This window comes from Lactuca sativa, chromosome 3 (assembly GCF_002870075.4).
Source record: "Lactuca sativa cultivar Salinas chromosome 3, Lsat_Salinas_v11, whole genome shotgun sequence".
NCBI classification, from domain to species: domain Eukaryota; kingdom Viridiplantae; phylum Streptophyta; class Magnoliopsida; order Asterales; family Asteraceae; genus Lactuca; species Lactuca sativa.
The window spans coordinates 33,956,249-34,028,337 of record NC_056625.2 but is presented as its reverse complement, the minus strand read 5'-3'; the positions used below and the strand labels follow the sequence as shown (position 1 = coordinate 34,028,337).

Sequence of the window (72,089 nt, the reverse complement as noted above, 5' to 3'; positions counted from 1 at the left end):
GGGCTCTTCATGTTATCATCTTTTGTTATAAATTACACACTATATTTTGCGATAATGTAAAGGAAACTAATGAAACATGTCGATTATCAAAAGTGTTTAAAAAAGTCATCCAACTATAATAAATATATAAAACAGTTAAAAGGGCATCCAACAAATTGGTGTTGTTTGTATCCAAATCAACGTAAAAAAAGTTATGTTGTTTGGTTGAATTTTAAACCGAAATTATTTAACGGAAATGTTTAAAAATCTCAAAGGTATTTTTACAAATTCAATAAGATCATAGTTTATTTAAAATCAATCAAACAAGAGTTGCGCAACCAAACTCACAGAGGAAAATATACAGATTTTATTTTTATCTAAGTCTTTTTTTCCTATTGACTTTACATAGTTATGAAACTAGTTGTGACACCCGTATGTTATATGGGTTTGGTAAAACAAAAAATTATATATATCAAGATTTAAACAAAGATTTATTTAAATTTGAAAATTTTGATTTGAAATTCAAAATTTAAAATTTGAATTTAAAAGGAAACATATTAAATACAATGTATATGTAGTAATATTGTAGTTTGTTGACTATTTTTAACTAAGACAATTATTAATTGAATTTGATTGTTAATTAAGAAAGGATAGAAAATGAGAAAATGACAAGTGGAAAAAAAACATTTATTCAAAAATACTAAAAAATGACATGTGTGCAAATTAATGTAAAAATGACAAGTGACAAAAAAAACCCTTCATTTATTAGAGTAGATTTTAGACTTTTAGCTAGGGCCATTATTATTATTATTTTATTATTTTAATATAAAAAACATTAAGATGAAATTATCTAATGTAATGGTTTATTATTACACCAACGCCAAAGTGCATACAACCAACTGGGTTGTATACTCTCCGCATAGCACCACCATTGATAAATGGATTTCTTCCACATCAGCCACAAAGCACCACCATTGATAAATGAATGATTAAATGGTATATTCTCCACATAGTCATGATCATGAAAAGAGAAAAAAAATGAGGAAAAAAGACAACTGAGAGAAGAAAAAAGCTAGAAGCATATGCATCTCGATCATTGGCTGTGACCCTTTGTCCTACACACCACGAACAACCACGACCGTGGCACCAGGGGTGGTGTGCACAACCGCGGTGCTGCCAACTTTGCTAGGAATAATATGTGACAAGTATACCAATTGGTCTAAGGTCATTGGATATTGATATAAAGGTTTTTACACATGACTGATATGACATAGTCACATCATAGTGAACACCATCTCCTATTAGCACCATCCCCGATTAGTAAGTATGTTATGTCATGGAGTGGTGTAACTTTATTTACTAATTGAATGATTTTGTGACGAGGTAATGTAAGTCGTTATATATTATCTAGGGGAGTGTAAAAAAAACCGTAAAACCGAAAAACCGAGCCAATCCGAAACCGAAATAAACCAAAAAACCGTTTATCTACGGGTTAGTTTCGGTTTGGATATTTCGATATCTGCAAATACCCAAACTTAACCGTCACACACACACGCGCGCGCGCACACACACACACACACACACACACATATATATATATATATATATATATATATATATATATATATATATATATATATATATATATATATATATAATAAGAGTATCTTTTCGGTGTTCTACTTCATCAACAATGAGCGTCAACATGAGATCAGCTCACTTGGTAGAGGTGTAAGCTTCGTAGACATGAGATCCTGAGTTCAATCTCGGGCATAAACAAATTAACTAACTTGTGGAATTTAACATCTAACCACTAACCAACCGTTCAAAAAAAAATCAACAATCACCATTGTTTTTTAATTGATCCATCAGCCATACCACATACATCCCAATACATAACTTTCATCATGTTTTATGGTTAATTTTATTATTATAGTTATATAAATTATAATGCATAATTTGAACTTCAACAACTTTTCTTATTTTTATGATGATTTACCGGTAGTTTTTATTTTTGATTAATGGTTTCATTTTTTTATATTTAATGGATACCGTAAACTGAATCCAAACTGTAAAGACCCCTAATATTATCCATTTTCTATTAATATTTAAAGGGTGACAAACTGGATCGGTTTGGTTGGGCCGGACAAAGGGATCTTGGTGCCGGTAACGTTTTGTTCAGGATGCACCTTGTGCTTAAAGGATTGTACCTTCGCCTTTCTCCTAACACACGCAAAACCACCGCCTCTCACAACCGTTACCGGCTTCCCGCTGGCGCTACGTCTCCTACCACTCCACCCCTGCAGGCGGTCATCAAGCACTTCCGATATCTCATCCCCTCGTTAACCATGGCTTCAATCGACGGAGCCTCCGGTCCTTCTTCGTATTTAGATTGTGCCACAACAACCACTGAAGATGCCGATACACTTCGTCGGAGTCGAATTTTATCGAGCATGCTCTACTTTGATGTACCTATCTCGAAGGTTTGTAATCCGAAGTTTAAGTAGTCGAGTGATTGTGTTCTTTCGTTTATTTTAAGTTAAACTTCAAATTTTAATGTATTCTTCTTCCTGCACGAAAATTTCATCATACGAAGTTTTCGTTTGATCGCTTAGTTAGTTTTTGAATGATATTAATTTGTTTTCTTTTTCTTGTTTATCAGGCTCCAATAATCTATTCGACTTCTTATGATATTTCTTTTCTTGGAATTGAAAAACTGTAAGTATATACATACCAATACCTTAGTGTGTTCATTAACTTGCTGATTCTGATCATCAAGCTTTAAGCGTCCAAAGAAATGGTGGCTTACTATTGATAGAGATGATACTTCCTCGTACTATAAATTTAAAACAAAACTACAATTCACTGTGAATTTCAAATATATTACTTCAAATTTCATGATTGGATTGATAGGTATGTTTGGCACTTTAGAAGGAAAACATACGTTATTAGATGGAACTTTATGACAAATATTAAGAAGTGCTAGTTCGATGTTGGGTAAAGATCAGTTGTTTCATCACTGTGGATCTTGTAGGTTGGGGAAAAACTTGGGAATAAAAAATTTATAATCTCAAAACAGTCTGTAATGGATTTGGAAGTAGTAGTATCTCCATATCTTGGTATGTGTAAACAGGCCCACATTTGCTTATTTATTATGCTCTCAGTAGTTCCATACCTTGGTGTGTGCAGATCAGTGTTTTCTGACATTGAGCTTCATTTGTTGCTAACTAATATTAATGCAGGCATCCATTTGATTCTTCTAAATGGGGTCGCATATGCCAGTTCCTCATTGAAAATGGCGTTTTGGAGAAAACCCATATAGTTGAGCCTCTAGAAGCAACCAAGGATGATCTTCTAGTGGTATTAGTCATTTCTTTTTCAATATAATGTTTGCTTCATTGCTCTTATCATTAGTTAATGGAACATGAACATCACTCTCCTTCAAACATAGCCCCCTTTTGTAATGAAGTTTTTAAAGATTATTGCGTGTGGCAGGTTCATTCAGAATCATACTTGAAAAGTCTCAAAAGTAGTCTTAATGTCTCCATAATTACAGAGGTGGGGTAATACTATCTTACTGTGAAATGATATGGGAAATGGACCTTATTGTGATTTTATTTATCATTTGTATGAGTTTAGGTCCCTCCTGTTGCAGTATTCCCCAACTGCATTGTTCAAAAGAAGGTTCTTTATCCATTTCGTAAACAGGTAACAATATGGGATATGAAAGCTTTCATATTAATTTTATTTCACATGCTACAAATGTTACTGATAAGAATTGGATTTAGGTGGGAGGAACTATTCTAGCAGCTAAACTTGCTAAAGAGAGAGGTTGTGCCATCAATGTAGGTGGTGGATTCCACCATTGTTGTGCAAATCGAGGAGGAGGGTTTTGTGCATATGCTGACATATCTCTTTGCATCCACTATGCTTTTATCCGTCTAAATATTTCAAGGTATTTTATTTATTTACCAATGATTTCATAAAACCTTAACTCACTTGGCATATTTCTAATTCTCTCAATTTGAAACTAAATGCAGGGTTATGATAATTGATCTGGATGCTCATCAAGGAAATGGCCACGAAAAGGATTTTTCAGATGACAGTATGCTATTGCTTCCTATTCTTGTTTTTCCATATCACCAACTGAGTCAACTCATTGTATCTACTGGTTACTTGTAGGAAGAGTCTACATTCTGGATATGTACAATCCATATATCTATCCACTTGTGAGCTGTCTTCTTCTAAATCATATTCATAAACTTCAATTTTGAACTCAAAAATAATCATTTCTTATTTAGGATTATGAGGCCAGGAGATACATTGATCAGCCAGTTGAAGTTCCTGTAAGTTGATTATTTGTTCTATAAATTCTTCTGATGGCTGTGCTTCAGGGATTTACACATTCTTATTATGTTGTCATCAGAGTGGAACCACAACAGATGAGTACTTGATGAAGCTGGATGAAGCACTTGAGGTAATTAAGTGTTTTTTTTTACAAGACTCGAATATTCATTGACCCTTGGAGTGAAATATTAGGTTGCAGGAAGTGCATTTGATCCTGAACTTGTCATTTACAATGCTGGAACCGATATTTTAGATGGAGATCCATTAGGAAGGCTCAGGGTAATGCTAGACTTGTATCTTCCCATTAAAAATGTCTCTGATTTGTCTTAATAATTATGCTAAATTGATTATCATTGTCATGATCAGATAAGTCCTAATGGGGTAGCAATTAGAGATGAGAAGGTATTCAGGTTTGCTAATGATAAGAACATCCCACTTGTAATGCTGACATCAGGTCCTCACAACTTCCATGACTTTCTCTTTTTTTATTAACAAGTTGAAAAGGAAGGAAGTTAAGGAGCTGTAATTTGTGAGATTTCAGGTGGTTATATGAAATCAAGTGCCAGAGTGATTGCTGATTCAATTATAAACCTCTCAAAGAAATCCTTGATCACCATGGGTGGCACTCCAAGAACAAATTAGACATCATCATGTATATGCATATATTCATCTGGTCAGTGTGAATTGTGAATTGTGAATTGTGATTTAGGGTTTTTTATGTGTTGTTAGAACATGCATGCACAGATTTGGTATTTTTGTAATAGATACAATATATATAATATATACCATTTTTTATTCGTGGATGTACACTTAGATTCAAGTACAGAAAATGGCTAATGATAATTAGAAGATACATAGAATTAATCAAGGAAGAAATGAATAGTCATCTTTTCTTCTTCAACTATGATATTCATATTGCTGATTTCTGTGGTTATTATTACTTGCTGTTTCTTCATCACTTCTCCTCCTCCTATTCATCTCTAAGTACATTTCCTCAATCATGGGCTTCCATAGTCTCACCCTCGCATTTATAAACCAATTCGATACCTGTTTTCCATTAATCTCCATTAGTCAGTGGCATCTGATGTAAATTAACATGAAAAACGAGGCTTAATGTGTACCTGGCTCCTTGTCAATCCGCTTTTTACAGCCAATAATTGTTTCTCCGCATCCTTTGGATACCTGTGAATTCAAGAATCAGATCCATAAATCTTAAACCCTAATTTAACATCAAACATGAAACGAGAGTGATGAATGAAAAGCTTACGGGTGAAGGAAGTTCTGAAACATCCATGCACGTAACACAGAAACAGATTTTTCCGGAAGCCCTCTTTGCGGCCTCCATAGCTGATGATCTTTTCTTCTTAGCTGCTGAAGAGCCCATTGCTTGGGTACAAAAGACGACAGCTCATCTTCTCCTTGATCCATGGTGCTAAAATCCGCCCCCATTGAAAGTATATAATTACTTATCCTCTCTCTTAAACTTTTGTAGAAAAACGTAATCGTATGAAGAGCAAAACAGGCATGAACTTGCGGATTCAATTCTGTTACAGCATGAAATGCCGATATCACCGTATGTATCTCATCTAAACACTGATTATACCGCTCATCCACCTGTCAACAAACAAATTTCACCAAATTCACAAGTCAAAATCAAGTTAATATGGATTTTAAACGACGTAGAGGTACCATTTCTAGTAAGGCGAGCAAATGCTTCTTTTTAGCTTCGACACTTCGTCCTTTGAAAGCATGAACAAATCTATGATCATCGTATTCGTATTTGTTGTTTCCATCTGAAAATTCATCGGGAGCAATCATCGGTTTATAGCTGACCGGGTCAAGGTTTCCGAGTGAGTAAGTCGCGATTTCCGTGAGGATCTGTTGCATCGTATGAAGATAACCGTTGGATCCAGATGAACATTGCAAAACTTGGAGCGGTTTATCGGTTATAGAATTAGAATCGAACCCTAACGAAAGACTTCTACTGTTGCAGGAACTGGCTTGTTCTAAGCTTCCCAACTGTCTTCCTTGTAAGGAAAGGTTACTGATACCAGAACACGTGGCAAGACTCAATGACAGCTCATTACCATCTAAACCCACGCTATTTGTAGTAGTGTTGTATTCCCATTTCCGATTCATATCACCAACTCCAATCATCCCATCATACACAAAATTCTCCGACCCATTATATGGCATGGAATTCGGGATTCCGAAAGAAGGTAAACTTGAGGTTTCGTGTTGACCGTGTCTGGAGGCAAGAAGGGCTGCAAGAGCTGTAGCGGAAATCGGAATATCCATGTGACCAATCGAAGGGAAACTGTCGGTGGGATTTGAAATCTCTGTAGCGTTTATCGGAAATCCATTTCCGGGCATCATATGGTGGTTTTGATAAACGAAAGCTTTTTGAAAGCTTTCATCTGGGACGATGAAGCTCTCACACCCACCTGCCATACCCATTGGCATATTGCAATTGAATCCATTGTTTTCCATAACGGATTTTACCTACAACACCAAGAAGAATCATAAGGATGAGATTATAATGTGATTCCACAAGTCGGAATCACTCCATCGTTGTCTCGTGGAGCATACCCATTTACAGATTTCCTGTTCTAAAACAGTGTCCAACAAAGGAAGAAACAAAAATGGTGCACCCAAAAGATAAAACATTAAGACACATTCCTAGTTGGAATGTAAGATTTCTGACTGGCAAGAAGTGACTTCTCAAAGCTCAACTCTCAACATCACATCCCTGTGGAAAACAGTGAACAGGACTATTTAACATTCCCCTTGCCATATCAATTATCTTATCATGTCTCAAATTTTCTCATCTCACATATCAAAAATCCTTCATCATATATAAGGGTACACATCAAAAGGTCTTTTGTATCCCTTCTTCTTCAAGTATGTATGTCTATAGTAATAGTAGTACCTTAACTTAAATACGACAAATAAAATGGTATCCATTTTTATTTTTGTACTAAGCTTGATAGCTAGAATACAATACATAAAGCACAAGTTCTTTTTTGCATGGATTAGTGGTATAATCTTTACTATCAAGAATCTACACTATTGATACAAAAAGGAATGCTAAAAGCAATTCCTTTTTTCTATTGGAGGTCCTAGTGGGGAAGGGAAAAGGGGGTTGACCAAAAGTCAAAATTAGGAAGATAGAAACATAATTGAAGAAGTACCAAACCTTTGAAGATGAGATGAAGAAACAGTAGCCTACCCTCCGGCAGAAGGGGGTTTATTTTTTACTTTTTTGATTTGGGGATGTGAATGGGATATATCTCCGTTGTTGACACTTGACCCCTGCAAAGTGGTAAGTAGCAAGGAGTACTAGATATAGCTTCTCTCAGAGGACATTAATCAAGCAGTTGGTGTGCAAGCAAGCAAGCAAGGAAGCAAAGAAAATTTTGAATTGGGATCGAGTACTATACCAAAAGGGATGTCAACAGTGATAAATAGAGAGACATGTGGCCTACGGTGGGTGTTTGCTTAGGATCTTAGCTTTTGAGCCAATAAAAAAACAAGAGCAAAAAGGGAGAATTAAATAATGGTGAGTGGGTTTATTTTTATTATGGGTTTGCATGGACAAGAAAAAGATGTGATATTTATTACAAATTCAATGATTTACCAGAACCAGAAACAGAACCCAAGAACCAGAAATTTAAGTAGAGAATCATGATGATGATCACTACTACTGTTCCCTTTCCTCTTTCCTCTGAGTCGACGAGTTGAAGCAAACACGCAAAACAGAAGAATACCCACAGGATTTGTAAAAGCAAAGACAAAGACGACAAATCGGTGATGAAAATGAAGGTCACTTGTGGGTTTATTTTGTAAGCTACCCCGTTAAAAGCATATAAAGTCTTGTTCCAAAAAGCCAAAAGAACAGGGGGAGAGGCCACACAGTGGTAGAATTACATGATATCAAACAATAATGGAACTAGAAATGGACCCATCAAAAATTTTCAAGACTACCATCCCACACACACATACACACAGAAAGAGAGAGAGAAGAGAGAGATAACCCAACCCACCCTCCTGTCTTAAATGGTGCAGTGCCACTCATTTCTGCTGCAGGCTTTAACCTGAAAAAAAAAGGGACCCAGTTCCCTGCATGTTTCTCTCTCTAATCCTGCAATCATCACAAAAAAAATCTTGATTCCGTTCTGTTGAATGAATCAATGGAATGGATGATGGATTTGATGAAAACCCCAAGAAACAGGAAAAGGTGTTGCTTTTTTAACCATTTTTGGGGGAATGGGATTTGGGAAAGAAAGTATGTTGCTTTTGTTTGTGTGAAAGGAAGGTAACAAGTAAACAGGTAAAAAAGGGAAGGGGAAGGCAAGTAAGTGAGATGGATGACCATACGTTTACAGTGGTTACTGTTTGGTTGCAGTGAGTAGGGTTTGTTTGTAAACAGTGACTACTGTGGGTTTTCTGCTGATGTAAGCTAAAATGGAGTCTTGTGTGTCTATGGAGTTGAAAAATCTTGCACCAAAGATCTCTCTTAAATTAAATGCTTTCTTCCGACTTCCAGCCCACCAAACTGTACGGTTTCTCACTTTCTCTACCTCTACACACAAGTATTAAATATCTGGTTAATCACTTATAAATCTAACAATTTTGCTCCGCATTTATATTTAATGTCATACTTCTTCTTACTACTATTGAACTACTTTTATATTATTTATTAAATAGAGCACTATGACCGGCTGTATTAATATCACAAAATTATACCGTATTTTTTATAGTCATCCAGAAAAACTTCAATCATTCCATCATCAACATCTAATTGGATTCCAACCTTTGAATATTCAAAATAACAATCCGAGCACAATCGCAGATGATTCACCGCACCGCACGAAAACAAATGACATTGTCTCAACACAACAATGAGGGTAACAATATGGTTAGAATATGTATTTTTTACATTATTGCTACTATTTCCTTTGGAAATTTTCATCCTTACAAAAGGACTTCTTCATTGTTTCGGTGTGATGGGTTATATATATATATATATATATATATATATATATATATATATATATATATATATATATATATATATATATATATATATATATATATCAAAAAAACAATTTAATTTCATGATATATATATATATATATATATATATATATATATATATATATATATATCATTCTCAACTAATCATTTATTTTGCCGTAAAACGCTCCGGCATTTCAGACCGATGGAGGATGAGTAATATTCATATATAAATACACCATCTTCCTCCGCAACCAACCACCACCACCTCAACAACCAACCACCACCAACAACTGTCACATCCGCCACCACCTACCGCTGATATTATTCATATTATATTCATATATAAATATACATATTCAAATTCATATATAGATATGATCTCTTTCGTTGGCCCGATACGTTGGAGCGCTTAAACGACAAATTCAAAATGAGTGACCCATATATATATATATATATATATATATATATATATATATATACACACACACACACACACACACACACACTTACATACATACACACACATACATAGAGGCTCGTTTAGGCTCGATTAGGCTCACAAGCCCACTAAATTTTTCATGAGCCGAGCTCGAGCTTCATTTTAAGGATCAAATCGAGCTCGAGCTTCCTCAAAATTAAACGAGCCGAGCTCGATCTTGGTCAGGCTCGAGCTCGACTCGGCTCGACTCGTTGACATCCCTAATTTTTATACATTAAATTTAAAACCATGTTTCGATTCGTTCCATAGTTCGAGGTCATGACCCGGATATCAATTATCATAAGGCTTCAAGCCTTGGGGAAGGAGAGGTTTAGACCCATTTGGATACGAGTAATGTAGATTATGTGATCTAAGAGTTTGGTTTGTGCTTTGGAACCCAAGGGTATAATGGGAAAAATGGTGTTTTAGACTTCTTTTATGAATTAAGGATTTTAGTTCGATGCGTTTTAAGTTAAAATTAATTAGATAGGGTTGTATAGCTCCTCAATACCTTTTTATAAAGATAGTCGAAATCGGAGTTAAAACGAAGAAGTTATGACCGTTTGAAGTTAGGACGTTTTTGGGTTAAGTCGTGTACGTTAGGCATACAAGGAAATGCGCTAGGCGTACTAAGGTATCCTTGAGTACGTTGGGCGTATCAGGAGTATGATGGGCGTACACGATCAGTGCCCGAACCCTATTTCCGTGGTTTGAGCTCTATTTAAGCTCCTTAACTTCCCCAAAATCCACTCCATTCTCAGCCTCCGCCTCTCCAATACCCTCCCTTGAAACGCTAACCCTCGTTTGAGTCTTGTGAGCAAAAAAAAGGTGTTTTAAGTGCTTTGGAGTGTTCTTGGTGAATCTTGGAGAAGTGTTGATTGCATTGGAGCTTGTAGATCCAAACTTTGTTCACCTTGATCTTTCTTCTAAAGGTATAAAACTTGAATCTTGATTATGCATTTGTTAGATCTAAGCTAGTTCTAGGTGTTATAAACTTTTGGTCACTTTAATGCATAAAGTTTAGATCCTGAAAGTTTGTGACCTTGTTATGGATAAAGTTGGAAACTTTATCCATCAAATATGAAGGTTGGAGACTTGGACTTAATGGATTAAGTTGAAAAAGATGCACTTTTGGTCCCTTGGAGACTTAAAGACTAGATCTAGGTTATTTAGACCATTCTAATGGATAAACTTGGAAACTTTATCCATTATGGAGTTATTAGGAACCATAAAAATGTGATCTTGATTGTTAGTTTCCTCCCATGCATGAGTTACAAGTTCTTAATGGGTTAAGTAGTTAGGGTTTTTGATGTTTGGGCACTTTTTGGCCATGCTAAACCATAAAGTTTCAACTTTATGTTTAGGGACGTTATTCTAAGACTAGATCTAGATTATGGGAAAAAGAGCTAAAGGATTAAGCTCTTAATAAGAAAAAAGGAACTCAAACACATACGATGGGCGTTCCCTAGGAATGTTGGGCGTTCGTTGTCAGCCATCACATTTTTGGTCAAACTCGTGTACACCAAGCGTACAAGCTAGGAATGATGGGCGTTCGCAGTCATGTTGACCAACTTTAACTTTTTGACTTTTTGAATTTGATCTGGATTTGACTAAGCTTGACCTAAGGATTTTTTGAGTATTTTGAGTTGTATTTGAGGTTGGTCACTATTTGATGGATAGGTGACGGGTAGAGCTAATATTCAGAGTCGAGACCTATTCAACTATTTGTTCAAACTGAGAGGTGAGTCTCATCACTATACCCGTGGATCGAAGGCACCAATTCCAACCCACTAGGATCTGTTATATGCTAGTTGTCTTTGTGACTCTTGCATGGTATGTTGGGCTAGGCCCATTGTATGACGGGTTAAGCCCATTGTATGTTGGGTTGGGCCCATGGATCAGGATGGGCTAGGCCCAATGTATGTTATGTAGGATGCTACATGTCTCTGTGATTCATGCATTGTATGTCGGGCTAGGCCCAAATGTATGTTGGGCTTAATCAAAAAATTAGCCAACTAATCACTACAAATATATTTAAACTCATGAATAAGTTCATCGATTTCTTCAACATTCAATTGATTTCACTAAAGTCAACCAAAATTAGTTTAGCCTAGAATGGCTAATCTCAAGAAAACAAAGTAATAGTAAATTATACCAAACATCTAGCAAGAATCAAGAGCAAAAAGATGATTTTTTTTATGTGTTCTTGGCCTTCAAAATGCTCCAAAATCTCTAGAGGAACCTTCAAATTTCAGATGTGTAGAAGTGTGAAAAGAGTCCCACCAAAATTCCTCAAATAGAAGCCAAAAGAAAAATCACGAAAAATACCCCTGCAAAAACTCACGTGGGCCGCGTAACTTTCTTGTGCGGGCCGCATGAATTGGTTGAGAATGGGCCACTTCCATTTGTTGGGTCTGCACTGCTTTAGCCCAACGGTCCACTTCTCCTTCTTTAGATTGTAGCCCACAAATCTTCAAGTTTTCTTTAATTTGAGCCCAATTTGACTTCTACAAATCCTCCAAAGCTCGAATACTCGATCGATCAATCAATTCTGCAAACTTAAATATTTCTTCCATCTCCTTTTAAGCTCATCCCATGTTTATTCAATTCTTCTTTTCACCAACAAGCCCAAGGATTGTATTAGCCCAATAAGTCTTTTAGCCCATGATTCTTCATTGAAGAACTAGTATTATATGTATTAGAGAACTAGTAATATGGTCTTTTAGCCCATGATTCTCTAATACATATAATACTAACTAATGATCCATAATATCATTTTATGTATTCTGATTTATAAGAAGAGGACGTTCCAGACTCCTTCATCATATTTCAAAGTCGTTTAACACATTTTGAAGTACATGTTTTTAGTAGCTAACATCATAATAATAAAAGAAAAAAGTAAATGAAGCAAAACATACCTGTAAGATCAAAATATCTTCAACATCAACTGTCATTTTTTCATATTCCAAAGAGCTAGAAGAATTTTGCAGAAATGTGGTGGGTACACATTATGAAATTTGTTTAAGTTGGGAAACCACTAATAATCAGGTCGAACTCACTCCGAAATAACCCTATGTGGACATGATAATTTTACCAATGATCCATATTGTGGGTTATTTCATTAAAGTTAATTTAGATAGTGTTTAGATTTTTTAATATCCCAACTTACTATACATGTAATGTCCTCTTCTATAAAATATGGTAAATGGCACAAAAGTTACTAACTTTTTACTTTTTATTTTTATTTTGACATGACATTTTTTGTGCTACAATTAAGTCACTATGTTTTCAATTGGTTGCAATTCTGACCAACTAAACAGTTTTCTTCAGGTCATCTGGTTGCAATTACTGACATTGTATGATAACGTGTCAGAAGCGAAAAAAAGTGGTTTAAAAGTCACGATGTTTTCATTTTTTGCGAGTTTGACACTAAGTTTTTGATGTTCTCCAATTTACAACATAAATGAAGTAAACTATCCAAATTCCATCCCACTAATGAAAATCTTCGTTTGTATATAGTTTTTGTTTATCCTATATTGATCAATAAGATTTGGACTATAGAACCTTAATTTGTCATAATATATACCCTTTAGGTTTCACTTATTCACTGATGCAATACTTTTACTAACTTTTTTGCCCCTCCTCCCTCATTTCTCTGATGTTGCGTCATGTATGAAAATATTGATCTTAGTGGTTGGTGCACTAATACAATCTCATTAGAAACTTCTTTAAACTTGGATAGGTATATGCTAACCAATATTAGGTGAAGACCATTTTGAGCTAGTTGGAAGGCAAAGGATTTGCCCATGCCGTCAGTTTCTCTAGCGATGATAACTCATGAACCATAGTTTTTGAGGTTCGTGGGTGGTTAGAAGAAAGTGATGAAAACTCATTTGCGAATAGTGGTATTAAGTTTGAAAAGAGAAAGAAAACCAAGTATAGAAAATGGAGCTATTATGTCTTTGCATATGTTTATTTCATTTTATATTCTTCTTTTAATCTATTGTACATATATTTTATTATATTATAGGATAAATTGAGCAATTATGTCTTTGCATATGTTTATTTCATTTATGTTGCAAATTGGAGAAAATCGAAAACTTAGTGTCAAAATTGGAAATAATGAAAACTTAGTGTTAAAATCACAAAAAAATAAATAAATGAAAACATAGTGTTTTTTGCGCCACTTTTTTTCACTTCTGACACGTCAGTAGTAGCAATCGATTGACCTGTAGCAAACTGGTCAACTGATTATAAGTGCAACAAATTGAAAACATAGTGACTTAATTGTAACAGAAAGGAAATCTTCAAAATAGTCCTAACCTTTTGGGAAAAGTTACACTTTTGTCCCAACATTTTTTTTTTGAACAAAACAACCCAGAAAACCGGATAAATTGAACATTTCGGACCTATGTTACCGGTGATCTTCATTTAGCCGGTTAAATTGGCTTATGTCGCAAGGACTTGCTGAGGTGGTTAGTGAGTCATTTAATGGCCTTGTATTAAACTCTAAATATAGTGGAAAACTTCATTCGTGCCCTAGCAGACAACGATTGAAGCAGGAGCAGTGGAGGACCAAGACAAATGTCTTTTTCGTCTTCTTCATCTTCAATGAATCGTCTCAAAAAGAGGTGCTACTGTGGTGATCCTGTAGGAAGATGGACTTCATGGAATCCATTAAACCCAGGAAGAAGGTTTATAGGATGCCCAAATTACCAGAATGGACTCAAAGACTGCAAGTACTTTCGTTGGGTGGATCCTCCTCTACCAAGCCAGTGGTATGCAGATCTGTTATTAGTATTACACAACAATGTCAATTTGGAGAACCATCGAATGTTTGGGGAGTTTGGGCAAGAACAACCAGCTGTAAACTTTTTTGGAGACGTTGTGGAACAACCAATGGCACAACAACCAGTTGCACAACAAGCAGTGGAAGGAGGAAGATGGAAATCATTGCTTTATGTCTCTGTGGTTTCTTTTGTGTTTTTGTTGGTTATGTTGATGGATTGGTAGGATAGAAACTTGTTTTAATGTATCTTGGTTGTGTTTGTTTTGGTTATGACTAAGGGTTGTTAGTTTACTATGAATGTAGTGTCTTGTGACTTATATGATTATGAATGAAGTATCTAGTTTATGTGTGAACTTTAAATGTGTTGATTGTAATCAATGAATGGAATCAAGGTATGACTGTGATAAGTTAATAATGGACTTAATACACAAACGAATCAATATATAATGGAGTCAATGCCCAGAATCATGCATGACTGGAATCAAGCATGACCGGAATCATGCATGACCGAAATCATGCATGACTAGTATCCATATAAGCAAACATTGTAAGCACAATTAATATATGCATGTCTGGAATCTATAAAACAAGGAATCAATATAACCAAAGGGAACATAAACATTGTTAATCATAGAACATGTAGTAATATTAACCATAGCCAAACCAGTTTTATGGCAAGTTGTGTAAATGCTCAAAAACATGATCAAGGGGCCCAAAGCCTATAGTTTATATGGATGTAAACAAAAGGGGCTATCAACAAAAAAGGCTATCAACAGTAGAGGCTTATCAACAAAAACGGATATCAACATTTGCCCAAACCCAAAATTTTTATACATGTTCTTAACAAAAGTAGGGATTAGAAACACCTTAATCTAGACTAAGGGGGTTGGATGAACTCATCCCCCTTCCATTCTTGACAGCTACCACCTTTTGCAACTTGATCTCTGTTATCCTTTCCGAAGGCTTCCTCCTCCTGACTTGATTCACTTTGCTCCTCTTTGTAGGCCTCCTTCTTACTTGATTCAGTTGTTGTGTGATAGGTATTTCTCTCTCACCATCCATACTTTCCTCATTCATCATTACCTCACCCATCCTTGGCTCATCTATTCCATCCTCCTCATTCATCCTTTCTTCATCTCCAAGTGCTTGATTTGTAGGGATTTCTTCAACTGTTATTTGGCTAGCAATTCCAGCATCCTGTAACAAGCATAACAAAAAGGCCAGTTAGCAAGATTTAACATCACAAAATGAACAATGAGAAAGCATACTTGTGACATAGCAACTATTACATCTTCAATTTGTTGTACTTCTACTTCACTCAATCCAAGACCTTCAATTTGTTGTAATTCTGCTTCACCGATCCAGGACAGTCCATGATCTCTTCTGTAGTGTATAAAGATTTCCTTAAGTTGTCAATTGTTAAGCTTATATGATTGTGAAAATCTGGACTTGCATCATAAACACTGGATTTGTTATCTCATGTCTGCTTTTCATGAAAAAATACCAATTGAAGTGGACGGTTTCACTCTCAACATTTGGAATGGCAACAAGTTCAGGCTCACATTTAGGAAACTCAGAAGTACCCTCCCCATATTCTGTTTGGACTCCTTCACTAGATCCCCTACCACCATCTCTATCACCTCTTCCACTAGATCCCTTACCACCACCTCTACTCCTTCCTCCACCAACCCTTCCACCATCCCTTCCACCACCTTTAGATCCTGTTTTAGTTCCTGACCAATTAAGCAAATCAGGCTCCAACATAGGCCTGCACATTTTTTTTCATTGGTTGAGGTTCTGGAACCATTGTAGGATTCTTGCATGATGTTTTATTGTGTCCCCTTAGTAGAAAATTTTTACACTGGACAGTTCTACCCTTGCTTGACACTCGAGAGTACTTGTCTTGATATTCTGAAACATGTCTTCTTCTTTTAACACTAGGCCTTCCTGGCATCCTCCTTTCAATGGGTGGAAGGGGCTTAGTGTAACTTGTTTCTTCCCATAAGATACTTCCATTAACTGGGTGTATATTCTGATCATAAGTTTCCTTGTAATTATTCTTGCTGAACAAACTACTTATAAAGTTAACTGGATCTTGATTGGTGTACAATATTGCCACTTGTGCATACACACAAGGTATTCCTGAAAGTTCCCATAATCTACAAGCACATATTTTTTCCTTCAAGTTAACTCCATAGTTTTGAAACCCATTTACTTCATATTCATTCATTCTACTTGGAACTGCATGCCAACTTCCACAAACATATAAGACAGAACATAAAATGCAAACACATAAGATAGAACATGTAAAAACAAAACAATTGAGAATACTTACTTAATGTCTTCTCCAAATTCTTCCATATTTGTTATCGCGGAAGGACAAACTTCACCAACTCAGTTTTCAGCCTCTTGTTTCAGACTGAAAGCCATTTCCATCATGTAAAGCCTAATCTCTTCAAGCGTAATCAGCAAAGGTTTCTTTCTTGCTTCTACAATGATTGCATTGAAACACTCAACAATCCCATTCTCTGCAGCCTCACAAGCCAAGCCAGTAGAGAAATAAGCCTTGCACCATGAAGTAGGTTCCCTTTCCATGAGATGATCATAAGTAGCAGAACTTATTGCCCTAATCTTTTCCATATTAAACTTGAAATCTCCTTATGTGGTAGATTTTGCAGCTGCCCAAAATATGTTTCTGAACTGCACTCCACTATAAACTTTTCTGAAATTAGCATATATATGGCTTGCACATTGCCTGTTCTCAACATATGGTAGAATATCCTTACTAGCTTCAACAAGACCCTATAACATGAAAAAAAAAAGTTAATTAGAAACACCATACACTATTGTAAATAATGGAAAATAAAGAGATGGTTACTTTACCTTGTGTTGGTCACTGAGTACACACACACCCTTTCCACCCTGCAATCCAATATCATCATTAACCAAATCCAGGAACCATTTCCAGTTGTTCTTGTTCTCTACATCAACAATTTCCCAAGCTATAGGATACACCTGATTATTAGCATCTCTACATCAACAATTATTACTTTGTCTCAGACATCATGTCGAACATGAGATATGGATCGCCATCAATCTCATTTAGTGTTCAACTTTTAGTAAGTCCTTAGATGTCTAACTCTCAACGAATAAGAGGGACAAATCCCATCTCGACTACATATCCCCATCAATGTAGTTCATGTCATACCCAACGATAACCCTTATGACTGCCTCTTACGAAACAACGTTAAACCATGTCAAAGCACAACAATTCCTACACTTCAAGTCCCAAATATGTATCTCAGGTCTAAGAATACAAAGATACAACCTTGATCAAAACATCACTCATGACTATGATCCATAAAGTGATTTTGATGTGGGTATTCTCCTAATCAAGTACCTATGAAGTTGGTAGCAGCTCTTGCTATTCTCATCTCCATGAGAATCCTCCAATCCACTCATATTAGTCTTACCTCAAAGATGCTCCCACAACTATGAACGACTATGGATATTTAGAATAACCTAGTTATTTAAGGACTTAAACATGCTAATATAGAACACAACAATTATTAAATGAAAGACTCATATCCAATATATCAATTCATTACAGTATATGTTGCTTGTACTGTTCTAATATCCAAATACTAAAATTCAATCAAATAAATATGTTTATATCAATAAGTTCCTATAGCACCATCCTGACTTTCATGCTTTAGCTAACGAAGGAACTTAGTTAAGTAGATTTGTTATACTTGATTTGTATAAACTTTGCGAATACAAACATTTTGAGTTTTATATATAACTCATATATAAAGAAAACTATTGAGAATGAATTAGATGCTTAAATATGACTTAAATAGTAATACTTGCGTAATGGGATTACTCTTAGTCATAATGAACTATACATTAAGCATCTCTGTATGTGGTTCTCCAAACCACAATGTACTCTAACTCTGATATGTAACTATAATTAAAATCTAAATGGAAGTATTATCCATGTAACTTTCTCTTCATTCGTAATAAGGACACATCCGATTATGACTGAGAGTCATCTCAATCTATTTGAAAGTTTAGCACATGTGTAACAGCTTTAAACATGGCTTTCTTTCAAATACTTTGTAGATTAGGAATATTTCTTTAGTTTTTGCAAGTACTTTAGAATGTTCCTATAAGTCATACAATGACTTGTTCTCGGATTATACTGGTATCATTCGACATGCTCTAAGCATACAAATTATTTGGCCTTTATGCATAATCATGACATATATGATCAATTGCAACAGCATATGGAATACAATCATATAATCTAGTTCAAAACAACGTACTAGGATTTTGCTCAAAATCATGGCAGTGGTATTTGAAAAGATGACTCTCTCAGAGTCCTTTATCTTAAACTCTTTAAGATCCTTGACAATTAATGCAATTTTACTTAATCATTTAAGTTGTCATGATCTAACTTTATATATCCTTATTCCATGAATTAGTATGCCTACTACATATAGGGCTAGGAATCTTACTACGCTCCGACTAGCTTTGTAGAAAAACAAAAGAGTCATCTTGATTTATAATCAAATCATACTATGTAATTATCTTATAAGAAAGAATATTCTTACTTTGAGATGTTAACTTAAATCTGGAAGGATTTTCATTCATATATGTTCTCTCCTTTGAAAACTCACTTACTCTTTATAGTCAAACTATATCGAGGAAGATTAATCAAGCCCATAATTGATAATCATACATGAATGCATCTCTATGTGTTTTATTCGTTTATGATCAACTATTGAGCAGATTCTATAACGGCTGAAAACTTGCTAGTTCCAAACTATGATGCATTTAGTTTATGGATCTTTAGCTCTTAAAGTTCCATATATCTCCCACTTAGAAAAAGAACTTTATAAGAACTTGTCTTCTGGAACGATTAGTAGGATTAGCAGAGACTTCATCCTAAACAGTTATTTAGGATAGTCTACATACATGCAATTTGTAGGTGCTAGAGTAGTTAGACTTATTGCCTAACATAAGCTCTATAACTCCATACATTTTTAGATAAGGACAAACAATTACATCCTTAATCTAATGAAAGTATTTAATCCACTTGTTTGCTTGGAAAATATATATATTTAATATATATTTGTTGTAGTAAGCATAATTCCAAAAAAAATTATAAAGTGAATAGTCTTATACTATATTATAAAGCATATTAGTCATGTCTTGAAATTTAAGAGGTAAAAGTTACAAAGATTTTTATACAAATCAATTATACATAAGTAATTATTAATACTTTCCAAAAATTTTAAGACTTGAATTAAGGAATGTTAATAAAAAATTTAATTTGGAGCAAAATGACAATTTTAATATATATATATATATATATATATATATATATATATATATATATATATATATATATATAAATTTAAATTTCTTAAAATAAACATTAATATTAATTAATTTACATAAAATATATAAAAAGTCATTATAAATATAAGGTTGAAACATAAATATTTTATTTAAAAGTGGTAATTTTTTATACATAATAACTAACAATAAAACCTAATGATTATTTCACCATAAGAAACCATTCACCAAAAGAACTATTTATCGCCACCGCTTAGCGCGGGTACACATCTAGTTCTTTTAAAACATCATATAATAGACTGCAAGGTCTATGCTTTATCCTCTTCAAAAACTTGTACTATCAACATTCAGTTAGTGCTCCTATCCCACTAGAGAATACGAAGGCTACCTCGAACATCAAAAGATAGATCCAAGTCACCAGGTGATCTTGTGCAACACTACAAGAAAAAGACCCTTTTACGACGCGCAAACCACGACACTCCTTGATTTATGTTACGCAAAAGCGTGTGACATTAAAAGAGTGTCATCTCTTAAAAAAATTTAAGGATTTAGGTCGCGCATTATTGCGTGCCCTTAAATTAGTGTCTAACTAAAAAACACGGAGGGCACCTATACTAAAATGTGTGTCGTCTAAGGATGTCGCTTTATAAATTTTAATGGAACGCGCGTTTTCCAACCTTTGATAGCTAAGCGGGAACGAAATCCTCAAAAATTAGAAAACTCCGCCTTTTTCTCATCTTCCTTCGTTTCTACTTTTCTCTTTTCCATGGTTTAGCTTAATGTAGCTCTGTGAATTCCATGAGTTATCATTATGAAGTATGGAATGCAAAGCTTGATTCTCGTTTGTTTCTAATTTCCCATAGATAAATCAAAACAACACACAGACGAAGAACCCTAACGTGCGTCTTCCTTCTTTGTAGTTAGCGGGAGGTCTTTTATTTTCTTCTAAAATCCCGATTCTCTCATTTTTTCTATTGAGATTGAGGTTTTTTTGCTTCCGAAAATAGACCTTACAAAATCATTACGATTGAGGGCTCTATGATGAAGAACTAGGGATTCTAAGCCCAGCAAGGTTTCCTCCTCTCCTGGAATTCATGTTTTCAAAACCTAAAAGGAAATTTAGGTTTCTATCTCCTATTTTAGAGTTATCTTTTTAAATCGTCTTGTTCCTTCACCCAGCTTGGCTATGGATTCCCGGTATGGCATCACAACCCTGCGACTTGGTTACTCTCGAGCCTACAAGGGTCATTGAAACCCTCAAGAATCTTACCACAAGGTTTCGTGACTACAGAGTGGTTGAGGTCGTGAACTTGTTATCCACTGCCAATGATGGAACCATGATGCATTTATATACACAGGTGAGTAATCAAATCTTAGTATAGTCATCAGTAAATCTTTTACGCTGTTGGTAAATCTTTTAAATCTTCTAAACACAATTGATGTTTTATTTCTCTACGCTCCTACAACCCAGGCTACCGCTTGTTATTTTTGGTTGCTTTGTTACTACATAAGACAACAACTTGGTAATATTTGAATAATTAATCACTACCTGTTTAGGGATACTTTTTGGTGAACACCAACTATTTGATAAAATGCCCCAATGAGTGACTCTTGTGTTTTCTTGGACATAACAATGTTGTTGAGCCTCTTGAATCAACCCCTTTATTTGAGAAGTATTGCACATCTTGAGCAGGTAGAATTTGCACATTCGTTTCTTTTGGTAAAATCTTAAATGTATTTTTTTTCTTCTTCCCTGATTGTTGTTTGATTTGCTGTGTTTCAGTTGTTGAACTTGTTAGATGTGATCATTGACTATGAAGAAAGCAAGCAAGTTCCTGCTCCTGAAGAATCACATGTTCAGATATCCACTACAGAGAAAAGGGAGAGACTATTTTTGTCTGGATAAGCAAACAAGCTCCTGCTCCTGAAGAATCACATATGAGACATGAGTTAGCCTCTGAAGAATCACCTGTCTAGATGTGATCAATGACAATGCGGAAAGCAAGCAACCAAATAAAAGGAGTTATAACCTTGGAAATGAGTTATAACCTTGCAGTGGATGCTTGAAAAAGACAAGGTCAAAACTAATATGATACACAAATTACGTGTTGCATCTAACAAGTCCTTTAACTTCACCTTTTGCTTTGGAGTTCTATCACCACTACAAACAAGTGAAGTATATTTCTATCTCTTGAAATTTTCCCTAATTTATAAAACAAAAATAAGGTTGTAAATCTTATCGACGAACTATAGCAATTACATAACGAAGCTCTTCATCTTGTCCAAATGAGCCAATGATTCCACTCCCTTGACGTGTTAGTCCTTCAGAAAGGCTGAGCCGGCTCGTCATTTTTCTTATGGTCATATGTTGATCTTTTTTCCTTACCAGATAGAATACTAAAGGCTTCATAAATATATTTAAATATATTTAAGCATGCCATTATATCTCTTTTAGTCAAGTTGACCAGGATGACCAGTATCTTATAATTTACTTCATTCTTCAAGTGAATATTATTTGTTTGGCTTACAATCCATGAGGTTAAGCACTATGCACAACAGCAAGTAAACTAGGACTTGATTCTAGTTGTTCTCTAGATGTGAATTTTGTCTCTCATCTTTTAAGTGAAATATTTCTCTAAATAATTTTCATATTTCTTTTGCCTCCCTTGACCCTTTCCTGTTTCATTAGTCTAAGTTTATGATGACATTTCTCTTTCTAATTAGCTACTTTTTATAATGGTTATGTGTTGACGATTGATATGTGGATGTATTCAGGGTTTTTGAAATGTAATCTGCTTACTCCCTCTTCTTGGAGTCAGGGAGTTTTTTGCTACAGTTAAATATTTCTTTATTCCCATTTGGCAATTGGCAAAATGGTCATTTTCACAAGTTTAACATATGGGCTTTGCGACCCATATACCAAACCTATTATATTTATGACACCATATGTATGTATAAATTTTGGTACTCATTTCATGGTTTCATAATGTTTTTAGACCATAAATTGTCAACTTTAGCAACAAATTCTCTTTCAAAAAAAATAGCAACAAATATGTTAAATTTCTGAACATGACGGTTTTGCCCCCGTATTCTTCATCTCTTTCATTTCCATGTTCAAAAAGTAAGCCTAACGAAATTAAGATCTCTCCTTAAAAAAATTGCATCTGATATCTGATATGTATAAAAGATATAGTTGTTCACAATAAGTAATTTTTTACTTCAGATCGTTAGAAAGACGCTGATGTATTTCATGTGAATAGCTTTCAAAGTAATTTGTCTACACTGTTAAAAGCAACTCAATTATACTTTTCTTTCTGATTGCTTACCTCTACATATGTCTAATGCAATTTCTTTCTGATTACTTTTCTTTTGGATGCAATGACAAAAAAAATCTGAAATTACAATCCGTTATCGCATCAACAATTAACGGCTTAAAAATCTATGTAGCATCATCAATCCTTGATCTGTTTTTTCCTAATATTTTGCTTTAAAAAATGATAGGTATATAAAGCCACTGCCAGCTGAATCAGAGACGAAATTTGAATTTAAGAACATGATAATAGGACAGGCTGTACCCTCCAATTTTATCCCTCACATTGAGAAATGTTTCATGGAAGCTGCCAATTCGTAAGTGTTATTATTATTATTAATCATACTTCTGTTTGTTTTATTACCTTTATATCTTTTTATAAAAAAAAAAAACTCAACTTCTTTTAATTGTATATGTGCAGGGGTTTTTTGATTAGATTCCCAGTTGAAAATATTTATGTGGTTATGACAGATGGTGCTTCTCATGCTGTGGTTATGACATAGCAAAGTTCAGTGAAGGGGGGTATTTTGGAGAATGGACACTTCTTGGTGAATACGTTGATTCTTTACATATTGTTGCTTTAGGTGATGTAGTTTGTGTAGTTTTAACAAAGGAAAAGTTTGAATTGATTATTAGCCCTGTGTCATAGACCTTACAAGATGGGTACAGGTAAGAAATCCCACAATAACCAAAAAAAGGTACTGCCAAGTTTCTAATTCTTTATTAATCAATTGTTCAGGTCAGTATGCAGTTTGACTTAATTGCTCTTGTCATAGTGAATTACGCAATCGTAACTCAGAACGACTTAATGTTTTTGATTTATAACTTATTTGTTGCATTAGTGATGGTTTTCCAGAATTGATTGTTGTGTATGCAATGTCTATTTCATCGCTGAATTCGTGTTAATAAATTGTGTATATGCTATTTAGCCAAAGATGGTGATTAGCCACAAGGCAAGGATGGGAGATCTGGTGCTACGGGATCTCTATGCTCCGATGATAGACTCAGGGCTGAGGTAATTATTTCTGTAATGCTATGATAGGCTCAATTATCTATGACTCGCTTTAACATCAACATGAAAGTGCAAATGACAATACTAGAGTTAAGCAGAAAGACATGTCTGATGTCTCTAGAAGGCGAAAAGTAACAGGAAATGCTATAAATAGAATTTGAGTATGAAGTTCAAAAGATGGCTGAATGTTTCAATAATATGTCTTGAAGCATTAAGTTCAAAATATGGCTGAATATTTTTGTAATGCTATGATAGGCTCAAATATCTGTGTTGCCTTTTAACGTTTGTAGAGCCCTTCTCTCTATTTTCTACTTACTCTCTTTCGAATTTTCATTCGATTTTGAACTGGTGAATGCACATAATCTTGCACAGGAGAATGGTGTAAATGATTTCCTTCCTCTTGGAAACTAAGAGAAAGTTGTAAAAGAAATTGATGATCAGCCACTTCCACTTGTTGATGGGATTGAAGATCAACTTGTGGAGTTTTCGATAGCCATGAGAAGTATGATTGCTTTCATTCGGGTGAAATAAAAGTAGGATGCTTTTGTTAATAATAAGGTTCGTGTCTGATCCTTGTGGTTTATGTCACTCATAAGCAGTTGGCAAGGTTTTAAGAGAAGCAGCAGAAGCTAAAGCTGCTGCTCAACTTGAGGCTATAGAATGGAAACACAAATATGAATTGGAAAGAGAAAAGAATCTGCAACTGGAACAAAAATAAGAACAAAAGCTGACAAATGTTTCAATTTTGATCTAAAAATGGGAAAATTAGAAAGCTCAGGGACCATTTTTTTATAATTTGCCCTAAAACATATTATTATGTGCATTTTATTGAATCTTGAAATTTGATCTGTATGTCATGACATCTTATATCATTGTGCAAAAGCTTTACTAGTATCTTATTTGGAAATCTTATAAGATCATAAGAATATTATTATGTGCATCTTATTGAATTTTACATTTGCTCTGCATATCATAACATCTTACCATTATGGGAAAGCTTTACTAGCATCTTATTTTGAACATCTGTAGTTTTTTGACTTACTATTTTCTTAGTAATTGAAGTATATATTCAGAAAACCATTTTTTTCTTTCATTTTAGGTCCAACATTTGCTAAGAATCTTGGAAACTTTGAGCAAAAAGTAGGAGGCTCGGGATCCTTGAAACACTATCCAATTGAGCTTGAAAATGGTGAAAAATCTCAGAGGTGTTGTGGAGAAAATGGGATTTGCTCTCATGTAAGTTTTTTTTATCAATGTTCAAGTATTGATATTGGTCCAATTTATAAAGTCATACTTAATCTTCTTCTGATGCTTACTATAAGGGCATTTTAGTCATTTCTTCAGTTTTATGTCTCATTAGTTACCTACCTAACTTAGTCACTTAACTTATCTAACGATGCCATAATCAGTATGATGCATTTGTTGAGATAAATGAGGTATGTATGGTGAAGTAAGTAGTAAATGAAAAAAGTTGTTCCTTTTTTGCTCTGAATGAACTGTAAATGACCATTTCACCCCTTTAACATAGATGCATAAATTTCATGCTTACATATTGGGATTTGTTGGTTTATGTGAATCTAATGGTTGCATTATTCAAATTTGTAGGTCTTGTTGATGTGCATAGTGACAAGCAAAGTAGCTCGAGATGTTGTGAAGGTGGGCAACAAGTTTTTTTTAGCTCAACTATTATTTGTTGAAGACTTTCATCTCTTTCACATTTGATGTATTACATTTGTCTAATATTAGAATGAGTATTTGTATGACATTAACTTTTGTGCAATGGATTGTATTTTTTGTATATGATATTTTATTTTCTATTATGAGACATGAAATGCAAATTTAATTTGAAAATTAGTAAATCTATATATATATATATATATATATATATATATATATATATATATATATATATATAAAAATTTACAATTACGATACGCAAAAATGTGTGTCATCTTCATTTATGACATGGCCTTTCTTGACAGCGCGTTTAATGATGCGCATTGCGTGTCATTAACACGCGCGTCGTAAGGTTACGACACGCGAATGCGTGTCGTCTTCCTTTATGACAGGGCCTTCCTTGATACGCATTGTGTGTCGTAAATGAGCGTCGTAATTGCGTGTCATAAATGCGCGTCGTCTATAGACGACGCGCAAAAGCGCGTCGTTTCTCGTTATGACAAGGCCTTCCTTGACGCGCATTTGCGCGTCGTCTAAGCGTTTTACGACGCGCAATGAGCGTCGTAAAAGGCCTTTTTTCTAGTAGTGCAACAAGAAACATACTAATGACGAGTGAGTGTTTTTTTCGGAATGATTGTTAATCGATTCCACAATTCCTAAGATGTTACAAGAAAACTTGGTCTATAATAACTCATTTTCTTTATCACAATGAAAGGTTAATAATGATCTCATTAAGTTGTATTTCAATCTTCACTATGAAACAATTTAAGCAAATCAAAGGTTTCAACAATAACGAATAAAAGGCGTTAGTGAAATTGATTAAGTATCTATCACCAAATCTATTCATGGATTGAAAAGATTACATACATCACTTATGTATAATTCTTTGTCAATCATTTTGTTCTTTAACTACTAATAGATAAAAACACTTGTGAATCATCTTCCTATATAAATAGGACGCACATATATCAAATGAATCATGCTCACTTGCCTTCAAAAATTCCATCCTTTTGAAGTTGGTATATGTACTTCTTATTTATATAGTCATGATGATTATGACATAAATAAGTTTCAATCAAATATCCTTTGATCATTTAGGTGTTATGATCAGAACTATCAATCCAATGAAAGCTTATAGATTTACTTCATAATCAACATTATGAGAAAATACTCTTGAACACATAATACATTGTTTCAGATCACGAATGTGAACATCCCTTAAACGATAAGTAAATCTAGATTTATTCATGAATTACAACTGTCACATGTCTCTATAAGAATATGTACAAAACATCTATTGTTTAAATAAAGACTATAACAAAACTTGTTATATCTTCAACATGAAATGTCATTCGTTTGTAATCAATTTATCATTTCTTCCAATAATCAACACATAATATTTATTAGTGTCACTTTAAGTATGAGTGTCACAACTAGGAATCTGAAGCCTTGTAAACATTGAACAAAGATAACAAATGTAAACCAACAATGGGAAAGCATGAAAGATGCTTATTCATTAACAATAAAATCTCAATCAAACACATCATATATGCACTACAAATAGCCAACAAGCTATTGGAAACCAAAAAATCCTTATTTAAGTCCATTTTGGACTAGGATTTCCTTATTGGGCCCAATGGGCCAATAAGCTTCCATTTGGACTATCTTGGGCTTAGAACTCTTGAATGGGATCTAATTGGACCCACTTTCATTTATTTTAACATTTTGGGCCATATTAGGCCTAGAATGAAATGAAATACCTTAATGGACCTCATTGGGCCATAACTTACCTAATTAGCCCTAATGGGCCATAAAAATCATTTCTTGATTTATTTTGAGCCAATAGTTATCTAAATTATCTATGAATTGGACTTAGGCATTTAAGGGCCCAATCCTTTCCTTTTTTCTCTCCATTCTCGGCCCAAGCCCAACCAAAGAAGGAGAGTTGACTTTTCCTATGCCACCTCACATTTATCCATAGGTTTCCCATGCACCATCTCATGTTTTCATGCAAATCAACTCAAAAACCTCTCTTCTCTCCCCTCTCTCTTGCTCTCGGCCGAATCCAAGCACACACACACACACACATTTCACTCATAATTCTCTCAAGAAAACTCTCTCCACTCCTCTCCATATTTTCGAGATTAAGGAAGCTTTCAAGGAGATTTGACCCACAAACACATCATCTAAGGTAAGTTGATGTTAGATCCATAATCTAGCTATTTCCTTTCATTCAAGAATCATCTCTTAATTCATTCAAACTCATGATCTTGCACCTTAGAAGCATCTAAGTTCGAGATCCATCCAAGGAACTTGATAGGGCCGAAAATAGCACCAAACTTCTCCAAATCTTCTTCAAAACTTATCCACAACTCAAGGTGAGTTTCATACCCCCTTCTTTTTGGTTTTTATGAGTTTTATGGGGGAGAATACAAGAAAATGTGTAGATCTATGTGTAAATGTATGCTATGTGTGATTTGATGCATGTATGTGTGTGATATCATGTGTTTTGTGATGAATATGTTATCAAAAAGTGTGTAATAACCGAGATCTAAGACATGAGAAAGGAAATAAACATAACTTAAGCTATTTTACACTAATCAAGTCAATAAAATAGTTTATAAGGTTAGAATAAACATACTTGAACATAAAACCCATTTTTGGACTTAAATTGTCAAAAATACAAACTTGGGGTAAAAGTCAATAAGTCACGGTTCTTGAAGGGTAAGAGGGTCCAAAACAGTTTCGATAAATATTTTCCTGATTTTTAGAAATTTCTAAGGACTTAAAATGTAAATTTTTAGCCTAATGGGCTAATTTTGGGCTTTTCGGCCCAATAAGCCCCAAAATGCAAAATTTTACAAGTTGAGGGGCTGGAAATGAAATTTTCTGTAAAACAGGGAGCAATTAGCATAATAAAATGTTTATAAGGTTCAAAAATGTTTTTCATTATCAAAAAGGACTAAAAATGCAAACTTTTTAGATTTTGTGCCAAAATTGTAAAAGTTGTGAAAAATGGGTCCTTAACCGAGAACCACTATTCTGGAGGGGCTGAATCTGTCAACTAAATAAAATTTGGGGTAAAATCTTGTTTTCATCAAATAAATCATACAAAAGTGTCAAGAAAAGTGTTTTAAGGACTAAAAATGAAATTCTTTTATATAAAAGGACCAAAAGTGTAATTTTATACAAGGATGAGTAATTAAAAAGGGCCAAACTCTACTTACAAACAATCAAATTAAGATACAAGATCCGTGAATTACCGACGAAAATGGAAAACAAATACACTCTCAATAATACATATCGTTACCAAACGAATTGATTCGGTCTCGAATCAATAACAACACAAAATCGTTAAACCAAAATAATTCGTTAATCACGCGATAACTACAATAAGTCAACATACAAACTTTGGGCTTGAAAGTTTCAAATCTTGCGTGTTGGGCCTTGCTAGCCCATCAACATGATCTTTGGGCCCAAAGGGATTATGCTTATGTGATATTGGGCCTTCTATGACCCAATTCCACGTAAAAGGACTTTCAATAGCTATAATGTGTTATTGGGCCCTAATGGCCCGTTAGTACTGCTAGTGAGGTCGAGAAGTCAAATGCGAGTTGGGCCAAGTGTCTTTTGCATTCCCGATAGCCTTGAATAACTCCTGGTAATAAAGGGGGCTTCGTACCCTCCTTTCTCCTCGGTTGTTGGGCTTATGAGAAAACAAAGTAAACAGATTTAGGATGATAAACAATAGTAATCAGGGCGGGGGGATTAAGTGAGTAGTAACGGCCGACGCCTTTAAGGATCGTTCATAATCTGTAGTTATAAACTAGTCATTTTCCTAATGCGTGATTATAACAACTCACAAACCCTAATTAATCCAATGCCACCCGGGTAATCAAAAACATTTGACGTATCGGTATAACAATAAACAAGTCATGTATTTACGTATTGGGAAAACACCGGGTTTTCCTGGGAAGTCCAACATTTTCACTTGTGTGACGTATACAAAATTCAACAACTATACATGTTTTAAAAATCAACAAGCATATTTACGGATCTTCACACTTTTTTTTTTACAAATACTCTTTTCAGAAAATATCGGATTTTCTGGGTTTACAAACTACACCAAATCATTTTACTACAACATTACTTATGAACTCACCAACATTTCATATGTTGACGTTTTTCAAAATAACTTGTATTCTCAGGTAACAGGTAAGCCGAAGAATAAGTAACAAGTTATGTCATGGTGTTTTGCTTAGATTATCTATCGAACGGTTTATGTTATGAAATTGTAATGACTAAAACAATGTAAGGGATGTAAACAATATCAGTTGTATTATTTCAATGCATGGTGATGAATGATGTTATGATTCATGTATAATCATTGTGATGGTATTCAATTTAAGTCACAAGAGCCCTCGGACGTTTCCGCCGTCTAGTTCGGGGGTGTGACAATGGCATACTCAAGTAAATGATGGAAAAATAAATAGCTCTATCATATAGATATTTGAAGTCTTGTCCAAGTCCGACTTTTTCAACTCGATGAGATAAGATGGTAATTCCTCCTTTAGTGTCCAGTTTCTTCCACAATAGAAACAATACTAATCATTTGGTACTTTCTTGATTTATGGATTTATGTTGTATCTCCCTTAACTGAACTATAAGTCTATTTGAGTACACAATCTCTTAGACTTCTTTTATTCAATTCTTGAACAGACTTGAAGCAATTTCTAGTGTTCTGATTGAATATCTTCTTTACTTGATGAGACATCTGATATGTTTCATAATTATCCAAGACTTTCTGCAAGTCAAGGTAAATTACTCTAGTATAATGTGAAACACATCAACAACATCACAATAATACTTCCATCAAAGTATCATGATCAAACCGATTGGCTTGTAAAGGTTATTCAGGTATGTGATCTTTCAGTATATATAATTTCTATTTATCCATAAAGTAGAACCTCAAGATATTATACCAATTATAGAAATTATAATCATCAAATGTTACTATATCTTGAAACTCAACAAGAGTTTTAACAAAGTTTCTTTTAATATTTTCAATATCTAGTCGTTAAAAAATTAATATATATTATTGTTTCTTAAAACATTAATTTATTAAAGTCTAGGATCCAAGTAACGAAACAAGTAAATGGTTAGGTGACATTTATCCCATAAACTTAAGCAAACTCGGTAGGCAGCGATTACCAATTGCATACGATTTGTAACTCCTAGATTATGGGATCCTAAACAATTATTGCTTAACTTGGCATGTTTATCCCATCTATTCCTCGGACCTCTCGTGCTTAGGTGGCCTTTATCACACAAGATTCCGATCAGGTCATCCTACTTGAAACAACTTGTTGTATTGTAACTAACCAGTGACAAGATGACCCTTTAGAAACCAGAAACAACAAAACTACCCCAAAAAACATAATCCAATCCTAGTGACCAAGTGACCCTGTGAAACTAAGACCATACAAATGATAACGAGTGTTCTTCAAAAGGATGACAATGGTTTGCATTTTTAGAAAAGGTTTTTATATATGCTTTACAATTATACTTTATAAAAACATGGTCTCATGTGCATCCACAAATTCATGTACCTTTTTGTAAAATTCATATCACTTGTTATGAGGTTCTTTAGGTGCCAAATAAAACTTCATTTTATTTGCCATTAGCCGTGATCAATTATAAACAAAAATCTTGTATTTTAAAGTTTAGTCGTAGATCGGTTTTAAGAACCGATAATAGTCTTAATAAAATTTCATTTTATATTTAAGACTTGGTGTTTTGGATGAGTTATAAAATTACTATTTTAAATCTCCTTTTAACAATCAACATCTTATGACTACATGAATTTGTAAAATAAACTCATTTTATTTTATAAACTCAATTTTATGCATCTTATGATAAAAGTCATATTTTGATAAACCAAAACTTCGGTGATGATACTTATGTTTTAAATTTCATTTGGCATGCATAAAACATAATATTAACATGTTGCGTTATGTTTAAAACATCAATATCATATATTAACTTTCGACACAAAAAATAATCACTAGTTTTATCATTTGTCGTTATAACGCTATAAACTAATTTTTAACCTTATTAATAAAAACTCCTTATTTATTATAAAGACATGGAGTTTATATAAATTTTAAACATCTTTTAAAACATTTAAAATATTTTAAAGTTGGGTATCTATAAGTTTTACAATAAAACTATTTTCAACCAAAAATTGAGTTTTAACCGGTAAACGGGTAATCGGTAACTGGTAAAACGTTTTTATAAATATCCATTTATAAACATCTTATGTTATCTTTTAAATATTTTTTACTCAAACTCCAAGTGATATTATCTTATGAAAAAAATATTATTTGACATGTAAAAACCATTTTCATACATAAAACATAACATACATTTAACATAAAATAAATATCACAAGCATACATTATAATGCGTATAAACCAAGTCATGTTTAATAATAATTTTTGCGAGCCATCACAAAAATTATTAAGTCTTTCCTAAAGGACTTAAGGGACACTTCAAAAAGTCTTCAAGCTCCCACTTGCCAAGTCAACTCTTGTTTGCAAAAGAAATTCAAATCTTCATATTGTGAAAGTTGCAACACTTAAACCATTAAGACTATAATTAAGCCCAAAACCAAAAGTAGAAGCTTATGGTTGGGATATGCTCTTAAATGGTTAAGTCATCTTCAAGGAGGTCATTTCTTCGTATTGTTACATTTAAAAAGAAATACAACTAGTTATTACAACAAATCAACAAATAAAAAGTTACCTATTTATCTATTATATCTTATGAATAAATAAATGTCAACCAAACACAACACAAAGGTCCAAGTGGCTTGTTTATACACAAAAACATATCAAATATTATAACAAACAACTCTTTGTTTTTTCTAAGGCAACGTTTATATAACCAAAATGCATGAAAAATTGTTATATATAAAAATAAAAAATTTTAACCAATAAGTTGCCAAAGAAGACAAATATGGATTTTTCTTAACAAAAAAATCCATGTTTGTTTTCCAAAAACCAAAGATTATCAAATATAAAAAAATCATTCTAACATATAAAAGATGACTCTGATACCACTGATGGGTTTTGATACGAAATATAAGTTTGTTTTTCCTAAAACTGGCAACGAAAGTCTTTAAAAATAACAAGTTTATTTTTAATTCACAACAAAACCAAACCAACTAGGATCCATTTATAGAGGTTAGAATGATATTAAAACGACCATATGATGTTTTAGAGATAACCTTTGAAGCCTTTGAACCCACTTGGTTTTGGGGTGTTGATGAAGATAGAAAAATCAAAGAGCATGATCTTCTCTACAAGTATCCACCATCAAGATTAAGGCACTTGGAATGCTAGTTCATTCTGGTATAAAGTACTTCTTAAACCTTTAAGTTCTTAACTTAAATAAGCACTAAAGGAGAAGTGTCACACCCCAAAACCTGAATGGCGGAAACGTTCTGGGACGGAGGACGTCATGTGCAGTATCAAAGCAATGCATAATAGTAAACAAGCAACAACATCATCCATTGCATTAAAAGTGTGTTTTGTGTATAGTTTATAAGATACCAAAAATTAATAATCAAAATAAAGACGAGTCTTGAAAGCTTCGTCTTCTCAAAAACCTGGTTATCGGTACCTGTCTACTGGTGACCTGAGAATACAAGTTATTTTGAAAGAGTAGATCGACATTAAAGCTGGTGACTTCATAAGTATTTTAGTGTCTTTGTTTGTATGAAAATGTTTGATGTAAATGTTTGTAAGTGTTTGTAGTAAATGTTTGTATTTCCTAGAAAATCCTATATTTTCTACTAAAAAGTAGCCTTCTTTCTACCAAGGCCCGAATGTTCTAAATGTTGTTCGTTTGTAAAAGTGTGTATCTTTCCCAATTATGACTATCATTACCAAAATATAGTTTACATTACCGTTTATGTGAGAATATCACAATGTGAATGCAATGGGAAAATAACGATGTACAGTAGTATTGTTTGTAAGTAACTACCAATGTACTAACTACCTTAAACCAGTTTGTTAATTAAGGTAAAATGTGATATGATTGTAACCATACTTGGTCGACTAGTAAAATACGACGCTCGAAGACGTCCAAATGGTATGACATTCGTCACTCGCAGACCTGCAGGTCCCACTGTAGCTAGCAGCAAGGTGTAGGATGGTCAGTCCCGTATAGATCTATACACAAATTCATACTCTCCCTCCAGGATACTTTGGTTACAAAACGTGACACAACAGTAGATTGTCATGCCATGAAGTAGTGGCTCACATTAATGTTATAATATTATAGTGTTTGTATAGTATGTTCTAGTGTATTGTATGTTCTCTCTGTTCTAGTGTATAGTATGTTCTCTTTGAATAGTGTTGTGACATCCCCAAAATCTCGGCCAGAAAAGACCGATTTTCATTTATGCTTTTAAAATAATTTCAGAGTAAATCCTTTTGATTTGAAAGAGTTGCGGAATTTGTTCCCAAAAACAAAACATGATAAAACAATGTTTACCAAAGCATTTCATAAAAGAAATGTATTTTCATTATATAATCAAAACTTGGGGTGTCATTGTCCGATACAGACCAATAAGCATAAACGATAACATTACAAGTCATTCAACAAATATATACATATACAGACTTGTAAACAAAACAACTTGATAGTTCGTCCATATTATGCCCTCGCGCCACTTCCTGTAATACAAATAAAACTGAGTGAGTCAGGCTTGGGAGTCTGGTGAGCATATAGGGTTTTCAACCCACAATAAATAATTATATTTAATTCCACCAACCAACAATAACCCAATTACCCATTCCCCACTTTATGTCCCTAAAATAACTAACACAAGGGACCTAGTCTAAGAATATTTCATCGGGGCGAAAACACATGCTTCGGGGGTTCCTCAGCAATATAAGTCAAATAAGGCAACCATGAGGGGGATGGAGTACAGCGAATGAACACCCAAGTTCATTAACACCTACAGGTGGCGAACCTGCTAATGTTTCCACAAGACTATCTAGAAAAGTTCGTGGTCGTCATCTAAACTCCGCTAGATGACTAAATCAAACAACAACGAGGCCTCTCATCTGTTTATTACACACCAACTATCTACCCATGTTCTACCCAACATATTAGTAGATAAAAATATACATTTTTATACATAGTTTAAAAACCTGTATAGCATGCTTTAATCAATACATATTCCACATAACAGATGAGGCACACACACACATAACACGTAGTTCATAGAGAATAAATCATATCTATGAGATAGAAGAAAGTGAATACACATTCACACATATAAACAACAATATACTTAATACACTCAAACCGTACTTGTATTATTATCATGTTTATGAAAGGTAGTATACACTCACTTGATCAGAAGATGATCAGACAGCACTACGGCTTGTAGAAGTAGTATCTCTCCGCAGATCTGGAAGATCTTCACAAAAATCGAACTTCTCGTGGGCAGAGCTTCGGCTCGGGAACCGCACTTCTCGGGATCTTCGGGATCTCGGGACTTGCTTCGGGGCTCGAGAATAATACCGGGGCTTTGGGGTATTTCTGGCACGCAAATCGATGCAAAACGGGAGAGAGAAGAGAGAAAAATAGCAAATGAGCCGACTGCCCTCGCATCCTATTTATAGGAGGCTGGAGCCTCGGAGTACGCGGGACGTACTGGTCCGAAATCGTCATTGCGTTCGTCATCCGAAGAACTCGAGTGCGAAGGTCGTCATGCTTCGCTATACGCGGGGCGTACAGCAGTACGCTGGGCGTACTTCAGATATGCCCGGTGACTCCCCCTTCGGATAATACCGGGTTTTATAATTAAATTTAAATACAAATTATTTAATAAACTTCGGAAATTCATACCTTCTTCATACGAACTCCGTTTTCGACGTTCTTTATATACACGCGAAGGTGAGACTACGCTCTACAACTTTCGTTTAGACTCCGTCGGCTAATTTTAACTTTATTTTTATTATTTATTTTTAATAGGCCGGTGCAGAAAACTTCGTTATAAATTCACGCGAAGGTGAGACTACGCTCTACAACTTTCGTTTAGACTCCGTCGGCTAATTTTAACTTTATTTTTATTATTTATTTTTAATAGGCCGGTGCAGAAAACTTCGTTATAAATTCATAACTTCTTCGTTTGACGTCCGTTCTCGCCTAACTTTTCATCGCTTCGATACCAACAACGAGATCTTCGATTCTCGTTTAGATCGATTCGACTAAAAACCGCTCGATCTCAAATCGAGTATTTCGGGCTGCATACCGCTAAGTCGAAACTTCAATAAATCATAATAACTTCCTCATACGAAGTCAGATTTGAGCGTTCTATATATATTCGGAAACCTCGTTTCAACTACTACAACATTAACCAAAGATATCAAGTTTATTTTACACTTAAATTTTGACGCTTATTTTTATTCTTAATTAATCAAACCACATAATTAAGTAATTAAGCACAAAACAAATAATACTCAAATAATACACTTCTCTTATTTCAAAATGGGTTACAAAGGTTAACCTAGACTATTACATTGCTAAAAATGGCAAGCCCGGAAACACAGGCGTTACAAGTGTAGTGTATGTTCTCTTAGTTTCTCATCATAGTATGTTCTTCCTTTTTTCTCATAATAGTAAGTTTGTATTGACTCATGAATGAGCTGACTCTTGTATGTTTCATTGTACTAGAAGTAGTGAGTAGTAAATCCCTAAACTATACCTATTATAGTTTACTAGTAATGTTGTTTGAATGTCTAAGTATGTTTGTACACCTTTGCTACCCAAAGGTGCTGAACTGATGTAAGAACTTTTATATCTATACATATATACATAATATATAACTAAGATTCAAACGACATTCGGACAAATAACCGGATACCCTAAGTCCACAACCAAACAAGGAACATGAAATAAAGTGAGTTATCAGTCCTAAGTCCTTTCAACCTTACTTATATAACTATATCTATATAGACATGATTTTGACAAAATATAAGTTTAAAAGAGTTTAATAAAAGTTTAACATATAAAAGAGTCTTAACCATTTGAATGGTAATAAATGACTTGATGTCAGTTTATGAAATGTTTTGAAGAGTTTGATTGATAAAACAGTTTGAAGTATAAGAAAATCCATTTGTTTGATAGTTATTAATCACATATGATTGATATAGTAACTATAATAGTTCTACTTGTATTACCCCCCATAAAAGCATTTAAAATCATTTAAAATATAAGTTAAGGGGGGTATGAACTCACCTGTAGTGAGTGATGCGAATGTAAGATAGATTGTAGGATGCTAAGTGTCAAGTGAAGACTTGAGCACACATGGATCCTATTAAGCATATAATGATACATATATGGATATAATTAGTGTATGAACAACTAATCATGATAGGGAACCACCTTATGGACTAGGAAACACTTATGTTGAAGTGTTACAACCACATATGATTGCATATAAGGGAGTTTACGGCCACACTTAGTGTTCAGGACCATGATGTTCACGGCCCAAGGTGTTTACGACCCTATGAGTTTACGGTTGTAAAATCATGAAGTCTTGTGCTAAAGGGTGTTTTTAAGGTCTTTTAAGCAACCAGGAAGTGTTCTAGACCTAATCCTAGCCTTAAGAAGAGTTTATGGCCAAACTCGTAGCCTTAACAAGGGTTTACGGCCAAGGGAGATGATCCTGGCCGTAAACTCTCATTGTTCATGGGAATTAGTTGTTTTCAAGGATGTAAATCAAGAGCTTCCACTAGATAGCAAGTATAGGAAAAGGAAACTTACAATATGGAAGCAAAAAGGGTTGATTTCGGCCCAAAGAACTAGTGTGTTCTTGGTGTTCTTGAAGATCTAACCCAAAAGATGAATTTCATGGATGAAATCAAAGGGCGATACTAGTTAAGGAGATGTATCAACTAAACAAAGGATGAAACACTTACATTTTTGAAGATAAAAATGAAGATCCTTATGATACTTGAGAGAGAATTCGAGTTTCTTGACTTGAAATGGTGAATAATGAGGAAAAATGAAGGAATATCATACTTAAGGCCATGAGTTTACGGCCACCTTGAGTTTACGACCGTAAACTCATGTGATGTGGAGTTTATGGCTTGTTTGACGGTTTTGAACTTCAACAGATATTTCCTAAAACTCATTCCTTGGATGTACTAGGTTTAGAACGCTCAAACAGACCCTAGACAATGCTAAAAGATAGTAGAAACAAGTCTGACTTTGATTGAGTTGAATGGTTGTACAAGATAGAAATTTCGGGTTGTCACGAGAAGCACTTTGAACCACCAAGGACTTGAATGACCTTCAAAAGAAAAGCAAGAGGATTAACACTTTGCTACTTATGGTTTTGGTGAGAAGAAAGGAAGAAGAAGAGAATGTTTCACTTAACAAAAATTGCAAGCCTCATGCATCTCTTATATAGTCCATGCAAGGTAAGGCATAACCATTAAAATACTCTAAAATAATGATAGCATTTAGATGCATGAGAGACAAAGCATGGAGGTTGAAAAAGCAACCTCCATCTTATTTTAATATTTTGGTCATACATTTAATTATAAGAAAGATTCTTCAATTTTTATAAACTCAAAGTTTATAAAATATAATATTTGTCTTTAGGTAAAAGACAAAAGAATTCAACTAGTCCAAAAGGTTGTGCATGACTTATTAATTCATACCATATGAAATAATAACTAGTTATACTCTTTTATAATTATTATTTTCACAAAACAATAATTATTCCTTAATTAAATATAAGAATTGATATTATTTATCAATAATCATATTAATATTAAATATACAAAATGTGTCAACTTGATAAAGATGTGACCCTATAGGATCATATATTATTAGCAATATCACTCCATAATGATTCTTGGGGGTACAGATTCAACACTAATGTCTTCTTAGTGAAATCATATCTTATCTACTTCAAACACTCTTCAATTTCACATTTATTCACCTAAAAATCGTCATAACTCTCATACTCTCCCTCTCAAGGTTTCAAGCTCAAATGGCGTAGGGGAGAGACGACCAGTCTTCTTAAGTTATGCACATTGACATCTAGCCTCTTAACTTCTTATTTTCACAATTTGACCACTAATGGTTACAAATGAGTCATTCGTTATATTTATATTTTGACCATTCTCTAGCAATGTTTCTTACATTTATGGTCCTCGACTAAGTTAGTTGGTTAAAGCTTGGTCATTCACTAGTTTTTTGTGCTCGATTCTATTGCTCAAGATGTCCCACATGATACCTTATGGAGTTAGCATAAGTGGTTCGTAGGACTAAGGAGTTAACTACTTTTCAGGTGACAGGAAAACTAGAGCCAACTAAATAGAGGAAGAAAGAGATACCAATTTAGTCTTAGCTTTCTTATTTGACTAATATAATTTTTTATTTAAATTAAAATTAAATTTAAAATTCATAAGTTATCAAATATTTATTATTATTATTAATATTATTAGTTGATTATTTTATTTATTTGTTTGTTTGTTTAGTTTATTTATTTTATAAAATTAAAAATTTGTCATAATCTATATCTATATCTATACAATAATATAAAAAATATTTTTTTTTCTTTCACTATATGCTTTTGAAACCCTCTAAACTTTTTATATTTCATTCTAATTTATGTTTTATTAATTTACTTGTGTTATTATTTATTAAATATCAAATATTGTCATATTAATAGTATATTTTTTTGAAATATCAATACAAATACTTAAAAATATTAATTTAAATATTATATTAAATCCAAAATATAAATTAAAGTATCAAATAGAAATAGAATTATTCAAATACTATTTTTTTTAAGTTTAATATATATATATATATATATATATATATATATATATATATATATATATATATATATATATATATATATATATATATATATATATATCGAATTATCTAAAAATAACCAAAACTATTTTTTTATAATAATTGAAAATTTTTCAAATACATGGTTTTTAAATCATACATTAAATAATAATATTAGTTAAAAATAACATAACCTTATAAATTACATTATGTCACATTACAAAAAATATATATTAAATAAGTAATTTCTAAATTAGTTAATCATACCGTTAAAAGTAACATTAAATTGAGATATTTAGTTTTATTCACATGTTCGTTGCGAGTAGTGACTATAACAAATTAGTGTAAGAAACTATTATTGCATGACTGGTATTAATAAAATAATTACTTTCAATATGCATTCACTAAATTTCAATTACATAATTTTAGATATTATCTAGTTTAAATATGTTACACGGGTTATTCATTTGGGTCACAAAATTCCAAGTAACACTCTAAAAAAAATGCAAACTGAGATAATAGTATTGTTGTTCATCATCGTATTTGTAATTCCGAGTTTTCTGGATGAGAATAAGACGAAATAATGAAAGACCGAAAAAATTGTAGATATAAGTACGTAAAGATGAAGATGATTTGTTCTTCCCCTCCTTGCCACAAATATGTTTATTTTATGGATATTGTGATGGATGCCCACCTAAGATGACAATGATTAATTTTGTTTAGATTTCAATTTGTTTTTGTTTCAAGTTTGTCACGGTTTTCTACATGGGTTAAGTCAAGTTCACGAACCCTCTCTTCAATGGCGTTCATCTTCATGATAGGGATTTACATCGAAAAAACCCAAACCAAAGCCAAAAATCCACAGAAAAATCAAAGACAACAAATTTTCAGAAACAAATATTGTTGAATTGTTGGTTTATTTCGAAAAAAAAAAATTTCTTTTTTGTGGGGAGGGAGTTCTTCATTAATATGATTATTAAAAGATTGAGACTATATACGAAATTAAAAACCTAAAACATATAATAAATCGAAGTTTTAAAATTGAAATTGAACCCCTAGAGTCTAGACCCATCTCTTTAAGATTGGGCCCGGTATGAGGTATCCACACCACACGTCCACACTCCACACGTATTAATCATTTTTTGTAGTTTTGCAGATTTGGTCGGATTCTTTTTTCTTCCGATCAACTTACCTGTGTACTAGAATTTGAATTTCCTATCTACATCCCTCTCTATTAAGTATTAACATTACCTTTCAGTTTGACCCGGGAGGAAGTCGGGTTTTAATCGGTTTTAACTTCAAACCCATGCTTTCCGGCTTATAAAGCTCCGGCGAGATCGAAGTCGGACTCAACGGGCTTCTAGGACTTATATTCAACTCCATTGCCATTGGTCTGTAAAATCCATACCCCATCAAAAAATATTCCAACGCCATCAACATCGCCTCCGGTTGCTCCTCCGTCACCACCGACCCACATCTTCCGATCTCCACCAGAGCACTGAATCGTCTATCTAGCTTCGAAGCCATATGAACAGACTCCGAATGGAACGCCGAATTCTCTCCGACCAAGATCAGACATCGACACTGCAGCCGTTTCAGCCCCTCCGTAATATCCGCTCGCCTGAACCAACATAACAAAATCAAAACTTCATTTCACGTTTCATTAACTCAAGCAACAACAACGCCTTACGAAAAGCAATTTCAATTTTAGTATTTTACCCGTTAAGAGCTTCGAGAATTCGCAAAACGTCGAGACTCTGCATCTCATCCAGCGACTGTAGTACAAAAGCGGTGTAAATTTTCTAAACCTAATTTTACACGCGTTAAATTAAAGAAGAAGAAATGGTAATCTTACTCTTCTACATGAATCAACCATGTCCGATTCACGAACTTCCTGTCGTTAGTTAAACGAATCATTTATTTTGTGAAATTGGCATATGATATGAAATTATGAACATAAACGGAGAAGATTTTTTTTTTGTACCTTGCTGAAATAACGTGTCAACAATAATTCTTTTACTAGACCACACATTCCATAATAGTATAGTACGTTCGACATAACCTGAAAAGGAAAAGAATCCATTTATTTTTGTCTCAACTCATTCAACATGGGGTTGGAATGAAAATATTACGAAACTAACCTTGTTAGACAACCATTCTGACCAAGAAGGTGCTTTGCATAGAGGAGAAATAAGTATAAGACCAGCTACACGAGGTGTATACTTTATCTGTTCCCCATGAAACATAAATAAATAAATAAATAAATATTAATGGATTAAATGATCGTATAAAATATTAAGTAGGAGTCTTACAGCAAACAGGGTGAGTACATAAGCACCGGCTGTTACCCCCAAGCACATAACTGCACCAAGTCTGGAGGCCGGAACAACAATTAATTCAGACGTCTATTCAACTTTTTCAAACTCAACAGTCAGTCATGAGTTTATTCAAAAGGGAATAGATAAAAATATAATTACCCAAAGTAATCAAGAACCTCAGCCACCTGGTCTGCCAAGTCATCAGCAGATAATGCCAGATCATCATCATCATCATATGACATGGCAGAAGCAGCTCCCAACTGCAAAACAGCAAAAACTTTATCTATATCAAATTGTAAGTTGAAGGTATAAAACAATAAATGATGAAGTTAGGGATTACTGACCTCATGGCCATGGCCAGGTGGACTGATGTGGTAAATGCAGAAATTATGAAGCAGTAAAGAAAATGCTTCTGGGCATAGGAACAAGCCTTGGAAACAGGACATATCTGCACACAATTAAAAACATAACGCATACTCTTATTAATTAATGCTAAAATTCTTTTAAAAAAAAACATTTTTAGTGATTTAAGTAATTCACTTACAATTTAAAGCTAAATCAGGATATGTAATCAGAGCTGGCTTATCAGGGTCCCCCAAGATGGCAACAGAAATAAATCCAGTGGCAGTTTCGACAATGTGCTCCTGGTGTGGTGGATGCATTAATTAAGGAAACTATTAATTTACATAAAGACAACTAACTATTTTGGTCAAAAAGGAAAGATTTTACCACTCTAACACTTTATAAGGATCATCCTACTTTTTATACTAAGTAATTGATTCCATGAGTGTAGATTTAACTTTTAAGCACACTCACACAAGGGTAACAATTACTATTTAATAGACAAAAGCTCTCATAAAGATGAATGGGAATATATGGGAGTAGACAATGATGATTTTTTTTTTTAAAGAAATTGATATAAAGAATGATCATTTGATCTAAAATTTTCTGACACATTCCCTTTTACCTGCTTCATGTCAATGTTTACAAGAATGTTTCTTTGATTCCTTACAGAATTCAAAACCAGCTTCTTTATAAGAGAATCCTCCCTTCAATATGTTTTATTTCCCAAAAATCTACACTGTGATTTGGTTCATATTTAACAAGTTTACAGATAAAGTAAGAAGCTGTTTAGATCTTGCTTGATTAGACAATACCTACCATACCAATTACCAAACACTTAAAAGTTACTGAACCTTTTCTAATAAAATAACCAAAAAGAGCGCAAAATGTTTGAAGTGAAATTAAAGCTTCTGATAGTACCTCCCTCCCAATAAAAAATTATATCACCCCCACAAAAAGGGATAAAGAATCCAAAATATTTTTGTACAGCTGGTCGTCAATTACAAAAAAGGGAAGGGGAATCATCGTGTAAATAAACAGACGAGTTAAGAACAGAAGGTAATTAACAAGAAGGGAACACAATTAATTAAGTTTTAAGTTTTAACGCCTCTCCACAATTCTAATTACATTGTATAAAAAGGAGACAGCTTATATCAAATATTAATTACAACTAAAACTTAAGCCTCATGCCAGTAGAGCTGTAAAGAAAAAAATAAGACAACACAAAGGCAACAAACTCTTTTCTTTTTATAGTTTGGTGATATTGACACATAAATTAGAATATCACGGGTTAACTATAAGATGCATTTATTTTATTAACTCGTTATATGTACTATAAGATCAGTTATTTTGCTACTCTTGTGGATATAGTCATATATATAGACTTGTATATACACATATACGCACCCTGTATGATAAATATTTGTAGAATTCATGCATCCGGCACTCGTCTCACACCTATATTTATTAGTCTTACTTCTTAATTCAAAAGATTTGAGCCCATTGTTCCACCATGTTTTAAACCTAAATTATCCACTCATCTCCAGTTCCTTTCAAGTAGCTATTCGACATGAATCATATTTGCAACAATTCTGTATCACTTTGGAAAAACTCGTCCTATACAAATAACGGATCATAAGTCATAACTAATTGATTTCGAGATCAAATCCCAACAGATTGAACAGATGCCTAGAAATGTAGTATCCACTTTTTGCAATCAATCAATGAAAACCATGGCTGGATATTATTCAATGATAATCGGTGGATAAGTAAGCAAATAAAAACCTTAACAATTAAACTACCATAAATCAGAATACACATACATAAATGTGGCAATTCCTCGATGTATACATGTAAACGGTGAAATGTATCTTCTAACCTTTCCACCAGGAGAGCTTGTGTCCATGTCAATGGCGACAGAATCGCTTGAATCCGCCATTATTGGCATCAATTTGTTTATATACGAATCTACGTTTTTGGCTCTCTATATCTGAGTAGCGAAGTGTGTGATTTTCTCTCTCTCTATCTATATATAGGGAGCGAGCCTCGTTATGTGTATGTATGCGTATCATACCCAAATGGCAATTTTGGCCCCTATAGTTTGTATATATTTTCGTTATGCCCACAATTGTATTCTTTCCATATCAATATATGTTGTTCCAAAAATTTCAAAGTATATATGAATATGTGAAGTTCATCTTTGAAGAAAGAGATAGAGAGAGGGGATGCCAAAACTAATGGGTATATGAAAGAATTACTCTATCGAAAATATCAAATGACTTGATTGTAAAAAAATATGTAGGTTCTAGTTTAATTTTCATATAAACTTAATTTTATGGGGGTTAGAACTCATACAATTTTAAAAATAAACACTTTAAATTGATTACCACTATGAAATTTTGCTAAAAACTCGAAAAAATATTAAGAATAATGGGTCAATTTATTTAAAATTATAATGTGAAGTGTAGAACAAAATGGTAAACTGCACCATTTGAACGCACATCAACCTGCTTCAAGGTCCACGTGGAAGAAAAATCAAAGAACATTAGCAGTATTTTGGTGTGACATGGTTTGAACCGTAGACTTTCTATGTATAATGTATATGAGTTTCGGATGAAAATCGAATAGCCAAACAAATTGAGTTGGCTCGACTCGAGCTTGCCAAACACAGTAGATTCAAACTTAGTTTGGGTGGTTATTAATGAAGTAATATTTACACACCAAGCTTTTCTACAAGTCACCTCATGAGTACTCACAAAATCAATTTGTTTTTGTTTAACTAGTTTTTTTAAATCTTAAATATAAATATTGAACTTGTTAAATTTTTTGTTTGTTGCATGAACATAGAGAATATTTTAGAGGGGAATAAGGTTAAAATAGTTAAGCGTTACAAGAATATCAAGTTAATCATTGTACTTACCATATTGTTGCATCCGGAATTTTAAAACATAAAAGATGTACTCATTTGATAATGAAGAGTCTTAACATGAAAAAGGGGGTGATGAAACTTCATGAAGGGTCACGTCATTTTCTTCTTTAGGTCATTATGTTCATGTGTTCTTATTATCGGACAATCATGTGTCAGTAGTCTTTCGTCAATCTCAAATGAAAGGAATTTAACATAATACCACATGTATTTGAAGATTTTCCCCGTGTTCTTGTTTTTATTCTTTCGCTACAAATTAGTTATGTAATGTTAATATAAATAGATTAATATTATAAAAAAAATGAAACGCTTGATATGAAATAATAGTATAAGTAAAGGATTATTTAAAAATTTTACTCGATTATCTAACTGTATAATATGAAATCAGAGTGATCATTTTATCGATTTTGCCAAAAAAACGAGATAATGGCTAAAAAAAAGTAGATTTAAACTATAGTGAGCAAAATGAAAAAGGAAAACAATGAGGTCGAAAGTGTAAATAACCTCAAGAGCCCATTTTGCGACCGACGCTCTTGTATTTATGTACAGATCACGAGTGGGGACTGGCCCACACCTCCTCTCTCTATCTTCTAATTTAATAATTAACCAAATAGCATGGTTAATATCTAACCAGAGTTAGATACCGACATTTTTTTTCATTTCTTTTTCCGCAATTTACTCTTAATAGCTCCAATTTCTGATATTTGATCATTTTATATAAAATATATTTTTATGAGTTTATTGGTTTTTATCAATATATATATACAATCGATAAGGAATCTAGTTGCCTTAAAAATATTTATTTGTCGGTAATTGGGTTACTTTACAATCATAAATTTGAATATATATCCTTAAACGTTGAATTTAAAAACATATTTCGTAAAATAAAGCTTATTAAAAGAGAATGATTTCTTTATTAATACAATATGATTCTTCTTCACAATAGTATCGCCATCTGATTTCCTACTTTATATTCATGTATGCAATTGCAAACTAGACAATGCACAATGATTCTCTCAATAATAACGTTTAACTTAATCACCGAAAAGCACTTTCAAGATGAAAAAAGTTCACCCTATCTTAGATATTTCAGCAATTAATTGAAAAAAAATAGAAAACTTTACCCAACAAAAACGTACCCATTTTTTTTGCTTCATTAATGTTATCCAAGCATGGTTGAATAATAACATCATTGCTCTTAACTTATTTGGTGTAGTCACAAGAACAGCCATTCTACCATCAAAACTTCAATATCAATATATCATATAATATGAACGCTCCAATTCAATTGGGTTGCTTTTTTTCAACACTCACAAAGTCAGGAACTACTAACTGAACCTATTAATTTTACTTGAACTAAAAATTCTGAATTAATAAACATTTTTAGCAGCACATTGTACAACTACCAATGCCGTGGTCACCTCACCGGACCATATCCACCATCTCCTGATCGGAAACCGCGTTTCCGACTTCATTTTTACTACGGAATCCGCCATCGCCCTGATTCTCATGACAGCACTTTATGACCTTAATCTGCTTTTGTACCTCACACTCGAACCCCATGGTATCGCGTTTTCTTCTCCCATTGATCTGTATGGGTGGATCCTCAATCATACTATCTCCATCTTTGACTCCATTGTTGATTCCCATTGACTTTTTGTCCTTTAAAGTTTTCTCATGTAATCCCGAGATGCTGTAATCGCATATTTTAAGCCCTTGCTTTTCCAATACCAGCAGCCAACCTGCATTTGTGAATCAGACTGCCACTGAGACTAATGTCAATGAGACAAAATTACAGGACATGACACCACGACAAGACAGACGACTTTTTAGTTTTTAGTTTTTAACTTTTTATTGTGTTTCGCGTGCATTGGAATGAAATTGAGACCAATGTCAATGGGACAAAAGACGTGAATGCCCTTGTCTTTATGTGGGAATGCAAGTTATAAAAAGTAATGTACCAATAAGGTCCTTGGGGGAGGAAATATCAGGTGTGGTTGGTTTCATATTTGTCCCACTAGTGACCCATGAAATTATCTGTAGTGGGAGCTGAGATGCTGAAAAGCCATTCATATAACAACCGACTCCAGCATGGTCACCATTTTCACTGCAACCAAAAAACACAAAAAAAGGTACATCTTCCAAATATATCTATATGCAATGATGGAACAACATGATCACTGTATTTGCTGTTCTACAAATACAATAACTATGGCTCACCTTGCAAACTGCAATGCAGAGTTTGTGAGAAACAACCAAAGGATGGCTATGTCTTTGTACTGAACATCTGAAAGCCATGAGGAAGTATCATAATTGAGAAAAGACCCCAAATCCAATGCAACATCAAAAAGCAGTTTCTTGAGGAGGAGTTCATCTGTTGAAGACTGTAAGAACATGTCAGGATACTTATCTTTTAGAGAGTATAGTATCAGTATGACTGTATAAGTTGATGTATAAAAAAAAACTAACCAATAGCTCGGCTACAGGCAAATTTGGTTCCAATAGCAGTTTGAAAAGCATAACTGAGAGCAGATAGAAAAGATGAAAAAAACTATTACCATGGGAATGATTTGTAAAACTTTGGAACCCATTAGTAAGGTAACAGTGGTTTGCAAGTTTGTGCATATGTTCTCATAAATCTTGTAAAGGATCATGTAAAATCTCACCTAAAAAGGTTGGATTCTTCTTGAACCCCTTGATAATCTGAGCAGCGTAACTTTTGACATCCTTGTGCAATTCCTTCCGGGAAGCTTCTGAATCAAACATTAGACACAACCTCAACAGAAAGGACTCGATCATAACAATCCCAGCAAGGTAAGCCGTTCCACTATCCTCATTAATTCCCTGGCGAATATCTTCAGTTGAAAGAGGGAAAAACAACTGCAGACCATCTACGCGACCTTGATTCTCATTAACCTGATCAGCGATCCAGATTGGCACTAGGCTAACCCAACTCACACTTGATTTAAAACCCCTAACCTCTTGTTCTACCAAATCATTATTGCAACACAAAATTATGTGACTAACTACTGCATCCACTAAACCCTCGATCTCGGCCTTACAGCTAGAAATCAGAAATTTTAAGTTAACTAATTGGTATAGAACTGGGGCGAGAAGAGACACCTGCGTCAAGTAACTGCTATCAGAGGGAATCCGAAAGGAAACAAGGGAGTGAAACAAGTCCTTAAGAGACAGCAAAAAATTATGTGGATCTCTTAAGTTGGATGATTTAGCGGTTTGAAATGTGAGTGCAGAATAAAACCAGATGAATTCAAGCGGTGGGTCTGTCATCGTCTGGGTCAAACGGAAGAAAATGGAACCGAGTTCTGAAAAATCGGTTCTGCCTTTCTGAAACTCAACTAGAAAGTGGTAGATTGATTCGTTTAACATTGGTTCTAAATTTTCAAGCAATGGTGAATTGAGGGTTTGCAACTTCATGCTATAAATAGAAGGATCAGACAGCGACGAAGTAAAATCTGTAAGAACTGGACTTTAATTATGTAACTACAACTAAATTGTGAAAATTGCAGAAGTGTGAGCTCGATAGTTATGGCAAAACGAGTTGCTAAAACCCTAATATGGCAAGAACCAGGAACGAGGGAAGTTTTGGGGCTTTTCCCCAACGGACGGAATTTGAATTGTTTACAAAGTTCTTCTTGCATTAATTCCTATGATACATAAAAATCGAATTTAAAGTTACAAGAAAGTAAAAAATATTTTTATGGTTGTAAGGCTATATGGTATCGTAACGGCATTACAGGCGGTATCCGACGTGTCTCATTTTACCGCCGGTGAATAACGGGCCGTGAGGTCGTTTTTGCCGCAGGTGAAATACCGACGGTGGCTTTCTACTTGGTATAAAGATTTGAAATTTTGACCGTTTGTGGGAAGGGAACGTCGCCAAGCGGTCGGCAACGACTATTTGGCAAATTTTTTTTTTTTTTTTAAAATCTAATATATATACAAATCATTTTTCCAAAATTTAACCACACTCTACGTTTTCAACAAACATTTTTCATTGAAAATGTATTCCAACAATTCAAACCAAAATATTAACAACTTTTTTGCACTTTTCGGCTCCAATCCGTCATCACCACCATCTTACCGACCCCAAATGGATGGTGTTCCTAGCTATTATTCACAATTTCAAATGCCTCAACAATTCTATTTTCAATCTCAACCCCAAGCTCAACCATCTCAAACCCAATTTCCATCTCAACCGCCATTCACACCTTCAACCAAAAGTGTTTCTGATTCCGAACACGAAGAACAACAACAAAAAGAAAGGGAAGACTGATTCGAGAAGATTGACACAAGAAGAAGAAGTTGAGTTAGTAAAGGCATGGGTCGACATATCTGAAGATGGTGACACGGGAAAGGGTCAAAATCATGATCAATTTTGGTTACGTATCACAAAATGATTTTGTAAAGGAGTGCGTCGAAATCCAAATGGAATCTTATGAATAAGCGCGTCACACATTTGAATGAAATTTACACAAACTTTGAAAAGCAATGGGCTAACGGAGAAAGTGAAGCGAGTTTGTTGAAAAAAAAACACATGGTACATTCCAAGATGATATGCTAAAGGCTTTTAAGTTTATTCATGTGTGGGAAGTTATCAAAAGAAGCAAAGGTGGAGGGAACTTGCAACACATGAAGAAATTGCTAATCCGCCAAAAAAAAGTCGAACATCTTCATATCCGCCAAAGAAATTGCTAATCCGCCAAGGTATTTAGGGTTGCATGTACACTTAGGAGTGTTAGAATGCTCAAAACCCAACAGTGGTATCAGAGTTTGTTCGAGCTCACAACAAGTCTCATCGGATGGTCACGTAGGCGTTAATCTTAATGATAATAACGACGACATCGAAGAAATATGTACTCCTCCTCCTCTTATGGGAAGGGACAAAACAAAAGCTCGAGCAAAAGGAAAAGGGAAAGCGACATTTTCAAATTCGTCAGTTGGAACCGACTTAGAATTGACTTTTTTTGCATGTTTTATAGACTTAGAATTGACTTTTTTTGCTAAAAATATTTGTTATATTTTGGGCTAAAAAACTATTTTTCATAACTTTAAAAGCTTAAAATCTAGTTGTTTAACAACTAAAAAAATTAAAAATCCAACAGTATAAATTCAACATTACAAAACGACAAATACAACAAAATTACAAATATAAAATACGACAAATTCAACATTACAAAAAAAAATACGACTGACCAATTTAATATCTTATCGTCGTATGTTGTGAAGTGGAAGAAAGTCAAGAAACCCTAAAATTTGATAATGTAATGTATATAATAATAATAATAATAATAATAATAATAATAATAATTATTATTATTATTGTTATTATTATTATTATTATAATTATTATTATTATTATTATACAAATAGGCCCCCCTCAGGAATAAGGGACGGAAATACCCACTCCCACCCCCGTCCCGAAAATAAAACAGGGTTTAATCCCACTCCCGCTCCCACCCCCTGCCCCCAAACTTTTTAAAAAATTAATCCCGTATGGAATCGTGGTCCCATGAAAGTTTTTGACATCCCTATTTACGTTACCGATAATAGTAGGTCATTAGTCACGTGGCATGTCATGTGGATTTTACTGTTTATTATGTACACATTATACCATTAATTTTTTTGTACATATTATACCATTAAACTTTTTTAATCTTATATAATTTATTCAAAAAAATATCATTTCAAAATATACATATTGTTATATAAAAATGGGTTTTCCATCACCTATTGTTACTCCAAGATTTCGTAAGGTTTGGGGGAGAGGGTTCGCTTTTGACAATGATACTAAGCACTTATGTAACACCCGTAGATCCGGACTAGTCAATTTAGAGACGATAAGCATCAAAAATGAATTTTTGATGGAAGATTATTTAGAAGGATTAATCTTAACCAAGTTGTAGTATATGTCACAAGGTTTCCGTGCATATAAAGAATGCCAAAATCCGAGTTATAACGAACAAATTATGACCTGTCGAAGTTTCGCGACAGAACCGGCACGACCTAGCACGACCCAGCGCGACGTAAATAGTGAATTTAAGGTAGATATATATCTATCCTTAGTGATCTAAACGAGAGTCGAAGATGTCTTCGAAAGTAGTCCAACGATAAAAAGACAGACAAAAACGGAGTTCAGATGAAGAAGTTATGAATTTCGAACGGAGTTTTCCTGTCCCGGCCTACTAAAGATAATATATAAGTAATATATTTATAATATATTAAAAATAAAGTCAAAATTAGCCAATGGAGTCTAAACGAGAGTTGTAGAGCATAATCTCACCTACGCGTCGATATAAAGAACGTCGAAAACGGAATTCGTATGCGAAAATTATGAATTTCTGAAGTTCGGGGCGCGAAACCCCAAAACTGTCAGATACCACGACGTGGCAAGTCTTTTGACACCTCCGGGAGTCCCCCAGATGCAACTTGCGATGACGCATGCAGTGACGACCAAGCCCACGACGTGGAAAAAGGTGCCACTTGCCAGGACGTGGTAATGGCAGATTTTGCCCTATAAATAGATTTGAAGGGGCAGTCGAGTTTGGTTGCTCATTCTCTCATCTCTCTCCCATATTACATCGTTTTACGTGCAATTTTAACCCCCCGAAGCCCCGGTATCATCCCGAGACCCGAAGCGAGTCCCGAAGCACCGAAGATCCCGAGAAGAAAAGAGTTTCCGAGCCGAAGCTCTGCCCGCGAGAAACCCAGTGTGTGAAGTGATCCCGGTTTCACCAAAGAATACTACCATTGCAAGCCGTAGTGTTGTCCGATCATCTTCTGATCATGTGAGTGTGTGGTCATTTTCTTCTAACACATAAATATTAAGTATTTGCTATGAAATACGTGTTATGTGTTTATATATTGTTGTTTATTTGAGATGTTGGTGGAATAAATGAACTATATAGGTTTTAATGAGTTAAACTGTATATGTATTTTGTAACTACAAATATGTTGGGTAGGACATGGGTAGATGAGATCCGTGAGTATGGATCAGATCAAGAGATTAGTTTAGATCTGTGAGTAGGAATCAGATCAAGAGGCTAGTTTTAGATCCGTGAGTATGGATTAGACCAAGAGGTTAGTTTTAGATCCGAGAGTATGGATCAAGTAAAGAGATAAACTTGCTATTAGTCCGGGAGTATGGATTAAGACTAAGTTAATTGTCCCTAGTCTGGGAGTATGGATTGAGCACAATTATAGATCCGGGAGTATGGATCAGATATGATTAAGACTAAGTTAATTGTCCCTAGTCTGGGAGTATGGATTGGGCACAGTTATAGATCCGGGAGTATGGATCAGATCAGGATTAGAGTATAGTTAACTGTCCCTATTCCGGGAGTATGGAATGGGTACAATTATTGATCCGAGAGTATGGATCAGATCAGGAGGTTAGTTTTAGATATGTGAGTATGGATCAGGTAGTTTTAGATCCGTGAGTATGGATCAGGTGAAAAGGTAGTTTTAGATCCGTGAGTATGGATCAGGGGAAAAGGTTAGTTTTAGATCCGTGAGTATGGATCAGGTGAAAAGGTTAGTTTTAGATTCGTGAGTACGGATCAGGTAAAGAGGAAAATTTTAGATACGAGAGTTTAGATCGTGTCGTTGTGAGGATCGATGAGGTGGGATAAGAGTTGCCTTTATATGGTGAAAATGTACAAGTTTGAATGTTCTATATTTATAAATATATAATATAAGACTAGGTGTGAGATCCGTGTATTACACGGGTTTATTAAAAATAAAAATTTAATATCAATATATAAATATGAAATATTTTATAATGTAATACTTTATATAACATAATGTAATCTTTTGAAAATTTGCAAAAAAAAAATAAATCATTTGAAGTATTTATGAGGATTTATTACCAAATTAATAGGATGATTTTATTTCCTTATAAAACCCATTACAATTTTATGGAATTTTATTTTAAGAAAATAGAAATCTCCAAAAAATGACAAGTGGAAAATAAAATTTCTAAAATTCTCACAAAATGACAAGTGTCAAAATGGAGGAGAAGATGACATGTGGCAAACAAAAACTTTCATTTATTAAAGAGGATTGTGGGATGAAAACCCTATATGCTCACCAGCCTCCCAAGCCCGACCCACTTAGTTTTCTTTGTATCACAGGAATCGATACGAAGACATATTTCACAGAGAGATTTAAAGGAGATATAAATCATTAGTGTAATTAAATGTAAGTTCTGTTTATGCTTATATGTTTGTATCGGAACATGACATCCCGAGGTTTTATTATTAAATGAAAATACATTCTCTTTGATAAATGTTTTGATAAGTTATTATCATATCTTGTTTTGGGAACAAATTCCGCAACCGTTTTCTTTAAAAATTTACTCTGATTTTAAAAACAAAGCATAAACAAATCGGTCTTTTCTGGCCGTGAAATTAGGGATGTCACAACTTACAACTGCATCTTACATTTATGTTGGTCATACATCGATTGAAACTCACGATTTGAACTTGAGACTTCCCTCTGAGTGCCCAAGAAATATTCAATTATTCATTATTTTAGCTAAAGTTTAATAAACTTACCCTTATAAGTCATTTTCCTATCGGTAAACGACGACATAATTTCAACGCACTTTTCTAGTCATAATCATAATCATAATCAGGATATAAATTTATACATTTAAATGTATTAAACTAAAATAATGGAAAACTGAGTATTTATATATTTATACATTTAAATATAATAGAGTAAATTACACGAATGGTCCTTATGGTTTGGGGTAATTTGCGTATTTTGGTTCCTAAATTATTTTTTTTAACTCGGTACTGTTTGTTTTTGTTACGTCATTGGTCTCTATTGTTTGTTTTTTTTAAACGGTTGGTCCCTATCTTATCTAAAAAGACTATTATTTAAATAGAGAAAAATAATGAGATATGTAAGGTAAGGTGATGGGATGAGGTTGGTGGTGTGTTTATTTAAATAAACTAAAAAATCAAGGGGAAAATATTTTTTTTAGGTAAGACAGATACCAAGCACATAACAAAAACAAACATAGGGACCTTCCGAGTTAAAAAAATAAGTTAGAGACCAAACGTCCAAATTACCCTAAACCATAGAGACCATTCGTGTAATTTACACAATATAATAATATATACTGCATGACCAACATATGGTTTTCAAATGTCAAAATATGTGTTTATACTTTGAAATATCTATTTATATATAAAAAATACATATTTACTGTAAATATGATTTATATGTATGTAAAAAATACGTATTTATAAATTGAAATACTTTGTGATTACTTGTAAAAATACTTTATACTTATATAATAATATTAAATTCTCATCTTGGTGGCTCGTCAGTTAATGCTTATACGCTCCATAGGGAAGTCTCAAGTTCAAACATCGTAGGTTTCAATCGATGTATCACCAATATAAATGTACGATGCAGTTGTAAAAGTAGTGCATAGTATCGTTGTCACAAGCGAATCCTCTCCTCCAAATGTAGTTGTAAAAGTAGTGCATAGTATCATTGTCATAAGCGAATCCTCTCCTCCAAACCTTACAAAATCAGGGAGTCACAATAAGTGATGGATAACCCATTTTTATGTAATAATATGTATTTTTTGAAATGATATTCTTTTGAATAAATTATATAAGATTAACTGTAAAATGTGTACAAATAATTTTAATGGTAAAATGTTTACAAAAAAATATACAATGTAGTTGTAAAAGGGGGCACTTAGTATCATTGTCAAAAGCGAACTCTCATCTCAAACCTTACAAAATTAGGGAGTCACAATAGGCGATGTATAACCCATTTTTATGTAATAATATGTATTTTTACGATTAATGGTAAAATATGTACAAAAAAATTAATGGTAAAATGTGTACAAAAAAATATTTAATGGTATAATGTGTATAAAGAAAGTTTTATGATATAATGTGCCAATAATAAACAGTAAAATCCACGTCAGCAGCCACGTGGTTGGTTACCTATTATTACTGGTAACTTAATGGTATTTTTTGAACAAATGTTAAGTTTAATGGTCATATGTGTACAAACGTTATAGTTGGTTGACGATATGTATACAAACGTTCTAGTTGGTTGGCGATATGTGTACAAAAAAAGTTCAATGGTATTTTTTGTACAATTTTGATACTTCGTTACCCTTACAAGTTATTTTCCCGAAAAAACGCATACCTAAAAATGTTTGTGCATCTTTTTCTTGTTACGTATGAGGACTAGAATTTTTTAATTTCTTCAAACATCTTCTAGCAAAAAAAAACATGTTTGTTTGTTTATTTTTAATTAAAACTTAGATTTATTCCAATTTTATTTGTGATAAACAATTTGAAATAAAAGTTATAATACTTTACGAAGAAAGGGTTTGACACAACTATGATATTTGCGATAAATTTATAAATAAATATTTATTTACAATAATGATCGTTGGAGTTATTTATATATGTATGAAAAATAATCCCAATATTTTATAATATTTTAAAGCCATGTATATATATATATATATATATATATATATATATATATATGTATATGCCGATCATATTGAATGGAAAATGACAAATAACAAGAACACAAAAAACAAAGTGTAACGCCCTGTCCCGAATCGTTACCCATTTGGGTGTGGGTGACGTAATTTAGATGATCCAGGTGTTCGGTTTGTGTTTTGGAGTCAAGGGGTACATAGGGAGTACGCAGGGTGTACTAGTGCGAGGTTGAGTATGTGGGTGCGAGGTTGAGTACACTGGCGTACGGTGAGCGTACTAAGCAAACTTGGTCGCGGATGCGAGGCCTCGTACGCTGGGTGTACGAGGGTTACGCTTGGCGTATAAGGAGTTTAAGAAAACTTAATTTAAGTGTGTTGCACCCTATATAAAGACCTTAAGTCCCTAGGGTTGGCCTCTTTACCAGCCTCCATGCCTCCTAAACCCTAGAAATCGACCCTTAGCCTCTATTGTTGTGCATTTGAGTCCTGAGGAGAAATTGGTGTTTGTTTGATCATTTTGAAGAGATTGAAGAAGGTTCATAGCTTGGTGGGAAACTTAGAGATCTAGAATCTTCACTCATTTTGCAAGTCTTTTGAGGTATCAAGTTCATACCTTGGCTTTTAAATGCTTAGATCTCTTGTTATCTTGATTTTCATGCTTTTGGGTTGATTGATGCGTTTGAAGGGCTTATCCTTTTAGATCTGAGATTGTTATTAGGTTCTTAAGCATAAAGGTGCAAGCTTTATGAGGTTTATGGTCACATGCATGCATTAAGTCACCTAATAAGTCCTTTTTAGCTTTAAGAGATTCATTTAGCCATGCATGAACACAAAGCTAGCAACTTTACTTGAGTATCCATCTCAAGGAAGTCACATCTACGTTTTGGAACAATGTCTTAGCGGATTAAGGAGTAAAAATGTTACTTGGCTGAATGGGTGAGTACATTGGGCGTACAAGACTACAAGCTCGTATGTGTCGCGTGCAAGCCCTAAAGCGTGTACGCTTAGCATACAGCTGAGCACGCCCCGCGTACTTGTTGGATTAATGTCTAAGTCCATAACTATAATTGGTAAGACTTGACCCGACCCGACATTGTCCATTTGGGTTGCATGGCATCATGCATTTGGATAGACTATAATGAGAGAAATAACACTTAAGGTTTGTTAATATATTATAAGTTATAATATATTAATAAGATTATTTAATTAGTATTGATCAAGAATTAATCTAGAATTAATTAAGTGATCAAAAGAAGACTAATTAAATATATGGGTTGATTGTGTAAATCATCCATACTTGTATAGTGGGCTAATGCTCCATGGATTATCAAGTTGGACTAAAACCCATAGGATGCTTCCATGGTGTATTTGAACCCATGGATCCAAGGAAATGGAAAGCCATGACAATTAGGGTTTACCCTAATTTTAACAACTATATAAGATCATATTCTTTGGGAAAAATCGGCCACTAGAGATAGGAAGAAAGGACTAGCCGATTTTCAGGAAGTGTGGTGTCTCTCTCTAAGTCTTCCAAGTGCATATGATGTTATGTGAACCATTTGAGGTGTCACACTTGGGGCACTAGGAACTCAAGCTTCATGAGGACATTCTACATCAAAGAGGTATGTATTCTATCTTGTTATATTCATTGTTTTGTATGCTAGATTAGGATAATACCTTGGATGTTCATATTTGCATGTATAATAGAGAAAACATAGATCCAAGGTATTTAGGGTTGCATGTACACTTAGGAGTGTTAGAATGCTCAAAACCCAACAATACTCAACAGGATTGGACTTCGGTGTTTGGGCTTTGGTTTGGGCCATATTTTAGGCTTAGTTGTTTTTGATGGGTTTTGAGTACAACAACATCCTATTCAATCATGCAACCCTAACCTCTTTGGATCTAAGTTTTTCTCTAATTATACATGCAAATAGAAATTCTAAAGCAACAACCCTAATACTAGAATTCCACGGATGATCTTGACTCGTAAAATCTCTAATGCCTCAAGTGTTGCACTTCTAATGGAGTCACAAACACCAGTAGCAAAGGATGAGTGAGAGAAAGGCATAAAATTGGCTAGGGATTCTTCTTAGAAAGCAGTCGCTAATTTCAGGAGGTCTAGTGTAACATCCCGAAACTCAGGCAAGCGTTATAACCCTTCTATTTATGCAAATTGTCAAGATAATCCCCTTAAGTTGAATATTGGACTTATGAGTACGCTGGGCGTAATGAGGCGTACGCCGCGCGTACTCGCGCGCTTATTTTGGACACAAACTCGCCTGGGTACGATGGGCGTACCCAGGGTTACGCTGGGCGTAATGTGCCTAGATGCAAACCCTAAATATTGGCTTGTGCACTATAAAAGGAACGTTAAGTCCTTTACCCCAGCCACCATACCTCAGTGAGTGAACCCTAAGAGAGCAGAAACCCCGTTTTGAGCTTGTGTGTGTGTTCTTAAGCCTGAAGGTGCCTTTTTAAGGTGAAGAAGGAGAAGAGGAAGCCATTGTTGGAGCTAGAAGTTGGAGAGCAAGAGTAGATCCGAGTTCAATAGAGGTTGGAGCTCCTTTTTGAGGTAAAAAGCTTAAAGCTTTCCTTGCATTTCTTGAGTCTTCTCACTATATTGTACCCGGAAAGGTACCTATGTGTGACCGGAAGGTCTTGTGCTAAGAGATGCATGTATTGTATGTTATGCTTTGCATGTTCTGTATGCGTTATGTATGTGATATGTGTGCTATGTATGATATGGGCCAGAAGGTATTACGACGTGGACCAGAAGGTCAGGGAGTCATGGACCGGAAGGTCGATATGAGTAGGACCGGAATGTTTACTGGGACTGGGACGGAAGTCCCCTGAGACACATGGACTGGAAGGTCGTGTAGAGTATGACCTGGAAAGGCGTATGTGTGTAAGTGGTATTTTGGGGAACTCACTAAGCATTTATGCTTACAGTTGATGTGTTATGTGTTTCGGGTACTAGCGAGGACCGTGGAAAGGCACCGACATGATTCGTACACATAGTCAGGAGATTTTATTTGTGATCTTGGGATATGTATTATTTTGATAACTACTATGGAACATATGTTTTGAGAATGTTTAAATATAAATTTGGTTGTTGAAAAATGAAAAATTGTTTTGAAAATTTACGTCGTTACATCTAGGGGTCTTTAAATAGCTGTGGCTGCTAGTTTTTTCAGTTGAAACCCTAATTCCTTGCTTAGGCTCCAAGCAACCCATGGACACTCCTTCTAGAAGGCCTTGGACGACTTCTATAGGGCCCGCCTATAGAAATTCGTCCACCCCATTCTAATGGAGTCCAGCAGCCCAACTCTACAACTATCAATGATTTGGAAAACCAGTGCCCGTACTTTCACTCAGTTCCTTTAATCCCAAAATTAATGTTAAATTAATTTCTGATTAATTACTATTTGAACAATATGATTTCTAATTAATATATTATTCTTATAATATACTAATAAATCATTTATTAACTTCTTTCTCCAAAAGTCAACATGTCAAGTTGTTATGGTGAAGGCAACCCAAAAGGGTCATGCTACTATCAAATCAAGTACATACCAATTATAGATATGGACTTAGCGGGTCGAAGGCACCAATACCGGTCCATGGTTTGTTATGCTTAGTATTATTGTCGTCTGCATGACTCTTGCATGTGTTATGTGTTTTATGTTTACTGAGTGGAGCTTGATGCCGGGTGGGGCCTGGTGAGTATATTGTATGCTAGTTATTTGTATGTGTTTTTATGATTACCGGGTACGACTCGATGCCGGGCGGGGCCCGATGACCATTCTGTATGCTATGTATCTTTTGTGATTATTACATGTGTTATGTATTGATATATTTATATGTTTTATATCTATAATGGCCAGGGCCCGACGATTGATGGATTTGTATACCAAACGGGGCCCGATGACAGGGTGGGGCCCATTATGTGTTTATTTGTGTATATATGGTATGTGGTATTTTGAGGAACTCACTAATCTTTGTGCTTATGGTTTTCAGTTTATGTTTCAGGTACTTCTGTTTTCAAAGGGAAGAGCTTGGGGTGATTGCAGAACACACACCACATGCTTCCTTATTCTGTGATTTACTTTTGATAACGATGATGTATGGATAAAAATTGGATTACCTTGGTTTTATGAAAATTATAAGATTTACTATTTTAGTAATTTAAAAATGGAAATTCCCGGGTCTTATTTTTCGGACGTTTCAAATTGGTATGAGAGCCTTGGTTTGATGGATTCGGACATACTCTCGGGCCTGTCTGAACTCAAATTGAGGATTTGGTAAAGTTTTTCAAAAAGAAACATAATTTTAAGAAAATAATTTTTAAGACAATAAAGGGTGTGGTGTGTGCAATCAGCGAAGGTCAAGTAATTTTTTCCCAAATACCCATACATGTTATCTGATATGATTTGATTTATGAATTTGTGAATCACATGTTAGTTAGGGCTAAGCATCTGCTCAGTGTTTGCATGATAGAATGCTAAGAGAGATGCCTTGTATGCCTATTGTATAAGCTTGTAGACTTGCATGCTAGTTCTGATCAGTATGTGTTAGATTGGCCTGATATGTGATGCCTTGTAGCTTAGGAAGCATGGGATGCTAGAATATAGGTGTCGGGTATGCACACCAGGCATGACGCCCACCTAGCATGCACTGCTAAATCTTTTATAAAAAATCATATCTTCCTTATATGAATATTGTTTCTTACCCTCTTTATATATTTGTTTAGCTCTCTACCAGTACTACAACTTTCCTTAAGGTCTCTTTGTCAAATTTTGACTTTCATTTTTAACTCGTATTTTATATTTTTATAAAAATCGTATCTCCTTTATACGAACTCCGTTTTTGACATTTTTCCTTTCAAAGTCCTTGTCTCATGGGTTACTATGATTTTCCTTTTAGTGACCTTAGTCGAAACTCAACCAATCTCTTTATGTTATTTTAACACTAATAGCGTTATTAACGCGGTTGGTTCTTATTTTTTTTTTTTATAAAATCATAATTCCTCCAATTGGTGTCAGATTTTCAGAACGCTTATATCCTTGGGATCATTTTGTTGTGTGTTTTCCAAATACTCTAACCATCCTGAAAAGTGGCATAACTTTTTGATCACTCATTTTTGACCCTATTATCATATTTTCCTTCAATATTAAAAGTTCTATCATTGTCATAGGTTATACAAATCTTCAGTGACAATTGGTGATGGGAAATTCCCAATAGTTACAGTTTGTGACCCAGTTTAGGGCGGAGTTTGCACCAGTTGGCGAGGGAGTTTCAGGACCTTCGCCAGATAACCGAGACTGTGGAGGAGATCACTACTAATTCGGGGAGAGGGCCTTATTGGTTGCGCAGTACACTGCGGATGAGGAGATAAGGAAGACAAGGTACCATGATATGTTGTGGGACAATATTAGGGAATTTGGGAGCATGTTTGGTTGCAACACCATGGAGGATATGATTTCTAGAGCATGAGAGCGGGAGATTGACTCGGAGCACCTCGGGAAGAGGAAGATAGATTAGGTTCAGACAACTGGGGGTCCTGCAAAGAGGCCCAAGACTCAGGATCCGTGAGTAGGAGGCCATCAGGGTTGGGGCCGTTGTGCCAAGTGCAGGAGGACTCATGAGGGGAGCTGTCGGGAGACAGGAAGGGGATGTTTCAGTTGTAGTTAAATGGGTCATTACAGCAGGGATTGTCCTCGAGGATTGGTTTCGATGTATTTTCACTGCAATTAGGTGGGCCACAAGAAGGTCGACTGTTCGAGGTTGATAAATGGAGCAGTGAAAGAACCTGCTTCAGTTACTTTGAGGATTACTGATGGCTACGAGGCCAGGTAGAGGCTCCAACAGTAAAGGGTCGAGCATTGCAGTTGCAGGCAAGGGAGATCAGAGTTTCATCAAAGACTATCGTGGGTATGTTCCATTTTCGTTTTCTTTGTGCCTTATCCTTCATATGTGTGTATATATATATATATATATATATATATATATATATATGTACGCTTTTAGATCATGAATTTGTATTTGTAAGACATTATTTCCAGTTTAGCTTCTCTATGATTGTCTGGTTATTATTATTTTGAGGGTCGTCATATGCCATTTTGCATACCGAGAGTCATGAGTGGAGCACATATTGTGGTACTGGATTTAGGTCGCCAACCATCTTTATGTGGGCCCTTGGTGGGAGTGAACTAGGGTCTTGATAGGAAAACCCTATCATGGTACTCAGAAGGTCGGGAAAACCCTAGCCAACTTACCGAGTTAGCTGGAAAACTCGCCGAGTTTTCCCCAGCTTAACACATTCAATCATTTTTATCAAATCTAATGCTTTAAGATGTAGATATGGTACTCTAGGTCTGGAAAACCACGTAAAGTTGCCAACTTTATGTTCATTCATGCCAAAAGAAGCTGTAGAACTCATGAAAGGCTTAATAAAGAACTTAATCCATGAATGAGGCCTAGAACCTAATAAAGCTTGCAACTTTAAGCCAAATGAGGCCACAAAATGGCCAGATCTAAGGTGACAACCCATGAAATGCTCAACCCCATGAATAATCCGACAATGAGCCAAATATCCCAATAAAACTTTCAAGGAAGAGATATAAGAAATAAGGAAGCAAGGTGTCGACTTTATACCTCAAAAAGATTGCAACAAGTGAGGAGGTTCTAGATCTATAACCTTCCTTTTCAATTTTGACACCTCAAACTTTAATCTCCTTCAAAAGAACACCAAAAATCAACTCTTCAAGCTCACACACTCAACTTTGGAAGATGATGCACGAAATTAGGGTTTCTGGAAAGAGGAGGCTGGTAAGGAGGCCATCTAAGGGACTTAAGGCCTTTAAATAGGGTGCAACACCCTAAAAATTAGGGTTTCATATTCAGCTGCTGACTCGCCGAGTTGAGGCACCTCGACTCGCTGAGTTGGTCCATTAATATTTGCGGCCAATGTCACCTCAACACGCCGAGTTGAGGCCTTCCAACTCACCGAGTTGGTCCAAGAAAATATGCTAAAAGAATTTAATTTCATACCTGAGGATTAGGATGTTACACATGATTTAAGTGTTTTTAAAATGAAAATTTAACTCTGAGTTTTTGGGACGTTACATAAGCTCAAAATTTCCAACTACAACCCTCCAAGCCGTGGTCTTCCTTGGCCATGTCGTGGGCACAAAACGCCAAAACAATCGCTGATTCCTCAGTCTCCATGTCGTGGCAGCCTAAGGCCATGTCGTGGGGATTGGTCTGAACAATTCAAATGAGCTTAATCCATTTTCTTTTGATTTCAAGACCTCCAAAGCTCAGATCTGATCCTATCCAATGTGTTAATTGATAAAGTTTCTAACTTTATCCATTAGGAAGGTCTAAACCATCAATATCTAGATTTTAAGTCTCAAAGGGACCCAAAAATGCATCTTTCTTAACTTAATCCATTAAGTCCAAGTCTCAAATTTTCAGATCTGAATCAACAAGATGTCTAGATGTATAAAGTTTCCAACTTTATTCATTATAATACCATAATCTTTCAAGATCTAAACTTTAATACACAAAAATAGCATAAGGAGAAAAAAAGGGAAGACAAAAGATCATAACTTTCCTAGTCCATGAGGTCCATGAAGCATCCTAAACTGATCAAAAGATGTTAGAGTCCACTCAACTCCAAGATCATCCATAAAATAGACCAAAAATGCCAAAACCCCCAAATGACAAGATCTAAAGAACTAGATAGCAAGATTGGAACTTTATCTTACAATAGTCCAAAAAGGTAGTGTCTTAGATGAATCTAAACTTGAAGTATCATTCCTTGCAAGCAAAAGAGCCTTGATTATCTTTAACTTTACCAAAACATCATAAAAGCACCAAAAAATGAGATAGGAGATATGAGAAGCTCAAATATTGAAGGTGGATGCTAGGGTTTCTCCCAAGGGGTCCTAGAGGTGGTGGAGGCTGCTAAAATCCCCCATAATGTGGAACCTTATGCTTAAATACATTGAAAACCATAAAATCATTGGCTTGGGCCTGACAAATTGCCACACTGTGGGCTCTGATCCCCACTCCGTGGCGACTGCCACGCTGTTGCGCCGGTTTCACCTAAATCCACATTAACTTCAAACAATCATAACTTGTTTCAACTCCATTTTCAGAGATCTTTATACCCACGAAAAGGTATTGACGAGCCCCACACTTCTATATAGTTAATTTGGGCTTAACACATGTCGAACTAAAAACCATAATCCATGAAGGAAGTCCGAAACATCATTTTTCCCATTTTACCCTTTTGACTCCAAAACACAAACCAATGGCTTAGATCATATAACCAATGTTATCAACATTCAATAGGGTCTAAATCCTATTTTCTTGAAGCGTAAGGCCTTTACTTGATCCATTTATTGTCCACAATCTTGAAATAAGAAACTTCTTAAAACATGGGGTTACAGTATGAGCGTCTGTAAGAAAATATATCGAGGGATGCAGTGGTTTAAGTGGTGACAATGAAGGAGCGTGAACATTGCACGTAATAAAGGAGGTCAAGATTGCATAGCGTGAGTGATAATGACAATAGTTGAGAGGAATAAGATGGTAAACGTAAGTCGTAGGCATAGAGCTAATGGATAAGTGTGGTAATAAGATCCACGTTCTTTATTCTTTTTATTGTAAATAAAGAAAAAAGAGAAAAAGATATGAGAAATAACAAATGAGTCTTTTATATGGAAGATGGACGAAGAATTTAGCTTGTTAAAACCATATGGATAATGCACCTTATCAATTTTTAAATCTAAGTGCCCAAATTAGAAATCTGATTAAACCATATGGACCAAACCTCTAAGTTACTCCTAAAAATATTAGATGAATTTTGTATAACTAAAAATGTAATTGATATAATTAAAGAAAAGATTAATTACATTATAACCACCATATTTCAAAATTTATAGGAGAATAACTATTAAGTTAATAAACTCCAAAAACATTAAACACGTCTTAACTCTAAATTTCATCTCAAAATTCACATCAGTTGAATTTCTGCAAGACTATAACCATACAATGATGTGATTTATAAAAAAACAAAAATAATATTTCTTTTGGCATTTGTTTACACCATACTTAACCACCAAAAAATATACCTCCTATATCATAAGACACGTCATATTTCTACATATCTTTAAAAAAGAAAAACAACAATATACACATGTTTAAACACAATCATACTTGACACATTATCGTCATCTTCATCTTGAAAACCAACAACCACATACACATTTTTAAACGCGAACACATTTGCTCAAAACTCATATAAGGATATATATATAGAAACCGTAACAAATATAAGCAAACACATATAAATAGTAGTAACACTTCAAAATTTTCACCACACTCGGCAATATCAATTCATGCAATATATACAAACACGTACACACCATTGGGATTTTACATCCCAAATTGGAGGGACTATCATCAAAACGTTTGAAGCACGAAAAGTGACATTTTTGGGAATGGAAAGGCATGAAATTCCACATACAACCGACGATTAGATTACCCACAAAGACATCAAAATCATCGATGATGGGCCTTCGCTACTCCCTAAACAACATCAATTTCTCTCATTACTACTGCCTACACGAAAGAAATCCAAAACGAAAAAAAATGAAAGAGTTTGCAAGTACTTCTCCAACTTCGTTTTCATCTTATTCATTTTCCAACTCCTTTGTTATTATTGTGTTTATGTACTATAAGGAGTGAATTCTTACTTTCTTTATTAGGATTTTTTTTTCTTTCACAATCCTAAATCCTTTTAAGAGACTTATATATATATATATATATATATATATATATATATATATATATATATATATATATATATATATATATATATATATATATATATATATATATATATATATAAAATTTTTGAATTAACTTTATATGGTTGTTTGTAATTGGTTCTCCATTTGTTTTAAGGAATGAAATAGGATGAAAACTGAGTTTTTGAGTATTCTTTAAAGAAAAAAAGGGAATGAAGAAAAGAAAGCATGTTTTTATTTAAAGATAGGAAAAACAAATGAGCATTTTTTGCGTTGAAATCTATCATTTTAAATGTGGAATGATGAAGAAAAGAAAAAAATAAAAGGAAAGTCGAGCCTTCTTTATTTTCCTTCATTTCCCTAGGCGTTGATTCCTTAGTAGCCAAGTTTAAAAGGTTTTTCCATATATGTTTTAAATTGAACATTAAGTTTTAAAAATAAACGTAATAAACAGTTAATTAATATATTGGTTACACATTAGATACAATTACTTATCTTAATCCTTATCGTTTTTTAAATTAAACTTTTGTTATAACTTTTAATTTAACATTCTAATTTAGTTATTCTACCCTATGAAAATTAAAATTACTTTTGTTGAAAAATGAATTTTTAACTTTAAGTACGTAGTAATAAATTTTGCAACACTTCATATTATTTTAAAGAAAAAAAAAGAATAGTATTGGTTTTTATTAAAAAGTAAAAACTCATATATACGTATTGTGGTTATAATATACACACAAATGATTTTGAGTTTAATTAAAATGATCGATTGGATTTTCCAAACCGTGTTAATCATATTTGACCGAACGATAAGTCTATAAGTTACCTTAATGATGATGATATTGTTTGTTTGTTTGTTAGTAGAAAATATTAAGATACAACAATAATCTAATTAATTAATGACGAATTGTTTTTTTGTTTTATTTAATGGTGAGATTAATGCGAAAGTGTGTTTTCGTGGGGAAGGGGAGAGATTCCATTTACCAAATGTGAGAAAGAAAACGAGAAAAAGAGGATACTCAGATTGTGTGAAAATCTTTCTACAATCCTCGTCGAATCGATTCCAAATATAGAAATTATTTACTTCATAGTTCATAGTGTATGCGTTCGTGGGGTTTTTACACAGCTACTCAGTGTCAATTCGCCAAATTCATGCCCGATTCACTCATCCAAGACGAAGGAAAATGCGGATTAGTGTATAGAAATCGTTTATGGTGTTCGATAAACCATTAAACTCCAGACTTTGCATTTCTGATTTCATTTCAGCGACAATCGGGTTGATTTTGAGTCGTCGATTCTTGTGTTTGAAGTTTGCGAAATGGACGGCGAGGGTGACGTGGCTATGACTCCAGCAGGCTTAGACTGGAAATTCTCTCAGGTTTTTGGTGAACGTGCTGCAGGAGAAGAGGTTCAAGAAGGTACAAACAATATTTAATCAAATTTCGCTTTGGTTTTGTTAATCAAATTTGGTGTATTCAATTTCACTTTGGTTTTGTTTTGATTTTAGTTCGTTCTCGCTTTTCTGTTTCTTACTATAGCAGAAAAAAAAACAGGGACGTTTTGATTCTTAATTGAACCTGTACTTTTCCAATTAAAAATTGATTGATAATGTAATTCTTTGCATGTACGTAGTGAAACTATACCTTCTGTTTGATCTTCTAAAGTTGAAGCTAAGGGAATTTCGTCTCCAATATGCTAAATTATGTATCTATTTACAGAATGCAGCGATTAAACTGAAAGTACAAACCTTTTGAGTTCTGATAGCTTAAGCCAAAACATAGAGGGGAAGCTTATTAGATGTCATGATCTTGAGTAATCAATGCTAAATCATCTGCATTTATTTACACTTTGAATGCTTTCATTGCAGTTGATGTCATTTCAGCAATAGAATTTGATAAAACTGGTGATCATCTTGCAACCGGAGATCGTGGAGGTCGTGTGGTTTTATTTGAAAGAAGTGACCAAATAGATGTATGCTCTAATGCTCCATGATCATTGATCATGTTCTTTAAAATTTGTTCATTTATCTTGTTAATTCATATTATAACATGAAAATGTATAATATAGCATGGTGTTCTTCGAAGAGTTCTAGAAGGAATGGATTGTTCCAGCAGCCGCCACCCTGAATTCCGCTATAAAACCGAATTCCAAAGTCATGAACCTGAGGTTTGTTTGTCATTTTGTGTCAATTTTATCATTGATCATGTACATTTATTCTCATATTTATGTGATTTCAGTTTGATTATTTAAAAAGCTTGGAAATTGAAGAGAAAATCAACAAGATTAAATGGTGTCAAACAGCTAACAGTTCCCTTTTTCTGCTATCCACTAATGATAAAACCATAAAGTTCTGGAAGGTATGAATATAAAAAAGTCTGATACGGATTATTTTTTTGTATTTCAATCTATGCTAATTTCCTTATATTTTTACTAGGTCCAAGAAAAGAAGATCAAAAAGATATGCAACTTTAATATAGACCCTTCAAATCATTTGAGCAATGGTTTTATTAGTAGCTCAAATGTACATACATCTCTACGATTACCTATGGTAGTTCTATGCAGCCTAATTATTTATTATTATTATTAATAGTTAAATAATTATTTATTTTCATTAAAAGTTCCAACTTTTTATGTTCAGGTAACCAGTCATGACTCCAGCCTTTTAGCTAGATGTAGAAGAACATATGCCCATGCTCATGACTATCATATTAATTCCATTTCTAATAACAGGTGTGCTTCAATACTTTTACTTTATTTAATACACATTTAAAATGTTATCTGATTATTTATTAATTATTTCCATTTTGTAGTGATGGTGAAACATTTATCTCAGCTGATGATTTACGCATAAACCTTTGGAACTTTGAAATCAACACTCAGAGTTTTAATATTGTTGACATGAAGCCTGCAAACATGGATGATTTAACTGGTGATAGTATTTTTTTTTTTCAAATTAAATACTAGGTTTATAATATTTTTAACAATTGTTTAAATTTGTTTGTACAGAGGTTATAACTTCAGCAGAGTTTCATCCTTCACATTGTAATATGTTGGCATATAGTAGCTCAAAAGGGTCAATAAGGCTTCTTGATTTGAGGCAATCAGCTTTATGTGACAATCATAGCAAATTGTAAGTAATTACAATTTTTGAATTTTCTATTAAACTATTTCCCTTCATTTATATTTCTTATTATTCATTTACTGTTACAGATTTGAAGAACATGAACCTCAAGGTTCAAGATCTTCTTTCACAGATATTATTTCCTCAATTTCTGATATCAAGTTTGCAAAGGGGGGTAGGTATATACTTAGTCGCGACTACATGACACTTAAGGTATTTTTTTTTTTATAAATATTTCATTTGTATATATACATATTTATTTAAAATATTTTGTTTTTAATTATTTGTGATCAGTTGTGGGATATAAATATGGGTCCTGGACCAGTTGCAACTTTCCAAGTGCATGAACATCTGAGACCCAAGGTAATTAATTACAAACCTTTCAACAACTTTAAAAATATAATTTCATATTATGAAATAAGGTCAGCTCATTCTTTATTTATTTTCAGTTGTGTGATTTATATGAAAACGATTCGATATTTGATAAGTTTGAGTGTTGTCTGAGTGGAGATGGACAACGGGTGGCAAGTGGTTCTTACAGGTTTGACTTTCGTTTTCTTGACTTGATTACCTTTTTTTTTCTATTATATTCCTCAAAAATGAGTTATTTTATCTAAGTTTTCTTATATTTTTATGTTGTACTAAACAATAATTCATAATCCAGCAATTTGTTTCGTGTTTTTGGTTGTTCTTCGGGGAGCTCAGAAGCAACAACTTTAGAGGCAACCAAGAATCCCACAAGGTATACACCATTCATTTACTTGTGGTTATTTTAATAACAAAAAAAAACTTAATATATAAGTATATATATTATAAATATTTGATGTTTGTAAATTGTAATTAACTAAAATAGGAGACAAATCCAAACCCCTCCAAGATTCTTAAGATCCCCTGCAAACTATACTCATGCTGTTGGGAGCAGGCGAGGTATGTAAAATTATAATGTACATTTAATCCGACAATGAGTTTTCTCAAATAATTTTAAGCATCATGATTTATAATATTAATTTTTGATAGGTTTGGATAACTCAGGAGTTGACATAAATGGAAACAACAGTTATGATATTTCAACGAAGTTGCTCCACCTGGCATGGCATCCAAATGAGAACTTAATCGCATGTGCTGCTTCAAACAGCTTGTATATGTATTATGCATGAAGAAGGACAGGACAATGGCATACTTGTAAATTTCTTGAAATCTGGCACCACCTACCTCCTTTTTGCATGTTGATATCTGTTGCTTTAATGTATGTTCATGAGGAAGGTGTACTTGAGTTTGAGTAGTATTATTACTGATGGGTGTAATTGTCAGATTAAAACAGTATAAAGTATAAACTCCCTTGTAACCAAAACCATGGCGATTTGGTAGATATTTTATATTTATTTTTGGTTTGGAGCAATGTACACAACTTTTATTGCATCATGTACAAAGTAGTATTGCATGAATTTTGAATTCAGATCTCCAAAAATTTGTTTGTATATCTCTTAATTATGTTTATATCAGTTTGTGTCCAAATATCATCAGGAAATGACAAACTGTGCAGTATGTCTTTCACTTTACTTTTCTATAATTAAAATTTGAAGATAACTAAATGAAATCTAAAAAGGACCAAAATTTTAAAAGTTTTTTTTTTTTTTTTTTTTTTTTTTTTTTTTTTTTTTTAAACAAAAGCTATAGCAAAATGTCATGAAAATTAATTAAACTTGGTCTTTTAAGTTTTAACACCTGAATGATATAGTAGCCCCCTTTCTAGGGGTACACGTGAACTCGTGGTGTAGTTTAGTGTGGTTTTTGGCTCAACCAAACCAAAAATCAAACAAATCACTTTTTAGTTTAAGAAAATTGTATGGTTCTTTTTTTGTGTGGTGCAATTTTCGATTTTACTTGTGGTTTGGTACCGGCTATAAACCGGAATAGGTATGGTCGGAATAGGTATGGTGTTTTTATTATGTTAGGTCAGTTTTAAAACCATAAAAAACAAACATAATACTCATATTTCTTTAGGCTTATAATAAATAGAACACAATATAAAACCTAATAAATGCATGTCAACTCTTAGTTGATTTAAGAGATAATGAAAGTTAGGGACTAAACTTCCACACATACTGTAATTCACTATAAAAGTAAATACCTAGTTATAATTTATAATTTAAGAAACACCATGAAATTAATTAATATGTTCTGAGCATTTGGGGGGGGGGGGGGGGGGGGGGGGGGGGGGGGGGAGGAAGGGGAGGTGCAAAGTGGACAGTTGTTTAGGGTCAAATTTTTTTGGGGTGCAATAAGTGTCTTTTCTATCTCATCCTTACCATTTAAGGATATTTAAATCCTCATGATCGGCCTTGGATTTCCAAGTATAAACATTTTGTTGATGAAAATAACATGACATTTAATAGAAATTCAAAACATTATGGAGGGTTGAATGGTGAATCCCCATTCAATGGTTGAACTAATATTTGAATGGTCCCATCTCATGCCTTTTTAGTAAATAGAAATGTGTGTAATCTATTAAACTTCTAGAGTTTATTGTAAGAATTAAACAGAAAAAATATTAGAAAAGGTCAAATGTTGATGTTCTTGGCATATCCAATCATCACAAGCGCATACATATCAACAAGGACCATTGGTCCTGTAAGGTACAAAAGTATAGAATAGGAATGGTTAGTTCAGGGAGATTTCACTTAGTCACTTGAAATTTTTTGGATATGTCTCTTATGTCGAGAGAAAAGATCCAAAAAGAAACAAGTTCGAGGAAAATTCAAGGAAATTCACCTTCATAGACTACATGTTGGATGAAAACGCTTTACCGCTTTTGGGATAAAAAAGACTTATCACAAGTTGGGATGTAGCGTTCAACAAGAGTGACTTATACAATGATGAGATTTAAGCAAGCCCCAATAGAGAAAAAATAAAATCAAGTTAAGTTAGATGGAACCTCATACGAAAACATTGTAAAACCTATCGGTAGTACTCTTGAGATTGGTGGAAGTGTAGGAAACAGTGAAAGCTTAGATGTGCCTACTATAATGGGAGTCTGTGGGATGAAGTTACAAATAAGGAAGAGACTGAATCTACCAACGTCCAAAGATCCACTAAAGAAATAAAAACTCCAGTAAAATATTATCCTTCAACAAACTACTTGTTATTGAGAGAGGATGGTGAACTTAAATGCTACCCAAAGGCATG

At 34.0% G+C, this 72,089-nt stretch overlaps 5 protein-coding genes and 2 long non-coding RNA genes across 7 annotated transcripts; 3 read left to right on the top strand and 4 right to left on the bottom strand.

Annotated features, from left to right (window-relative positions):
* Positions 1 to 2,035: 2,035 nt before the first annotated feature.
* Positions 2,036 to 5,121, top strand: LOC111917244 (histone deacetylase 2). Its single transcript, XM_023912919.3, has 13 exons — positions 2,036 to 2,462; positions 2,642 to 2,697; positions 3,222 to 3,339; positions 3,475 to 3,537; positions 3,619 to 3,687; positions 3,768 to 3,934; positions 4,020 to 4,084; positions 4,162 to 4,208; positions 4,281 to 4,325; positions 4,406 to 4,456; positions 4,519 to 4,605; positions 4,693 to 4,780; positions 4,868 to 5,121. Exons 1-13 carry the CDS (start codon positions 2,163 to 2,165, stop codon positions 4,966 to 4,968), a joined length of 1,257 nt encoding a protein of 418 aa, XP_023768687.1. The 5' UTR covers positions 2,036 to 2,162; the 3' UTR covers positions 4,969 to 5,121.
* LOC111917243 (homeobox protein ATH1) lies at positions 5,072 to 8,356 on the bottom strand. Its single transcript, XM_023912916.3, has 5 exons — positions 7,523 to 8,356; positions 6,016 to 6,828; positions 5,594 to 5,940; positions 5,448 to 5,508; positions 5,072 to 5,373 (listed from the first exon to the last, which is right to left on the bottom strand). Exons 2-5 carry the CDS (start codon positions 6,814 to 6,816, stop codon positions 5,224 to 5,226), a joined length of 1,359 nt encoding a protein of 452 aa, XP_023768684.1. The 5' UTR covers positions 6,817 to 6,828; positions 7,523 to 8,356; the 3' UTR covers positions 5,072 to 5,223.
* Positions 8,357 to 23,710: 15,354 nt separating this feature from the next.
* On the top strand, positions 23,711 to 25,525 carry LOC122196974 (uncharacterized). Its single transcript, XR_006189733.2, has 3 exons — positions 23,711 to 24,298; positions 24,668 to 24,853; positions 25,395 to 25,525. It is a non-coding gene; the product is annotated as an uncharacterized LOC122196974 (long non-coding RNA).
* Positions 25,526 to 34,526: 9,001 nt separating this feature from the next.
* LOC128132588 (uncharacterized) lies at positions 34,527 to 38,603 on the bottom strand. Its single transcript, XR_008230708.1, has 2 exons — positions 35,398 to 38,603; positions 34,527 to 34,713 (listed from the first exon to the last, which is right to left on the bottom strand). It is a non-coding gene; the product is annotated as an uncharacterized LOC128132588 (long non-coding RNA).
* A 2,283-nt stretch (positions 38,604 to 40,886) lies between these two features.
* LOC111917246 (protein NDL2) lies at positions 40,887 to 44,539 on the bottom strand. The gene is made up of 10 exons (XM_023912920.2): positions 44,408 to 44,539; positions 42,731 to 42,830; positions 42,531 to 42,634; positions 42,346 to 42,446; positions 42,181 to 42,241; positions 42,010 to 42,096; positions 41,853 to 41,930; positions 41,724 to 41,762; positions 41,588 to 41,643; positions 40,887 to 41,489 (listed from the first exon to the last, which is right to left on the bottom strand). Exons 1-10 carry the CDS (start codon positions 44,474 to 44,476, stop codon positions 41,123 to 41,125), a joined length of 1,062 nt encoding a protein of 353 aa, XP_023768688.1. The 5' UTR covers positions 44,477 to 44,539; the 3' UTR covers positions 40,887 to 41,122.
* Positions 44,540 to 46,685: 2,146 nt separating this feature from the next.
* Positions 46,686 to 49,149, bottom strand: LOC111917247 (uncharacterized). The gene is made up of 5 exons (XM_023912921.3): positions 48,121 to 49,149; positions 47,924 to 47,976; positions 47,675 to 47,838; positions 47,416 to 47,561; positions 46,686 to 47,196 (listed from the first exon to the last, which is right to left on the bottom strand). Exons 1-5 carry the CDS (start codon positions 48,890 to 48,892, stop codon positions 46,877 to 46,879), a joined length of 1,455 nt encoding a protein of 484 aa, XP_023768689.1. The 5' UTR covers positions 48,893 to 49,149; the 3' UTR covers positions 46,686 to 46,876.
* A 16,165-nt stretch (positions 49,150 to 65,314) lies between these two features.
* On the top strand, positions 65,315 to 70,371 carry LOC111917248 (serine/threonine protein phosphatase 2A 55 kDa regulatory subunit B beta isoform). The gene is made up of 15 exons (XM_023912922.3): positions 65,315 to 65,640; positions 67,093 to 67,200; positions 67,650 to 67,753; positions 67,850 to 67,948; positions 68,020 to 68,139; positions 68,217 to 68,330; positions 68,421 to 68,512; positions 68,593 to 68,711; positions 68,789 to 68,912; positions 68,993 to 69,116; positions 69,198 to 69,266; positions 69,353 to 69,444; positions 69,568 to 69,645; positions 69,757 to 69,830; positions 69,921 to 70,371. The coding sequence occupies exons 1-15, from the start codon at positions 65,484 to 65,486 to the stop codon at positions 70,058 to 70,060; spliced, it is 1,614 nt and encodes a 537-aa protein (XP_023768690.1). The 5' UTR covers positions 65,315 to 65,483; the 3' UTR covers positions 70,061 to 70,371.
* The last annotated feature ends 1,718 nt before the right edge of the window (positions 70,372 to 72,089 follow it).

Excerpts from the sequence above, each read along its gene's own strand:
- LOC111917244 (XM_023912919.3), top strand. The coding sequence starts at position 2,163 with ATGCACCTTGTGCTTAAAGGATTGTACCTTCGCCTTTCTCCTAACACA. Across the intron at positions 2,698-3,221 it reads TTTCTTGGAATTGAAAAACT|GCATCCATTTGATTCTTCTA; the intron begins GTAAGTATATAC and ends ATATTAATGCAG. Across the intron at positions 4,606-4,692 it reads ATCCATTAGGAAGGCTCAGG|ATAAGTCCTAATGGGGTAGC; the intron begins GTAATGCTAGAC and ends TGTCATGATCAG.
- LOC111917243 (XM_023912916.3), bottom strand. The coding sequence starts at position 6,816 with ATGGAAAACAATGGATTCAATTGCAATATGCCAATGGGTATGGCAGGT. Across the intron at positions 5,509-5,593 it reads TTTCAGAACTTCCTTCACCC|GTATCCAAAGGATGCGGAGA; the intron begins GTAAGCTTTTCA and ends TTGAATTCACAG. Across the intron at positions 5,374-5,447 it reads GCGGATTGACAAGGAGCCAG|GTATCGAATTGGTTTATAAA; the intron begins GTACACATTAAG and ends AATGGAAAACAG.
- LOC111917246 (XM_023912920.2), bottom strand. The coding sequence starts at position 44,476 with ATGCCAATAATGGCGGATTCAAGCGATTCTGTCGCCATTGACATGGAC. Across the intron at positions 42,635-42,730 it reads TCCTGATTTAGCTTTAAATT|ATATGTCCTGTTTCCAAGGC; the intron begins GTAAGTGAATTA and ends AATTGTGTGCAG. Across the intron at positions 41,490-41,587 it reads ATTCTCGAAGCTCTTAACGG|GCGAGCGGATATTACGGAGG; the intron begins GTAAAATACTAA and ends ATGTTGGTTCAG.
- LOC111917247 (XM_023912921.3), bottom strand. The coding sequence starts at position 48,892 with ATGAAGTTGCAAACCCTCAATTCACCATTGCTTGAAAATTTAGAACCA. Across the intron at positions 47,839-47,923 it reads TGCCTGTAGCCGAGCTATTG|TCTTCAACAGATGAACTCCT; the intron begins GTTAGTTTTTTT and ends ATGTTCTTACAG. Across the intron at positions 47,562-47,674 it reads TCTGCATTGCAGTTTGCAAG|TGAAAATGGTGACCATGCTG; the intron begins GTGAGCCATAGT and ends TTTTGGTTGCAG.
- LOC111917248 (XM_023912922.3), top strand. The coding sequence starts at position 65,484 with ATGAAATTCCACATACAACCGACGATTAGATTACCCACAAAGACATCA. Across the intron at positions 68,513-68,592 it reads AATTCCATTTCTAATAACAG|TGATGGTGAAACATTTATCT; the intron begins GTGTGCTTCAAT and ends TCCATTTTGTAG. Across the intron at positions 69,117-69,197 it reads GCGACTACATGACACTTAAG|TTGTGGGATATAAATATGGG; the intron begins GTATTTTTTTTT and ends ATTTGTGATCAG.